Here is a 72,089-nt window from a genome sequence, read left to right as displayed (position 1 = left end):
CCTTATTATATTGATGTACCAATGTAGTGCCCATATTGTTACTATTGTGCCCCATAGAAGCCCACTATTGTTATTATTGTGCCCTTACATTATTATTGTTATGTCGGCTCTGATTATATTATGACCCCTTAGACTCCTATATATAGAAAGGAGGCCTTTTCATTTGTATCATCCAAGAATTGTTCTTTTGTGTAATGTAAAGGAGGTTTCCCCCTCGAAGAGGCTGAATTCTAAGGCGTTCAACTATCTTTTCTATCTTTTTGTGAGCTGGTTTCATAACATTTGGTATCAAAGCTTTGGATTCTAGGGTTTCGCTGCTCTAAACAGGTCATCGTGGCATTTTCGCTATAAATTTTTTTCTGTGACATTTCAGAAGCTAAAAAAAACCCATTTGAGAGGAAATCGCACTAAACCTCGGGTCCGAATTTTAGATCTTTTCGCACTATATTTGCAGAGATATGATCTGAGAAAGTTGGTATTTTTGTAGACTCCTGAATTACATTCCAAACAGGTGACCTGGGGAAAATCGTCATAACTTTCTCTCTGAGCATCGGATTGAAATTTCATAAGAAGGTACAGAAAGAGGACGGATTGTAGTTTCTTTGATAGATTTTTCAGAGCCATAGGTTGAAACAGTGACACGTGGCACGTCGTACAAGTTTTCTCTACTGAACTAGTCTATAATCAGGTCTCTGTGGGAGATTTGGCATAACTCTTCCTTGGAGAATCCAATTTGGATCAAACTGGTGGCATTGGAAAGAGGACGCAGAGGGCTACTGTAGGTCACAATTTCAGAACTTAAAGATCCAAAAGTACAGAGTTATAGTCATTTCAAGATCGAGCTCCTAAAATCAAGAAAAAGCAAGATGAGGAAGTTTGATGGCAAGGATCTGGTAAATTGGATACTTCAGATGGAGAAATATTTTGATCTACATGGTGTACCACTGTTACAAAAGGTATGTATTGCATCTTCATATTTAGAACTAGATCAATTTTTATGGTATAAAGGGCTTTTTTCTCATAAACAACTTGCTATGTGGTCAATTTTCACGGAGGAAATGATAGCACATTATGAGGATACAAAGAGCAACACCTTCTTTAGAGCGACGCCACAACAATTGGAAAGAGAAAAAGGGCTTTGTGACATAGTGGAAAGTAAAATTATGGCAACAAGGAAGTCTACCCCTCACAACTATAAAGATGGAAGTGTTGTTTCTCCTAGCCTTCCACAACCTACAAGGGTTACACCACAGCAACTGGAACAAAAAAGAGAAAAAGGGCTTTGTTACAATTGTGATAGAAAATGCACCAAAGGTCATAAGTGTGCTGAGAAGAAATTATTTTACATAGAGTATGAAGAGGAGGAAGAAAAGGATCAAGAAACATCAAAAGAAGAGGATATGCACTAGGACCCAACCATCGAGAAAGAAGAAATGAATCCAACCATATCTTGTAATTCATTGGTTGGAATTACCACTCCTCAAACTAACAAGATAGAAGAGCCTATCAAGAAGAAAAATGTTCAAGAAGTGAAAGATCACATTGAGCATCAAGAAATGAATCCGACCATATATTGTAAAGGATTGGAAGAAATTACCACTCCTCAAACTCTAAAGATAGAAGGACATATCAAGAAGAAAAAGGTTCAAGCAGTGAAAGATCACATTGAGCATCAACAACAAGTTCTCCAACTTTTAAAGGATAATGCCACTTTGGTGCAAAATCAAATAAAAAAAAATAGGTAGATCAACATCGTAGTGAAAAATGTTTTGAAGTTGGTGATTGGGTATTTTTACTGCTACATCTCAAGCAAGCTATTTATGAGAAGGAAATGTTGGCAATACTATATGCACTTAAGAAATGGCGACCTTACCGAATGGGAAGACACTTCAAGGTAAAAATGGATCATGATAGTCTTAAATACTTTTTAGAACAACTATTATCTTTAGAAGAACAAAAAAAATGGGTCACAAATATGTTGGGTTATGACTTTGACATCATCTATAGAAAAGGGAAGCAAAATTTTGTTGCAGATGCACTCTCAAGAAAGGATGAGGATGTGGAAGCATTGTTTTGTGATATTTCTGTTATCCAACCAGAATGGATAAATGAAACAAGGGATGAATGGAAGAAGGATGAAGAAGTATGGCCAATTATTTAAAAGTTGCAAAAGATCCCAATTCCAACAATATTACCAGAAATTGAAGAGGAAGGAAAAATCATATTGGAACCTGGAGCAGTCACAAAAACAAGAACTCGACAGCTACGAAATCGATCAACTTCAGAGTATCTCATCAAGTGGAAGAACTTACCCGTTGAAGATTCCACATGGGAGGACAAGAATTTTATACGGAAGCATCAAGAACTACTCAAGAATTGAGGACAACACTTTTTGAAGGAGATGGGCATGTTAGGCCCCTATACTACTAGTGTAACCCCTTATTGTTATTAGTACAACCCCCTTATTATATTGATGTACCAATGTAGTGCCCATATTGTTACTATTGTGCCCCATAGAAGCCCACTATTGTTATTATTGTGCCCTTACATTATTATTGTTATGTGGGTTCTGATTATATTATGACCCCTTAGACTCCTATATATAGAAAGGAGGCCTTTCATTTGTATCATCCAAGAATTGTTCTTTTGTATAATGTAAAGGAGGTTGCCCCCTCGAAGAGGCTGAATTCTAAGGAATTCAACTATCTTTTTTATCTTTTTATGAGCCGGTTTTATTATCAATAGGTAACATCTTCAGGTGTCTTAGAAACTTGCAATTGAAATTCTTCAGCCGATGTCCCTAACACACAAACAAGCCTCCAGTCAGATTCCCAGACAAACGATGCCAATCAAAAATATATAAATCGATGAAAAGCTAATTTCCAATTTAGCTTTTCCACTTGTATCGAGCCAAAACCTTATAATCATTCAACGCCACATCATAAGATATGATAACAACAGGGAATGTTGGGCCCATTTTTATGGGCATATACTTGATCCTCAACTCAGCTCGTTCCTTCTTTGATCCATGATAAAGGAGCACACTCATGCTTGGAACAAAACTACACGAGAATGCAATTAGTTAATAACAAATGGTCTCAACTTAAACGCAACCTCATACAGACACAATAAGCAGATAACTAACAACCTATTAAATTCATTCACCCAGTTTGAGAGAGTAGAAAGAGGAGCAACTATCGAGAAAGGTCCATGTATTCCCATTCCCTTCAGATGTGCAAGGAATTCAATGGTCTGAATAGTCTTTCCAAGACCCATTTGATCAGCAAGAATTCCATTAAGACCATTCTGCCATAGTGAAATCATCCACTTCACCCCTTTGATTTGATAAGATCTGAGCCTCCCTCCAATTAATAAGGGTACGAGTTCCATCTGTTCTTTCCAAAGCTATTTTTCATTTTCTATTGTTTTGAATTTGCTTTGGTTTTGAACCTAGTATTTCCTGCCGATTATACTCTGAAAACCACACAAAGACCGCCATGTTGCTTCTTTTTAGCTCTTTGTTTCACCTCTGATTTGGAAACATGGTATAGTTTAAACTTTCCTAAGATTCTGGGCAGATCACAGTTGTGGAGAAAATGCAATAATAATGTTGAAAAATCCACAATGAGATTATTTCCTCTATATCTGGACATACTTATTTGAATCAGTTGAATGACCAATAGTCAACTTCTGTGTAGATTTTAACTAGTTGCTAGTTGTAAAATTAACACCTGTTTCATACTAATGAAGACTAAATTTGATGTATAATTTGCATTGGATTTGCTTCTCTTACACTCTCATTCGTTTTTGCCCTGTTAATGGATTCTTTCTCTTGCTATATTTCTGGCACAATGATGATAAATAAGCATTTTATACCTATAAGCTTTATCTGGCACATGACCAATTTAGTAAGGGCTTAAGTGTTTAGAAGAGGCTATAAATATTTATTTCTAGTGATTTGTTGCTTCAGCATTTTAATTTTGTCACCTCTTTTTGTAAACTCAGCCAGAAAAATCAAAGTAATATTTTTTATTATTATTAAGATTAATTATTTATTAGGTGTTAAGATAGGAAGTAATGTTCCTTTAATATTAATGTTAATCATGTAAAAAAATAAAAATAAATAAATAAATAAAATAAAAATAAAAATTGAGCTATTAAATATAAGGATTTCATGAAGCCATTAGGTAGAACCGAACCTTACATCAGATAAAAATTGGAACCGCAATGTCATGCACATGTTTTTGTTTGTTTGTTTGTTTGTTCATATTAGCCTATATCAACTCAATTAAGATAAAATGAAAATGAAACATAGAAAACATTTATGTACAAGGCATGTATATCAAATATTAGATAAATATTATGGACAACTTAGATCATAACATCCACAACTTCAGGCAACAAGGTTATACATGGCAACAAGTCACATTGCGGTATAAATGGTTCATTGTTCTTATCAAAAGATTTGGCTTGAAAATAGTGAGTCATAGGTGAGCTACAGTGATCACTTACATAGTGGCATAACTTGAATTGATCTATTTCTTAGGGTTCTCTATGGACTATCTAAAGTGTGGTAGGAAATCCTAGGAATAGTGCTAATAAGTCTTAGATATCGTGTAAATTTTGAGCAAATCAAAATGGTGAGGACGCGAAGGAACCAAGGGCTCAGAGAGTCTTCACAAGGACCTCCTTCAAATAACCCATTACCTTCACCAGAATTGACTCTCATCCTGCGTTCCCTGGAAGCAATTAATGAAACCTTAAGAGGGTGCCAAACAAATGAAATGGAAGGGGAACACCCTTCATCAGGGTTAGGGAACCCCGAGGGATCTAGAGACTATGATAGAAGACCTCCAGTTGAGGAAATTACTAGGGAGATCCAGAAGATTAAGCTTTCAGAATTTGCAGGAGGTCGTGCCAGCGAGCGTGCAGAAGCCTGGTTAGAGGGGATGGGAAGGTGTTTTGCACTAAGGGATTACAATTCCAATTCCAAAGCCAAAATAGCAATATTCCAACTCAGAGATAGTGCTCTGAATTGGTGGGGTAACTTGGAGCGTCAACTATAACTCACTCCATACATAGTTACTTGGGAATTATTTGAGGAGAGGTTCAGGAAGAAGTACCTGTCAGCGTATTATGAAGAACATCAAGTAAGAGCCTTCCATGCCCTGATACAGGGAGGTCATACTATAGAAGAATATGAAATTCAATTTATGGAATTGGTCAAGTATGTCTCCTATATGGATATTGACCAGCGTGAAGCAGATCGTTTTATGTATGGATTTAGACCTAAGATTAGGGAAATGGTGTGAATGTGGAAACCATCCTCAGTTGCAGAAGCTGTAGAAAAGGCTCGTTATGTCGAAGAACACCTAGACTTAAAGGGTGAAGGCAGAGCCATCTTTCCACGCCAAGCAGGGTTTATGGGGAGGCCCCTCGTACCTTCCCAAGGGGAGGAAGTCGGAGGCCACCACCATATGGAAATAGGGTTATACGTAGAACACCGACAGTAGGTATTTCAATGGTTTCTAGTGCAACTTCACCCATAGCTTCAAGGGCGTGTACAAATCCAAGTCATATGCGAGGAGCAACAAGTGGGGGTAGGGGTTCCAGGGGAAGAAACTCTTTCCAAAGAACTCCACAACATTCGGTTCAAGGTCCACCACGCATCACTTGTTGGGGATGCGGAGGACCTCATTACTAGCGGGACTGCCCTGAGTTTCGAACCGGTAACAACAGAAGAGAGGGAAAAGAACCAATGGGGAGAGCAGGTAGCCACCACCGAATCTATGCAGCAGTTGACAATCAACAAGTTGAACACTAGTCTGTTGTCGTAGAAACCTCAGGTATGATAAACAAAGTAAAAGTTAAAATTTTGTTTGACTTTGGTGCGACAGATAGTTTCATTTCACCAGTTGCATTAGAAAAATGTGGGTGGGCAGCCTATGAGCACGATGACTTTAAACAAGTTGAGATGGCTTTTGGAATAAAACAAGCAATAGGGCCTAGTGTTGACCAATGTTACGTAAACCTAGGGGTGTGCATGACTAAGTTGAAGGCATACGTCACAACATTGGGAACATATGATGTAATTATTGGAATGGACTGGATAAAAGCTCATCAAGCTTTTGTAGACTGTTTCAAGAAGAAGGTGATCTGTTTAGATGATGAAGGTAGGCCAATTGAAATTTTTGGAATCAAGAGGGGAGTGTCCCTACGATTCATATCCATGATGAAGGTAAAACGTTGTCTCAGACGAGGTTGCAAACTAAATTTGGTCAAGACTGTAAGTGACCAGAAAGGACCTTCCCTGGATCAACATCCAGTCTTGGCAGAATTCAAGGATGTTTTTCTAGAGGAATTGCCTGGATTACCTCCTGTAAGAGAGATTGATTTCACCATTGATCTGAAACCAGGTGTAGAACCAATATCTAAGACACCCTATAGGATGACAACTCCAGAGCTTTGTGAATTGCAGATGCAGTTAAAGGATATCTTAGACTTGGGATTGATTAGACCTAGTATTTCACCTTGGGGTGCACCAGCAATTTTTGTCAAGAAGAAGGATGGTTCCTTGCGGCTATGCATAGATTATAGAGACTTAAACAGAGCCACGATAAAGAATAGGTACCCAATACCTCGAATAGATGACTTATTTGATCAAATGAAGGGAGCAACAGTCTTCTCAAAAATCGATCTACGATCTGGGTACCACCAATTGAGGATAAAGGAGGAGGACATCTCAAAAACTACATTTTGAACTCAGTTTGGGCACAGTGAGTTCATAGTTGTTCCATTCGATTTAACCAATGCACCATCAGTATTCAAGAGCCTCATGAATGGTGTGTTCAGGAAGTATTTGGACCAATTCGTGCAAGTCTTCCTTGATAAAATTCTTATATATTCCAAGAATGAAAAGGAGCATTAAAAGCACCTAAGGGTAGTATTGACTTGTTTAAGGGAAAATCAATTGTATGGGAAATTGTCAAAATGTTCCTTCTTTCAGAAGAAAGTCCATTACCTTGGGCACATCATTTTAGGAGAAGGGATTTCAGTTGACCCGGAAAAGGTGAAAGCCATAATGGATTGGCCAGTACCAAAAAATGCCCATGAGGTACGTAGTTTTATGGGGCTAGCTGGGTATTATCGCAGGTTTGTGGAAGGGTTTTCAAGGATTGCAAAACCCATCACCACATTACAGCGAAAGGGGGTTAGGTATGAATGGACAAATGAATGTGACACTACATTCACAGAGCTGAAGAGGTTACTATCTAGTGCACTAATCCTTCAAGTACCGGACATGAGAAAATACTTCACTATCTGTACCGATGCTTCGACGAAAGGATTGGGTGCATTATTGATGCAAGAAGGCGGAGTAATAGCTTACGCTTCTAGAAAATTGAATAAGCATGAAGAGTTATATGCTACCCATGACTTAGAATTGGCAGTAGTGATGTTAGCCTTGAAGTTATGGAGACACTACCTCATTGGGAGAAGATTTGAGTTAAGAATGGATCATCAAAGCCTGAAGCATCTCTTCACTCAAAGGGATTTGAACGGCAGACAAAGGCGATGGAGCGAATTCATGAGTGAGTATGATTCTAAAATCTCATACATCAAGGGAAAGGACAATGTAGTGGCGGATGCACTAAGCAAGAGGCCATAGACCTTCTCCCTAGTAGCCTTAAAGGTAAATTTAAAGGAGCAGATATTGGAGAAACTCTTTGAAGATAGTTGGTATCTAAAAGTCATCTCAACTATCCAGAATGGGAAATAGATAGAACCAAAGTTTGAAGGATATGTCCTTGAACCATATGGGCTATTGAGATTCCAAGGGAGAATGTATGTACCTTAGGAAGGGGGTATAAGAGAAACCATCCTCGGAGAATCTGATAGAGCACTCTATTGTGCACATCCTGGGGTAAAGAAGATGTACGCAGACACAAGGAAACTCTTCTTTTGGGCAGGCATGAAGCATGACATAGTCCAGTTTGTCGCCAATTGTCTTGAATGTCAAAGAGTGAAGGCTGATCATCGCCATCCAGTAGGACTCCTACAACCTCATGACAACCCTACATCTAAATGGGAAGTAATTTCCATGGATTTTGTGGTGGGTTTGCCACTCACTTCCCAGAGGCACAATGCTATATTGGTTATAGTTGATAAATTGACCAAAAGTGCCCATTTCATCCCAGTAAGGGACACTTACGATGTTACGGATGTGGCGCGAGTGTTTGTCAATGAAGTTATCCGACTGCACGGATTGCCCACAAAGATCATTTCTAATAGAGACTCCCGATTTACATCTAGGTTTTGGACAAGTTTGCAGTCAGCACTAGGAACTCAGTTGAACCTAAGCACTGCATTCATCTAGAAAGAGATGGGCAGATTGAAAGAGTAAATTAGGTTCTGGAGGACATGCTTAGAATGTATGTCATGGATAATCAGACTCAGTGGGAAAGGTACTTACCATTGGTAGAGTTTGCCTATAATAACAGTTACCACAGTTCGATCGGGATGCCTCCTTGTCAAGCTCTATATGGAAGGCCTTGCAGGACGCTGTTGAGTTGGGAAAAGTTGGAGGACCGAGTGATATTCGGCCTGGAATTAGTTCAAGAAATGGAGGAACGGGTAAAGTAGGTTCTGCAAAGGTTAAAGGAAGCACAAGATATACAGAAGAGCTATGCTGATTCACATAGGATTGATCGTAGTTATGAGATAGGGGACCAAGTTTTTATTTGTATCCGACCCAACAAAAGCACCATCTGGTTTGGGAAGGGGACGAAATTGTCACCTCGGTTCGTAGGACCTTTTAGGATCAAAGAGAAGATTGGACTAGTTGCCTATCGTCTTGTACTGCCACCCCATTTGCATAAAAATCATGATGTTTTTCATGTATCTGTTTTACGACATTATGTTTCTGATGAATCTCACAAACTGTATTGGCAGGACTTGCAGGTCTCGGACATGGGAACCGTAATGGTAGAACCATTACGCATATTGGACCGTAAGGTTCGACAACTCAGACGTCACACGATGGACCAAGTTGAGGTCCTGTGGGACAAGTATAGCCTAGGATTTGCTACCTATAAGGATGCAGAGACTATGCATCGTGACTACCCCTCACTTTTTGAGCATTTGTGATGCCTATTTTGACTTAGATAGCTACCTATGTTAAGGTTCTATTTTGTAGTTCCATGTTATTTATTTATGAACATTATGTAATATTGATGCATTTGGTTTGACATATAAAAATACTCATATGAATCAGTTGATAAATTTGATATTGATGATAGAAATGGTTGATGTATGGACTACATGTATGACTCACTTAGTGATGGATTATCTAGTGCGTAACTTATCATAATTATTTTGGTTCATATATAGCTCAAGTGGATATGATTTATTTAAATGAATGACTTAGTGAGAATTCCTAGATTGACACATGGATACTAGACTTAATAATGTGATGATTATATGTCTTGTTGTTATATAAATGCATGAATGAGAGCTAACCTGCAGGGGAAAAAGAACTATATGATAGCCAAGAGGGAAGAACGAGACATCTCATGAGGAAGGTATAATGTACATTATTTTACTACATTTGGTATCTACTTGATATGCACTCTTATGACACGAGTAAAATGCAAATGATAGGTGGCAAGACGACTTGACTGGATTATTCGATGACAAGTCCAACTAGCTCTGTAGTGTGGTCCATATTAGGGTATTGACCCTAGTTCTGCAGAAGCAGTGGAGGCATTTCCCACCGTGTATCCTCCAAAACCTGGAATCGTGGGAGGGCAGTGGTGGACATGCTCCCCTCGACGTGTGATGACAATTGCCAGTTGCCTGCTAGGGAAGTTAGGTCGATGTATTCAACGTTTCCACCATGTTGTTTTTATCAGTGGTTAGTATGGCCGTTGCCATTGATAAAGCAACAGAGGACGGATAGGGTGGGAATGGAAGTAGGTCAGGATGGATAGGAGGATATAAATCAGTTGGAGACTCTTGATGGGAAGTAATGCCATTATCTGACTTATCAAATTTTATTGCTATAACTCTCTCTAGTTTGCTATGCTTTCAAACTCCTTGCATCTTTTCATTCTAACTTCGGTATGGAGTTTTCTGAAGGAGGGGGTGTATGTAATGCCCCACTTAAAGCTTATCCTGCAAATTTTGTTAATATTTACATTATCTGAAAATATTGAGAAATATTGGTCTAATATAAAATTCATGATTTCTATTATTCAAATTCCCAACTTACCTTCTCAAATTGAATCTTAGGTAGGATATGGTCTCCTTCCATTATTTCAAATAATATATGTATTTATCTCACATTCCCCAATGTACCCTCACATTTACTAGGGAGAAGACATGGTCCTCTCCATCTAATTACATCTCACATTCCCCAATGTGCTCTCACATTTACTTGGGAGAAGACATGGTCCTCTCCAACTCATTATCAATATATATATTCAATTCACATTCCCCAATGTACCCTCACATTTACTAGGGAGAAGACATGGTCCTCTCCATTTAATTACATCTCACATTCCCCAATGTACCCTCACATTTACTTGGGAGAAGACATAGTCCTCTCCATTTAATTATCAATATATATATATATATATATATATATATATTCATCTCACATTCCCAAATGTACTTTCAGATTTACTTGGGAGGAGACATGGTCCTCTCCCATTAATTTCCCAATTTTATATTCATGTCACATTTCCAAATGTACTCCCAGCTTTACTTGGGAGAAGAGAAATCAACTGTAAGGATGAATGAGAATTTAATGACATTAATGAGAGGTGGTTGAGATGGAGAAGAGAGGGAGGGTATAAAAAGGGAAGGGGGAAGGGAGAAAAGGGGATGTGGGGTCTTGCTTATGATTGTGGGGTTGGTTGTGATTTGAGGACTTGTTGTGTTTTTGGAGACCTTAGGAACCTGTGGAGGTTTCTTGGGTTGTTGAGAGGAGGGAAATATTGTTATCTTGGTCTGGATCATTCATCTTGGACACACACACTACATCTGGTTGGACTTGGGCTTGGAGGGCTAGGGAACCTGTGGAGGTTTCCTGGGCTAGGGATTATTTCCTAGTTGGCTGGGAGGTAAATCCAGTTGGGTCCATCAAGAGGAGCGTTCAACAGGAGCAGTAGGACAAAGGCATCTCCATCAGCCACCGGTACAGGTATTCCTCCATAGATTACTCTTGTAAATTTTATTAGAATGAAATATTCACCTTAAGTTATGCTGATTAGGATGTAAATGGAAAAATTTTATTTGTTTAAAAGTCTTGTAAGTAAGTAAACTATCGCCTCTTATTGCATTTAATTTCAGAAGAAATTAGATCTGTTAGCAGACCCTAGGATAGGTCTCTTACAAAAGTGGATCTGATGAGGTAAGTGGCTTTTGTTTTAACAATATATATGTTGTGATAGAGAGCTGATGATCTCAGGGAATCATTGAAACTAGAAATCAGAGTTCACAGCTGAAGCAAAAGGAAGTAGATTAGGTTATTTTTAAAGACAAATAAGGAAGAGTCATGTTCTGAGTAGAAGGACACTAGAAGACTGCAACAACAGTGGTGAAAATTCAATCGATATTTGGGACATTGAGGAAGTAGTAGCCACATAACACAACATAATGTTAGGTAAAGGAGATGCACTTATTGTAGCAATACAGTCATGGCAGAAAGGAAGAAGCAACCAACGAATTCAAGAAATAATTGTGATAGGACCCAACAAAATTGTGAGGTGAGAATAACATAAGTTCTCTAGAGGAAAAGTGAGCAAGAGAAATTGAAATAGCCTCACAAATTTTGAAGCTGAAGAGCAGGTGTGTTCTATAAGAAGAGGTTCTATTGTAGAGAATCAAGAGGAGAAAGGTGACTTCCAACAAGCAGTAGTTGAGTAGGATTTGTTGGAGAGAGGCAATTCCACAATGAGTTTGGAGAGAAATATCAAGAGGAAGTTCCAGAGGAGGAGCTAGTAATACCAAAAGGCTAAGCTCAGAGGAGGCTTGGTGAGGTATTGGTAGCAAGGACTTGCTACAAGACATAAGAGAGGTTTGGTTGCAGTGCACAGGTGAACAAGGAGAGTTCAAAAGAAGAAGAAGTAAAGGGTAAACTGACTACTGATGGTCATATGATGAGTTTGGGAAAGCGTCATAGAGAAAGGAATGCCTTGGAATAGGGAGAATGAGCGAGGAAGAAAGAGAGAAGGAGACAACTAAAATTAAATTACAACTAGAAGTTTTGAGAGGATTGTGACAACAAGATAAGGAAGACCATGGTTACAAATGGATTCTTCGGAAAAAGGTAAAGTGTAATTTGTTGCAAGTGAAGATGAGACAAAGATTAAATGCTCAGTTAATGGAGAAACTCAAGGAGTTTGAACAAAGGTTAAATGCTCATTTGGAAAGAGAAATGAGCAACAACAAAGTATAATTGTTGAGGAGATTATTTGTGCACTAGAACAAGGACCAGTTCTTGGAGAAAGTGATGAATAATATGCTGATGAGAGGCTAGTTGAGAAGAATGAAGATCAACTTGAAGAAATGGGGCAAGAAGCATCAAATGAGGCTAAGGAGCCTTATGATTTTAAAATTAATGAATTGTGTGTGAATGCAAGAGTTGTTGCAAATAAGGGACAAAGCATTGGTTGTGTTCTGTACAAAGAGGAGGAATAATCACCGAGGACTGTTGTGCAGGATGAACAAAAGACATAACAACTTGAAATTTATGTGTGCATTGTCATGGAGATTAAGGAGTCAATGTTGCATGAGGAAAGAATGCTAACAACCACAAAAGGGACCTTGAGGTATTATGTTTTTGAAACTAATAAGTGTTTTGTGTTTTTACAGGAACCTATTGACATGGTGAATTTTCGCTATACCAACAAGGGGAACTAACCCGATCGCAAGCCCCAATTAGACCTACTTTTGTTTGGAATGGCTAATTCCAACGGGTTTTAAGGGACCTTGTAAACTATTAAATGTGTTGATAGATTGATTTCGGGAGAAAGACTTCAATTAAATCAACAAAATATAACAACTAACCTCTATGTATTACATCCTATCTACACTGCTTCTAACTACTATAGTCTAGTTCTAGCTATCCTAATCTATCCTGCAGGAGCATGACAAAAGAGAGGTTAAACATCATATATGAATCCCAAGTCTAAATGAATCAATTACTGGTTCACATAAGAACAAGGCTACATCAATTCTAAATTGCAATCCAATCACTCATACAGGAATACTCATTCCTTTTATGAAATTAAAGCTTGCAGCTGATGTTTAACATAGTTTCAAATCAGGGACTGCTCATGAATTAACTATAATGAAGCATCACATTCAAACAACCAAAGCTAATCATAAACTGTAAGTCATCAATTGGCACAAACACAAACCACATTCATATTTATGCTCTCAACAACATCTTGATTCTTAACATATAAAGAAGAGGAAAATCAATCTGAGAAAGGGCTCCTTCTCTAACCCAAACAATCTTCCTTACTCACAATAAACAAAAGTTGTTATGCCAAATGAAAAATCCCTGCTCTCATCTATGGAGGTAATATTTATGCCTTCAGGAACTGACCCCCCTGTCTCCCGTGATTTTTCCACTCCCCTCTCTTTTCACTACATGGATCAAAAAATGTACAGAGGAGAACGGTCGATGAGATTGTTGACACGTCGAAGCCACCTTTGCTGGAGCATCCTTCTTCCTGGGGAAATGAACGGGTGTCGATGAAACAGAGAATGGCTGCATATCATTTCGTTGCACCTGTGTGGAGTGGCTATTATTCCCTGTCATTTCTTGGAGGAAACTGAAGATGTCGTGCCCATCATCCCACATCTGGCATGCTTTGAGGTGTTTCTGGAGGGAGTGACATCTTGATGGATCAGCGTTGTGCTTCCCTTTTGACACAGAACATGCCTTCATTATGCATTATGGCGGTTCATACCCCTTTCTGCAGGTTTCGCTTTTGTAGTATCGACACTGGGGGTGCAGAGGTGTCATCTAGACATACAACACCTTTATCTGCTACCGGATCCACTCGAACTCACCTGCAGAAATAATTCATATTAGCCTTATGATTACGAACAAATGATAAAAACACCCAAGAACATCTCTCGCCATCATTGAAAAATGATAAGGCGTAATGAAATTAAAAGAGCGAGTGTGAAAGAAACAGCCCTTGGCTCAGCCGAAGTTGTGCTGCGACGAGTCGCAATCGCACATCCCAATGGGACATCATATGCAACACCGCCCCTATCGGATTTCTTTTGAAAACCCAGACCATGACATCTTACCGAAAACACAGGAATACATGGAAAATACCGCATTTGATCACAAGGCTGGATTTGAAAATTAATACGCCCAGACGCATAGTTATCGGCGAGTCCGCTTCATCGCTTCAGGCCTTAGGCATAAGCGCTAGACTCCGCCGATAGTGACTTAGTGATGGGGAAGGCGGACCCGATAAGATCGGCGGGTCTGCCAAATCGCATATCGTAATATGCGCAGGCCCAGGACTCTGCTGATTGCGATATGTGACTCGACGGAACTTGATATATATATATATATATATATATATATATATATATATATATATATATATATATATATATATATATATGTTGTATTTAATAACGTGGCGGGTCCGCCATATCGCATTGCGTTTTATAAATGATCCCGGGCTCCGCCGATATGCGATATGCGATGGGGCTTCGGACCCGAAATGAATGTGTTATGTTTAATGGGATTGGCAGGTCTGCCATATCGCTGCGCACTTTATGTTCAAGCCTTGGGACCCCACCGATTGCGATATGCGAAATGCTCCGGACCCAAAAATATATGTATTCTGGTTAATAAAGCCATCGGGTCTAGTGTATTATGGTAAGAATTATGTGTTTAATTTGCATGCGATAAGTGAAAAGGGGAAATTGGGCATGGTTTCAAGGTATTTTCATTATAACGAGTTATAATGGGAATAAAGATGTGATGGGAGGTTTTGAGGGGTTGGAAAAGTCCCAATGAGGATATGAATGAAGGGCTAAGAAAGGATTATAGACGAATCAGGCGGCACAGATTTATAAAGGGGTCCTTAACCATTTAAAAATTGAAGATTTGACTTGGCCAAGAGTTAAAATCCTTGGAATAAAATCGATCATTCGGAAGGGTGCAAGATCAACTTCTGGGGGACCCATTCAAAATTTCTTATCAGGGCAGATTTTAATAGGGTGGTGGTTGTGGTCACAATATAACCAAAGAGTTGGTTGGAAAGCAAAGAAATACAGGAACCATTAGAGGAATCCATGCAAAGTTGCAAAGGCATGGACATGAAGTGTGTTGCAGCAAAATTAAAGTTTTTAGAGGATCGATTTGACAATCTAAAGACCAATTGTAAAGCAAATGAAATGATGGTGGATTGCAACAATTTCATAGAGGACGAGGACAACGTTTCAATGAGGAAAAGGAAACAAAAAGGTGGCGGTAATGAGGATGACTTCCAGTAGAAAAGGTAGAGAATTATAGGAGACAAGTGGTATCTTAGTAAATTCAAGAAGGAAAATAATAATTTTCAACAAAGGATGGATGATTTTTTCCATCAAGAAGGCAATCTAAACATGGCAAGTGAAGAGATTAGAAGACTGATGGTGGAAGTGTCCCAAAAGAGGAATCTTTCAAAAATGAAGGAAGATGACATATGCTTGCCGATGAGTACAAATCCGAGAAACTTGTATCCTAATGTGATCATGAAAGACAACAACAACATGTTTCAACAAAGGAGCAATGAATTCATCTAGCCAAAAGACAGGATGGATGTAGAGATAGAAGAAATGAGGAAGATGATGTTGAAGAAGCCTCAACAAAAAATATATACATAGCAAATAAGAGTAAGAGACAACATATTTAAGATGATAGAGCGAGTCTACATCAACAAGGAAGGAGGAGAATTGCAACATAAAATTTGGAAACCTAGAAGAATGAAGAAAATAGCAGAGCAACAACAACATGACAGAGAGAAGGACCTTCTACAAAATAAAGTTTGGGATCCAGTAAAGAATAAGTTCACCAACACATGGTCAGGAGACCATGAATCTTTTTGAACCTTGGGATTATGATGTAGGCACATCTTACTTCCAAGTCAAAATTCATTTTAACTAGGATAGGGGTCTATTAATTTACCAAGGGAGTTGGTTCCCTAAGATTGGTTTCATTACTTATTTTAATGTATAAACCTATGTTCTTGTGAGAATTCTATGAATGTGAGGAATGTTGTAATGAAGTCTTCTCCTTAAGTGAGATTTCTAAAATATAGTGAGAGTTAGAGAGAATATTGGATGAGTTAGAGAAACAAGGATTAGTTAGATTTATGGAGCTCTAAATTAGAGATACTTTGAGATATTTTTGGATCTGATACTGAATTGGTTTAAATCCTCATTGTATACAATTTTTCTATGTAAATTATAAGCGATAAGGTGGAGACAGTGTGTGAGAGTGATATAGAGGATCTGAAAGGAATTGAGGGCCAAGTATGCCAAAAGGCTGAGAGAGGGATAAACGATGTATTATGAACCAAGGGGCATTTTCCCAACAGATCTAAACAGATGCAATAGAGATAGAAGCAAATCTGGTGGCTATAGGAAAAACACTAGAAACACAGCCTATCTAAGACAAGGGAAAGGCAAAGATAGAATCCTCTCAAAGTCAAGCATTTGAGGATATGTGTAATGTAATTAAAACTTTGTCAGATAAGTTAAATAAGTTAGAGTTAGAAAATAAAAATTCTCAGAAACAAACACAGTATAATAAGAGATTTAATCCTCAATACAGAAGACAACCTTTTCAAATTTTGCAGAGAGGAAGAAAAGATCAAGATCAGATTGAAGAACCATTATATATAGAGGTAGATCTTGTTGCAAAAAAAGAGCATCTTGAAGATCAAATTTCTACATTATATGCAATAGATGAAAATGAACTTGGTATCGAAGGAGAAGAGTATGAATATGATGAAACATATGCCATTCATGATGAAAATAAAATTGATGAATATTGGAAGCAATTCTCTGATTTTATGTAGGCTGAACTACATAAGAAATATGACTTGAGATCGAGGAAGAGATCAAGAAATCAAGAAAATGAAAGTGAGCAACAAGTTTCAACTTCCTCACCAAAGGCGACTCCACAAGAATCTCAGTCTACAAAACAAGTGAATAAAGGAAAGCAGCAATAGAATGCAAATGGCAAGACACAGATACTTCAAGGTGAGTCTTCTCAAGATCAAATTGGAAAAAATCCTTTGGAGAAACTTGTTTCAATTCCTCAAGTAATCCCAGTCATGAAAAAAGGTGAAGAGGAGAACGAAAGGACTGCTAAACAGGGTCACTTGTTTAGTCTTACTAAGGAGTTGGAAAAGGTAAGAATGTAGGTTCCTCTTACAGAATTGACAAAAATACCTATTTATCAAAATGATATTGCTGAGTTTGTTAATTTGAAAGAAAATGAGATTATAAATGACATTGTAAATCTGTAGGAAGACAAACCAGTAGTGGTTTTTGGTCCACATGTAGAGGAATTAGACCCTTCAATACCTCTTTTTTATATTTCCTTATTGGTCCATGACTTCCTCTTACATAATTGTATGTTTGATTTGGGAGCTTCACACAATCTTATGCCTTTGTCAGTAATGAAGCAACTAAATCTACAAGTTACGAAACCCTTTAGGGACTTGTATTATTTTGATTCGAATAAAGTCAAGTGTCTTGGGGTCATTAAGGATCTAGTAGTGTCACTAGCTCAAATTCCAGCTAGAAGCTTGGTCATGGATGTAGTAGTAACAAATATCCTTGCTAGATTTGGAATGCTTCTATCTAGGTCATGGGGGGCTAAATTGGGTGGTGTTTTGAAGCTAAATTTTACATATGCTGTTATACCGACTTTTGGTGGGGAAGAGAGGAGATTTTATAGAGAAACTATATTTGTAAAAACAATTACAGAAAATGGAGCAGGTAATTCACCTGTATATATCCATGAGAAGGATGACTTTTCTTGTTTCATGCTGCATGATAATGCAGAGTTGGCTGAAGATAATCAGAATCAACTTGCTTCAACCAATGTAATTATAGAGCTATAAACTGGAGGAGTGTGGAAATGTTTATTTGATGGAGCTTATTCCAAGGAAGGAATAGGTGTTGGTTTTCTTCTAGTTGCGCCTGGAGGTAATATGTTCCCTTGTTCCTTTAAATTAGAGTTCGAGGCAACAAACAATGTGGCGGATTATGAGTCCTTGATTATTGCTCTACAAACAACTACACAGAAGGGAGTTAAGTCAATTTCTGCTTTTGGAGATTCAGAGCTAATTATTAAGCAAATAAAAGATCATTTCCAAAAAAAGAACCCTAGGCTTAGGGCATACAGAAATGAGGTATGGGATTTGATTGAGAATTTTTTTGAAGCTTTTAACATTCAATTTATTCCAAGAAATGAGAATAGATTAGCAAATTCATTGGCTATGGCTGCTAGTACTTTCAAGCCTCCTATTAATCCAAGACTAAGATATGAGGTAGGGATGAGACACAAACCATCTGTTCCTGATAATGTTAAAAATTGGCAAGCTTTTGAAGATAATTAGCAGATTAAAGAATTTTTGACTATAGTTGAGGAGTTTCAGGGCACGTAAATTGATCAGGATAAAGAAGAAACAATAGAAGTTGCAGAAATCAGTGGTCTAAAAGATTCAATAGCTAATCAGAAGATTTTTCAATTAAAGGATAATATTTTACCAAAGGGACTTGTTCCCCTTGAAAGGATTTCTAACCCCAATGATGTGGCTATTGACTTAGGGAAGGTTTCACAAGATGAACACATTCAGGATCACAACATTGGAACTCAGGAGAAACTCAGAATGAATTGTTTTTTCAAGATTCACTGGCAGAATGGTTCTAGATTAAGCAATCAAATACTAACCTGGTACCATTGGAAGATTGACTTCACCTGATGGAGATCAACCATGTACATATGTAGGAACTTGTACATAAATAAGCTCAAGTGTTGAGCATTTGGTTTCCAGTTGCAGTTCTTCAGTTTAATCTTAGTTGATGAATAAGGGTGACTTTCCAACTGGTTTGCAGAGGTTTCAGACTTCAGGAATGTTAAATTTCAGTTTGTCAAATTTCAGGGTTTTCACAGTTTTGGACTCCATGCCCAATTAAGGCTACTGATCTATGATTCTCAATATTTTGCTATCAAAGCACAAGCATCCTATCACTGCAGATATTGGCATGGGTTCATTGTACAAAATTTTACACAGTTAAGTTTGGCGAAGCAATGTATGACTCCATGCCCAAGGAGAAGGCATTGATCTGCGGTTCTTAGTGCTTCTATGGAAAAAGCACTATCCCCAGGTGGAGCCAGATGTTGTAGCTTATATTATGTTTAAGCTTATTTATCACTTTTATCACAATGCGTGGTCGAAAAATCACTGCAGGGCTTCAACCTTAATGACGCTCCCTTATTTTCTTTACATCCACAGAGTTTAAGGGAAATGAAGTACTTTGTTTATTATATATCGAAATCGCAAAAGAAAGAAGTGTAAAAGAATCGGCCGCTGTGTAGCCAAGGTCGCTATATAGGGAAAATTTTAAGAACCCCCCCAAAATTATATATATAATAAATGGGCGAATCCCCATGATACATAGGAAAAATGGAAGGTGATTTTACCAATAATATAATATGTATACATAATTTTTTTGGCGAATCTCTCACCAAAATATATTATCTTGTAAAATCACGGCGAATCTTTCATTGGATTATAAAATCTTGTAATATCTTGGCGAATATTTCACTGAATAATAAAGGCTTTGTAAAGGGCTAACAAAGTTCATAATGAGTATTTCTTGTAATGGCTTGAAGCCTTGCTAATCAGTCCTTCAAGAACCAAAACAAGTATATTCCTTATATGGAATATAAAGATATTTCTCATGGAAAGTCAATTAGGTTTAGCGCAGGTGGTAGGGAGAAATCCTACATGTGACAATGTGTTGGACTCATAATGAGTACTTCTTGTAATGACAATGAGCCTTGTTTTCTAAGCAATCCCTCGAGGACTGAAATATGTATATTACTCATATGGAATATAAATATATTTCTCATGTATTGGAATATAAATATATGAGTGAGGAGTGGGAAATGACCCACAATAAGTCCTTAGAAAATTGACATGAAGAAGATAAGTGCAAAAAATAAAAAAGGTGAAAATGGAAAAATTGAGAAGAAATACAAGGGAAAAATGGTGAAACAACAAATTAATAATCCATGGGAGGAACAATGATTAGAGATAGTGAGGGAAGATGTTCCCTCAGCCTAGGGGTAACAAAGGTAGACATTAGAACTCTCACTTATGCAAGTGTAGCTAAAAAACCATTAAGCTCTATGCCAGTCATGAGAGGGAGGAAATATGGGAAAGAAATGTGAGAACAAGAATTTAAATGGAACAAAGCATTGGGATCACAATCCTTGCTCATTGAGTTTGGGTACTTCCTTTGAGTCCTATTGAAAAATTAGGAATGATCTATCTATGTATCTTGTTATATAATTAGTTTGTAAAATAGTTGCCAAGTAGCTATGTTAGAGCATGGATTTTGTGAAATGTTTTTTACTCATCCTACCTATCTTTAGATGGAGATGAACAAATATGAGTATTGGAGATAGAATTCTCCCATTTTTTTGTTGTAACAAATTGTACAGGTATAGCCATGTCCATCATTAAGTATGCCCCAACTGTATCGATAATATTCCCAAACCAAAAACTTTTTAGTACTAAAAAGCATAAAAAATTCAACATTACATACTAAAAGAACATATTAATAAAATCTGCTAGAATAAACGTTACTGGAAAGAGAAATTTTTGAAAGGACTGCCATTATAAGATCTGTAGAAATACCCAGCTTCAATACCTGCCTCATGTGAGGGTAATCTCAGTCTCAGGGATATGCACTAGCACCAACAATGATAAGTTTGGGCCTAAAAAGGGCAGAAATATTCTCAAGCATCTCATAGTCAATGAATCCTATAACCCAAGAAAACAAACACAACCATTAACAGTTTGAACACTTCCCCAAAATACTGGTTCAATATTTTTCAATCATGGAACTGTTTCCCTCCTAATTATTATTAGACTAGCAATGCGAGCTCACCCGTGGACTCATCTAGACGGTATGGCATTGATTCAAAGTAAATTGATGTAGAAAATACTCGCTTTTTTGCTGTCATGAATCCATGAGACAGATGCCCTCCATGTGGTGAGTCCAAACCCTGAATGTCGCAAAGCAAATTTTCACATGTTACATGCCCAAAAAAGAATGATAATCTTATCAAAGGAGGTTCTTGCAAAATTTGTTTTACTTGGGTTGTCCAAAATGAAAAATTCAACTCCATGGTGTTTTCATGAACCCTAGTTTCAAGCTGTACCCCTTGACCTTCAAGCACTGTTACTTCAGGCAAAGCTGGAGACTTTGACAAGATTTCAAGGAATTGGTTAACGTCCATGTATAAGTCCATCAGAAGTCCTGTAAAAATACTGCACAAACAGGACTGTAACTTCAGTTGTTATACAATTGATGCATCAAACACTTAGCATGCATCCTCTTCCTTTTCTGGTTTGCACCTTTGAGTAGCACTGGTCACTCATTGTTGTTGTTTACTTTGTTTGATGCTTAACCCTTCAAAGTATGTTGATCGGACTTCTTGACAACTGTCGCATTGTCCACTGTCCTGTCTTCTCTGCTGCTCTATCCACTGTGCTCAATGTTTGAATACTACAGTCACCAATACGCACAATGCTACAGTCACCAATACGCCAAAAATCCAAATGAGAAAACCCTTCAAATTTCGAATTTAAATCTCTACAAAAACACGAAAGGTTATAGCGCATAAAGGTTTGCAATAGAAATCAACCTTAAAACTCCTGCGGCCAAGCAAAACAATGATAATAAGCCCGCGTCTCCCTTGGAATTTTATGTATCAAGATGAAACCCCAAAACGCAAAGCCCTAGCCGAAAATAAGTGAGAACCCCTCGCATCAGTCAAAGAAGAGGTTTCTGCCCTGCAAAAATGCTCAACATTTCAAAGCGACGTCCTTAAAATGTAGAGGCCTACATATATTCACAAGAGCTAAGAAGGAAGATGATATTTTACTATTTGCGAGCAGGTAAATAGCATGATCATGATTTAAGTAATGTTTTGTTAAATTTCGAGCGTTGCGGCTTGCAATTCAACTCAAAAATTATAATGTAATTAACTTATTTATTCTTTATCTTACAATATTTTTTGAATTGCCAGTTTTTACATCTTAGTATCATCCTCTCGACAATCTGAGCGCAAAGAAGCCTATCATGTGGCAAGGAATCTTTTTTTCTACTAGGGTTTTGGATTTTAGACCATCAATGGAAAACTTAGCTCGGTGTGAATAAAAATAAGTTTTGAATATTTAGTTTTTAAATATGTACTAATTAAAAAAGATTTTATATAACATTTGAAATTAAGGAAAGATTTAGTTTTCGGTTTTGAATATTTATTTTTTAAATGTATATTAATTACAAAAGTCTAGGGAGAGATGTATTTTTGAGAGAGATTAGTAGATAAGTGTTGTTATGATTTTGCTTAGTGAATTTCAGTTTTAAAATTGTCTATATTGACAAAAATTATTACAAAATATTTAAATTTTAAAATGAATAAAAAGAAAATGAGTAAAAAACATTGTGATTATAGGAAAATATATATATATATATATTTAAATATTTAAGATGTATACTATGGTATTTTTTTACCGATACCGAATTGAAAATTTCTCGTATGAATTTTTATCGTATCATATCAAATTCGAATCAGAATTTAAATTCAAATTTGATAACTATGGTGTGAAGTAATAAGTGGGTGTGCTATGCCTGCTCAACTCATTGTTGGAAAAGACACTGCAATATTTCTAACCCATCGTTGTCTCCATCACAGTGTTTCATCCCCATTGGGACAACAAGCTATGGTTCCAATTGAGAAGGCCCATCTCCAATTAAGCACACTGGAAACCTCACCCTTAAAACTTCATCCCACACCCTTTGCGTTGCTTCTCTGCGCAGATGTCTCACACCAGGCGTCAATAACAATGTGTCTAACTCCAAAGGCAACGACTACAACCTTTGAGTAGATCGAATTCTCCAATAATAAAGAGATGATAGCTCCTCCACTTTTCTGATAGTGATTCTGCATCATTTTAGATTGCACAAATAACAAATAATACAACAAATCATTTGATCTTCACACTTTTCTCTCACTAGCAATGCACGGTCTCAATTTTGAGATGCCATATCTGCAGCAAACAAAACAGCAATCACTCACAGTGATCTTTACACACAAAACCTTGCTCCAACAACGCTACCCTCTTTGCAACAACATGCGAAAAATTCACTCAACAATGACTCCAAAAGCACAAGACAATCCCTCACACAGTTTACAAGAAATCAATCTCAACCTAGCTTTGATACCAAAATGATGGCGCAATCTATTGCAAATAAAAACCCACATAAAACTAAAATCCACACATATAACGAATGCATACAAATATTCAAAAATAATTCATTAAAGAAATATTAAAAAATAATTCATTAAAGAAATAAGATATTTACAAGAGAATTATTGGCCTAATAATTAGCCTTTCTTTCCTAACTCTCCTTCTTTTACATGTGTCATGGGCTCACTTAGATTTATACAAGTGGATTTGAACCCAAAGTAGGCTCTACATCCCAAACAAACTCCCACAATATCTCTCATGATCCATAAAAACTCTCGCCTAATCCCTTATCTCTAGATGAGAACTAACTAACTCTGAAATCTTTCAACTCTTCCAAAATACTCTCGAACCTTCTTCTATTTACAATAATTCTCATTCTCTCCTAAAACTATAGGAAAATACATTAAATAATTAAATCCTAACTTAGGAATCCAACTCCCTTAGTAAACATGTTACCCTAAGTTAGATGCTCCTGCATCTAACTTGTTTCCTTATATCTGAGGAAGACAAGCTCTTAGGAAAGTAGAAGCAATTTTAGGTACTCCAGGCCCACTCCATGTTCCATATTATCATGTCAAATGACGGTTAATCTTTGAACATGAAAGCTTCCGCCCTACCACTTCCTTGCTTGAATGAGTGGCCGCCATATATTCAGATTTTATAGTTGACAAGGCTGTAACCGCTTGTCTCTTACTCATCCAACTTATAGTTTCACCAAACAATTTGAAAACATACCCGTTGGTTGACCTCCATTAATCAAGGTCTCTAGCCTAGTCAACATCGACAAAGCAACATACGTCTACCTATCTGTCGGTTTCAAGATTCCCTTGGTAGCAGATCGCATACCCACTCCATGTTCCATATTATCATGTCAAATAACTTATAACTTAAATTATTACGTATAATCAAATTAAAAGAAAATAATTATTATGATAAATGATTTATATGTTTTAAACATTCTACTAAAAATAAAAATTATTACAAATAAATATTTTAAAATTGCATCTTCGATATATTAGTTATTGTGATGGGTGATTTGCATCCTTTAACCATTCCTGCTCAAAAGACATAAATGTAAAACTGTCTTGAAATGGCATCTTTCTGCGTTAGTGTGGCATAAAGGAACAAAATTTTAGGTAAATTGAGATACATTTGGTGCCAACATTTTCTTTGGAAATACAAGTAAATACATATAATAGTGGATAATTAAATGATATGAGGTAGTATAAAGAAAAGAACAATAAATTTGATAGCATAAAACACCTTTTTCCCAAATGCCATTTACATGCCATTTAGTTATTGCGAGCCCAAATCATTAAGCGCAAAAATTACAAATTTTTCAAATCTGAATTATTAAAAATTCAACAAAAGACAACATATAAAAGACATCCTAAAAGACATCACTCCAGAGGAGTATGTCAAAAGCTAACAAAATTGTATCTCTCATGTTCCCTTGAGATCTTTCAAGAACAATAATTAATTAGAACAAATTTAGTTCCCATTTTGGGATCAATAGGCATGAGGAGACGACCACCATAAATCACATAGAGGCCAGCACCAAACACTACTTTATATCAATTTTCTATTTCTCCAAAACTGATCATTGCAGCTCTATAATCTTAACTCCTAGCTATGGATTCCAACCAATTTTCTACAGAGCATCATCGTTTTCCCTTTGCTTGTTCCTATATAGGCCTCTGCATTTTGTTTTTCATGGGGTAAATTGGAATACCCTATCCCTGTTTCTCTCAGATTTTTCAATTGACCTCATACATATCATGTTGGATTGTCTCATCAACTATTTATGCCCAAGTATGATCAATTTCAATGGGAAATGCACTCATTTGAATTTAGATTCCAAAATATTTGGGCATGATTCATTTATGATTTTACTTAATTTACCCAAGGAAAACAAGGTGCTTCAGAGCTTCAGTGGAAGAGATCCTTATTATCTCACTTAGTGCTTTGCATAATACATTTGTACATACGCGTACTATTTATGCTCATCCTTCACTACTGACCTGAAATAACAAACAATAAAAAAAAATTGAATATCCCAGAAGGAACAAACATTAGGAGTGAATTTTTCTATGGTAAGATACTCGATAGATTTAAACTTACTATGTTAATTTCAATTCATATTCTTCTTTTTCCAGCTTATGCCCAAGTCTTTGATAAACCTGAAAGAAGAAAATGCATTGAGAGATGAACACCGTAAGACTTAAAAAGTTCGAAAATTGAAAATCCATATTGAGGAGGTAAAGGAGTACCATGGTCGAAAATATCTACTTCCAACCTTTGACTATTTTTACCCGAGTACTGGTTATACGTGAATGGAAGAATTGTACCACGGAATAAGAAACATCAGAAAAGCCCATACAAAGAAAATTTAAGTTCTCTAATTGCTTGTAGATATAATAATTGCCACAAACAAGACTTGGTAGAAAATTTGAATTTAGAATTTCAATGATGAATCTCGCATAAAACAATCTGTCATTTCTAAAAAGAATTTCCTATAGTTTAGCTGCATTGAATCTCGATGTTACAATATCCAACCTATGCAAAAAAAAGTGACTAATAGACATGTGCTAAATGCATATTCCAAAGAGTTAAGCATTGCCAAATCTCTCCCTTGATATAAAATAGCAGAGAGATCATTTTAAGTAAAGGATCCAGTTAGAATCACTAGTTTTCAAGTTACAGGTTGTGAAGTCATGTCTGCAAGCCTAAATTGAGAAAAAGAAATGTCAAGACAACAAAAGAATAGCAAAGAAAATAGAGGAAAAAAGGTTTAAGACAATCTGTTTCATTATGATCCCAGAACCAATTTGCCTAAAGAAATTTCATTTTAAGCTGAAGCGAAAACAAATGCCAAGCGGTTTGTGGACAAATAGTGAAGTTACAAGTGCTTTCATTGTTGAAACCATAATGGAGAAAACTTCAAATGATACCATTATGGAGAATAGAGATAGGAGAATTGGATTAGCATAGATAGACCAGAAACAGAGCTTTTATAGTAAGCTCCCCTGATTGACAACTCACAAGACATATATCTTTGCACCTTGCAGTGAACAATAATGGAAACCTAAAATCTATGAACAGGGACAAAGGCCCAACCATCTGAAACTGCATGGCATGTACAAATTTAAAAAATGTTGATTTAGATTGATAATGCAAAATGTCAATTCAGTTTAGCCTGATGGTTGGGCAGAATAGTTGTTATCCTTCCCACCCAGGTCAAGTTTCGTATGTTGACATGTTTACACTCTAATATAGTAACTTCTTGCGCTCATAAGAGAGTCTACTTGGACCTCTATATATATATATATATATAAGTATGTTTCTTTCTTTAATATATATATATGTATTTATACTTACATATATATATATATATATATATATATATTAAAGAAACATACACACATAAATACATACATATATATATATATATATATATATTAAAGAAAGAAACATACTTACATACATACATACATACATACATACATATATATATATATATATATATATAAAGCACACACAAACATACCATTGAGTTATATCATCAAGCGAAACCCTGCTGGCTCAAGGCATAATCACCAAAAGGTTGTGGGATCATGTCCCGCTTACTGGCTGCTGCTGCAGTTGGTAGTTAGTACTAGCCTCCATCTGGGGATTTGGGGAAGATGGAGGAATCCTGTGAAGTTATTCTTATATATATATATATATATATATATATATATATATATATTAAAATTACATAAATTAATAACGACCATTTTTTTTTTTTAACATTTAGAAAATATAACTACTTCAAACACAAAACAATACACTACATATCATACATATAGAACCATAAACTCAGGAGTTAAAACTGTAGTTTTCTCATTCAATGTCATCAAAATATATTACATAGATAAGATGATTGAGCCATAATTCCTGTGCAAGAAAGTTGTTGTTCAAGAAATGACAAACTAACAAAAATAATTGCATAATTTAGTGCAGAAAATCCTTGAAGTTTCAAGCTTCTCCTTCCCTTAAGATTTTCCGAAATGATGATGTATGAAAGAAACCCATAAGACCTCTATATTGTGTGTTTTTTACCCTAATCCATTCCTTTTCTCACCTTACGCATCAAGCATGCAGATTTTGAGTGTGGGACACATCTTAGGTACTCAAGAAGGGCACGTCCAGTGGATCCACACATCTGACATGGGGATTCACTAGAATCACTACACACGAAGGTGGGGGGTGTGAACAAATCTTGTTTTTGGGGCCTCAAGTGAGCCACGAAAAAGTTGGAAGGAGGGTCTCTCTATAATTCAACCAAGGTCCACAGATAGAGATGATCCAAGCATCTGCAACAACAACCAACCCAAGAATTTAGCTCCCAAACTTCTCAATGTGGACTTGGTTGTATAAGTTCATCTAGGAAGCAAGATTGGTCAAACTCTAGAATTTAACAGTTTTGCAAAACTCAACTCAAATAGATAGGGAAGTACTTTCAATTTTCACATCATTGTCCTCCTTAAATTCAAGAAACTCGCCTAGCTATGGTAGGGATGGAAAGCAAAATGGAGAGAATGGAATAAGAAGCTAGGGAAGCAACATGTGACATACATGGAAACCAGGAATAGCTGGAGCACAATTTAGATCTTCTCTGACAAGGATATTCAAAGGAGGTTGGACAAGATAAGCAACAATCCATTGGCTTGGAGCTGAAAGCGTACCTTTTCCTGCCAAATCTTAGGGAAGAAAGAAACATAATTAACATTACTGTGAAAAATACACTTACACCTTAGCTTCCAAAGGGAGAAAAACAATAATTCTAAGAAACTTCCAAGATACCATAGGGGTGGATAGAACCAACTGTTTAGAATCTAGAGTGACGTAATTTAGCAGCCCACCAATGAACTTTTTTGGGTATCTAATCTTGTCAGCATGTTATTAGCATCGAAAAATATGCCCCGAATTATTTCTTAGTTTTTGTACATATTTGACGTATTTTATTTCTACATTTTGTACATATTTTCTGTATAAGATAAGACATATTTCTTCAACCAAAAAAGACTAAGCATAAATCAGGAAATGTCCAAGAATGGAGTGTTTTAGATTCATTGTGTGCTTTTAGAGTTGGAGAGAAGAGCTACAAGTGATTTACAGACTGGTAAAAAACATGGTAGAACATAGGGATATGGTCTACATTGAAGGGAAGCAAGTTCTCGTGGAAGAGTAGCAAGGGATTGTGGACGAAAAGCCAATGTAACCATTAGGTCTACAATTGAGGGCATCCACATCAATCCAGTCCATGTCACTAGTAATAATCTAGTTTTCTCAAACCTCTATGTTATTGGAAGTATAATGAAATTTACTTCCAAGACAACTAACTTCTTATTATTTTGTCTATATGTAAAGCCTACACATGTCAAGCCAATCTAGGTCACCAGTAAACCTCCAATTTATCCAACCTTCTTTGTTACCAGTAGCATATTGAACTTCACTTCCAAGAATACTAGAACTTTCTTCTATATGAGAAATCCTTATATCCTACCATAACGAGGCTGAGATACATGTCTAGAATCATTTGCAGAAGATGTTCTTTAATGTACTAGTCGGCACTGTCAAATTTTCTATACAATTTAAAATTTCCTCCCTGTGGTGTCAATTGACATATGCGCATTTCTTCAATCACTCTTAAGAACAATTGTTGTGGGTATGAGGTCTTCAATGAAAATAATCCAATCCAAGAAATCTGTAACAATGCAATACTTGACACTCTAGCATCCTATGTCGCCGCCTATGTTTCTAGAATTTTTTTTAATATAATTGGGAGACAACAATGGACCAATTGCAGCAGTTGAGGCTTGAAATGCTACCTTCAACTAAAGTTTGTAGTATTTTTTAGTGAAATATGTTGCAACATTTATTGCAACTGTAAATAGAAGCATAAATAAAATGTACCTTTTCAAAATGTTTCAGGAACAACGTTAGCGCAGAGCTCTCTCAATGTTTTCCCTTGTGTCCATGGCTGCACATCACATTCATCATTCAAAACCTTTTCAATGCTGATGCGACATATAGTAGGATATACATATAGGGCTCAGAGGAGGATGTAGAAGATCTGGAGTCAAAGCGTGTAGCAATTGTTAAAAGTGTCAATTCAAAAGAGCGCACCACTATAGTGAGGTGGCTGAAACTTATGTTGCAGCTGGAAGACCCTAGAGAGTTTGACAAAGAAGAAGTGGTAAGTGTCTATGAGCTAATTGAGCACCCAGATTACAATTATTGTATTAGGGACATTGTTATTCAGCTACCATCTGTTGCAGAGCTACTAGAAGTGTCTGGTGTTGTTGAATCATCAGTTGATGATAAGGTGTGCCAAAACATCTCATCACTTGAGATTTGTATGAAAACAGAAAATGATTCAAACATTGAGAAAGATTGTGAAATGGAGCCAAAACCTGAGTATTGTATTAGAATAGAGCTATCTTTAGAACAAAGATCTTTGAGAAAAATACAAAAAGCTAAGGTTGGTCTGGCCTTTGAGGATCAGTCTGGTGATGATAAAGAAATTGAACTGAAGCCAAAATGTGTAAATGAGACCAAAATTACAGAGCAAATTTTCCAGCAAGGGTCTTCAAGAAGGTGTAAGGCTAAAGTAGGTATGGATACCGAAGAATCAGATTTATCCTCGATTGGGAATATTATAGGTCTAAAAAACGAGAATATTGAAGTGATGTGGGCAGATGGAATGATTTCAAAAGTGCGTGCTCTCTTGTTTTTGCTTGGATCTATTCTTTGTTACATTGATATTTACTAACAATAGATGGCAAAGAATTTCAAATGATCAGTCATATTTGACAATCGTAAACAACTTAATTTCCAAATAAAGTTTTGTTCAATAGTCTTGAAGAACTAGAACCACCACAATCTAGCTACACCAATGGTGCAAATCCTTAGCAAAAGTGGCAATTTTTTTTTTTTTTAAACATGGTGTACTTGATCATGTTACTTATACAAGTTTCCATCTATTTTACCAGTCTCCAAGGAGAAACTCACTAGTGAGATGATGCAGGCTACGTTAGAACTGGCCAATAATCTTTTTATCCCCACAACTAATATATGGGTCAGGGTATAAAACCTATATCTTTGGAATACTCGTGCTCTTGAGCACTACGAGTAGTGATGCGTCTACATGGCTCCAGGCACAACATTTTCTGGGAGGGAACATGGTGGCATAAAAACAAAGAAACAAACAACAAAGTTGTCAGCATTAAGAAAAATTGTTACCAGACATCCTTTGATCATATTGCAAAGAAAAAGATAATGTTTGTCCTCACCGAGAGAAGATCAATTCTTGTTGGCTCAAGACCTGGAACATGCACCTAACCACAAAGCAACTAAGAGGGTCAGCGCTGTTAAAACTTCAAAAAAATTGATCATAACCAAAACAACTTTAGCAAGAAGACATGTCAATCACCAATGAAACAATTTAAGAACCTAAATTTAGGCATAATTTCTTACACAAACAAGAGAATGCTACATTTATGGTGGCAAAACAATGATCAACTACTCAGCCAACCTCTTTTGAAGAAGCACAGGATCACATGAAGCAACGAGCAGGGATCATCTCCATCATTAATCCAAAGAGCTCAAAAATGTAGTGCTACCCATGAGCAAGCAACACCAACAATGAGCTATCCATGTAGATCAAGATAATCACAGAGTTACTTCATCATCAATGCAAACATATGGTGCATGAAATCCATTGAATAAAAGATATCAATATCATAGAATATACCCTTATTCTCAACCAGGCACCCCTAGCATTAATTCAACAAGGATACAATGTCACTAAAAGCCTTTGTAAAACCATCAAGAACAAGCAGGTTTAACTTTTGAAATATAACTGAAAAAAACTATGCCTCACAATAAAAAAAAGTGCTTCAAAAATAGAGTCACTAGTATATATCATATTGCAATTTTAACAAGACTTATTGCTCAGAAACAAACATCATTTATATACAACATTTCACCTTTTTCTATGGGTTGGAATTTTGAGAAAAATTTCGTGGTTAGAATCCAAAATAAGTGTTCTCTTTCACAGTTCACCATTGGAACCTTGCATGATTCAAAGCAAGGGTTCCATCACCATTGAGATGTTATCATCAAAAACAACATAAAAACCACTTGAATATCATATCCTCTACACATCAACATAACAAGTAAATACTCGCGCTATAAAGCATAGAAAACCATATTGCACAATATTATAAAATACCCTGTCAGTAACAACAGATGGAAAAGAATTTCAAATGACTAGTCATATTTGACAATCGTGAACAACTTAACTTCCAAATAAAATTTTGTTCAATAGTCTTGAAGAACTAGAACCACCACAATCCAGCTACACCAATGGTGCAAATCCTTAGCAAATGTGGCGAAATAATTTTTTTAAAACATGGTATGCTTGATCATGTTACTTATACATGTTTCCATCTATTTTACCAGTATCCAAAGAGAAACTCACTAGTGAGATGATGCAGGCTACGCTACAACAGGCCAATAATATTTTTATCCCCATAGCTAATATACAGGTCAGGGTACAAAACCTAGATCTTTGAAATACTCATGCTCCTGAGCACTACAAGCAGTGATGCATCCAAAAACACCAAAAAACTCATTTCCAAAATTCCTACACCTTTGTCTAACTGCAAACACATCTGATGTCAATTGGGTCTAGCTCCACTGGTTAGGTGGAATGATTGTTATCCTCCCTACAATGGTTCTATTCCCACCAATGACATGTTGATATGGCCTTTGGCCCTAAGGAATTTGCTTAAGCCCGGGTGCCATCCTCAGAATGAGGCAAAGTTCCCTGGGTTTTCTCAGGATATATTTTGCAAAAAGTATTTTAGTCAATTGGGTCTAGCCCAAGCAATTAAGGGGGAATGTTATCCCTCCACACCTAGGACTGATTCTCACAAGTGACATGTTGACCTCTTAATGAATGTATTGTTGATTGCCCCATGCCCCAAATAATTTGGGTTTACCCTGGATACCATCCTCAGAACGAGAGGAAGTGCTAGGATATATATTCCAATTTTTTTTTTGTAAATTGGGGCTAGACTGGGTGGTTGTGAGGAGTGTTAACCTTCCAATATTAGGATATACATGCAAAGAAATATATGTGGGAGATTCTTGTTTGAATTAGAATGGCAACTCGGGCTTAGAACAACATGAGGTAAGTGTGTAAAACTAGCAAGAAACCTATTCTAGATACAGTGTTCCACCCTAGCCTAGGAATGACATTTTTAAGGGTTCACATGTGTGCATAAAAAGAACCTCACCCCACCTCAAGCCTCGCGCTTCTGAGCAGATCTTCCATGAGGTCAAGTAGTAGGGGGAATTAGCACTAGGGGAAATTATAATTCCCCCTTACAGAAGTCGGCTAAAGTTGTAGAGGTATAAAGTCACAGGTAAGAACTATCCATAACAACATATAACAAGGTTCCATCGGGATTTTGAGTCGTCATTTTTGAGTGAGATGCGTGTCCAATAATTTCTTTGTAATTCGTCAATCTAGCTTTTATAGGAGTTGAATAATTGAATTTGGCTTTGTCGGATATCCCTAACCCTAATGAACCTAAGGGATATCACCATCACGTGTGGATAAGAAAGCTTCAAATACAAGACCCAGTAGGGTATACTGAACGCATGAACTCATGCACCCAACACACTTAGGAAACTGCACCACTCACAAAATAGACATTCATGCATGCCCTCCCCTGGATGGGTAACTGTGCCTTCCTAATTGAAGACAATACATTCATACATGTGCCTCATCCAGTGATCCTAGTAAACTACTGCACCTCCATTAGAGGATCTCTTATGGGCCCTCTACTAAACGTCAACTTTCCTATGTACAAGCTGGAATGCATTTGTTGAAGGATGATGTTGTTGCCGAAGGAGAACAACTATTGAGAAATAGGTAAAATCTAAGACTACCTACACTCTTGTATCAGATAAAAGTAAAACTGTTGTCAAATTAAGCAATATTTTTAATCAATTTTCTCTTTATATATTCAGTGAGCCAAAAATGAAAAATATTATGTCATATGTGGGTACATGGAGCAGATAGAAATCAATCTACTGCCATAGACTGAAATGGAGTACAACCCTTTTACAAGGCCTTTGGTACCAAGTGCAACATCTAGTTTATTCACAATAATATTCATTGGCTTGTAGCAATATTCTTCTGGAAAAAAACTAAAAGAGCTTTATTACGCTTTGAATTTCAAATGCTTGTTAAAGGATCAAGTGGTAGCTGCAAAGAACAACTCAAACTGGGTGATTTAAAAAAAAAAAAAATTATTATTTCCAAGACAAAATAACATTACTGATGTATCTCTGAATTCCATGAAAACAAAACAACTTGATGTATTGAAATGATATTAGGAGATTAGTAAAGAGGACCAAATTAAGTGATGTTATGGCCATACCATTGTATCCATTTATGATTTGAGCGAAGAGACTCATCAACACCAAGAACATCGAGTGCCCTCCAAGAAAATGTAGTCCTTGTGGTTTGTAGAGAGTCTTCTCACTCTAACATTGGGCTCTTCAAACCAACTCTACACAAGGTCATTACAAATGTAAAAAATTAGCAAGACACAAATTTGGTAGTAAATATGACCAAAAGAAGAACTAGTGCAAACAATTTTCACAATCCTGCTTTTGAAACCAACATTATAATCTCCTTAGCATTATGATCAGCTGTCAGTGTTCTTCCCAAGTCAACGAACTCAGCTCCGCCTTGAAAAGTGTAATTGCATAAAAGGAATGTCGGTTTCATGCCAATAGGTCTCCTACAATGAATGCGCAGGAACCTAATACATAGACCATTTTTCTCTTCGCTTAGCTACCTAGGGCTTATTTTCCTTTCCAAATATCAATAATTCTTTTCTAAGAAAACATAAAATAAGAATAATATTTTACTATATTCTAAAAGGGTGAAGACACTGAAATCATGCCACAAAGTGAAAGGAAATCAAATATCTTTCCTCAAACCACCAAATATATAAATAAAACAACAATAATTATAAAAATAAAACTAGATCTGTCAATCTATGCATGAAATAAGTCAAGCAACTAAAAAAATCTGACCAAAACAAACCAAAAATTTCAAACTTGACAAAATCCTCTAAACAAGCAGCAAACAAACCGCTAAAATTTTCTAAGATATCAGAGCTAGACATCAACACAATTTCATGTACTTGAATAAGCCCATTGTTGCTTAGCGTTAGACTTCTTAAATTAGTTATTTATCATTTAATACTAGGACACTGTCTATGTGAAAAGAAATAGGTCCCAGCGTCATCAAATCCGACTTCATTTCCAATCAAAGATCAAATCCAAAGGACAATAACTCGTTACTCTTGGATGGTGCTAACGTTAAATACAAAAAATAACAAAAAATAAAGATATGATAAAAAAATAGACCTGCAAGATTGTATTGGTCGAGTGTGACAGGGACACCAATAACTGAGACTAGAGATATTTATAGAATGCAGTAGTTACTATTGTGTGTCTATTATGCGATTAGTGGTATGGTAGAGAGACCTACCAAGAAGGGACGTTGGTATCGAGAAAGTATAGTAGGGAGATCCATAGAGCATTTATGTAAAAGGAAGATGAGAAGTGTTGTCTTCAAGTTGGTTTATGTTATGGTAGAATTTTTTTGGTGATAAGTGGTAACAAAACACTTACATCAATAGGTAAAATGTAAATTCGGGGCATGAGTTGGATTGAGTTATGTTATCTCATCCCTTAATGGTCCTAAGGACATGTGGGGACCCGAACAACTTAGTACCTGAAAGACTTGAAAACATGGCTGACAAATGACTGACAAGAAATGGCTAACAAATGACTCGAAAGTCTTGTTAAATTTGTTATTTATCATTTAATAATAGTCAGACACTATCTATGTGAAAATAAATAGGTCCCAACCTCACCAAATCCAGCTTTATTTCCTATGACAGATAAGAAACAAACAATGTAATGATTAAATATGAAACATCAATCTTAAAATAACACACATCAAAGTAATGTCACTGCAATGTTACAATGAAAATTACAAATATAGAACCTATTTGTACCTGAAGTTGACATATAGTAATCTTGCATGATCAATGGAACATGTATACTAAAATAAGAGTCCTAGGGTATTTCAATTTCCCAGTTCTCATCTTGGTCCTCATTTTCTAAATTATGAACAAGATCTTCTCTAAATGAACTGTCATTATGAGCCTCCAAAACATTATGTTCTATATCAAGTTCATTAGAGATATTTGTTATATTGTTTTCTCCCCTTCTATCACAATCTGATCGCCAAAGAGTTAGCGCTCTTTCATATGGAAAATTGTCAATGTCATAATTTGTTACATATAACCTTAAACATGTATCCACATGTTTATCAAGCTTGTTCCTCAACTTTAACTTCAAGAATGATAATGCACTAAACATTCTCTCATCCTCCACTGATCCCAAAATCATGGTTTGACACAAATCTGCTAATTTGAAATATTCTGATATGTTTTCTTGCAGGTATTGGCTAGCACTTAAAGTAGTCCATAATCTTGTTATAGCACCATTTTCATTAGGATTCTCCAAAAAAGGATATTGCTTCCACATTGTTTCAGCAAAGCGTCCACCTTGTTGATACAATTTTGATGAATCTAAAATACCTTCAATTTGTTCTCCATGTATCGAGACTTTCTTGCAAAAATGGTCTACTAAACATTTTAATCTTTTTTGAAAATCAACTTTTAAAGTTCTTGGACATTGACAATTGTTCCAATATTGAGGGTATACCACACACATGGCCTCCAACAATTCATCTCGAGGAAATCGTTTTCTTATCTCTAATGATAGTGATCTTGCAATTTCTATCAAATTTTGTCTCACTGAAATCACAATATTATCAAATTGGTCTTTTGACATGGGGCAATCTTTGGTGATTCATCTCGTCTTACTAATATAATGAAAGGGAACCATGTACCCACGCACTGCGATACACAATATCCCTTTTTTGTCAAACGTCAAAAATTTTTCAGTATTTTCTATATTGATGATCTCAGTCCAACTTTTAAACTCTGGGCCGGTAAAAGAGTCTGGCATCATATACAAATTATTTAATGCAAGACATGCTGACTTTCTCGCATTTGTGTATTCTGCAATATACATTGTGTGATTCTGAGATATTTTCACGAGGACATTCATTTCATGTAGCATAGGAAGAATTCCAACCATTGTCAATAATGTCTCTATATTAGTTAGTCGAGAAAGAAGATCTTGAGCTTTGTCTACATTATAGCGATTTTCATACATCAACCCTACCAAATATTTGAACTCACTAAATAGTCTTTGAGCTGGTCCATTTAATGAGATCTATCTTGTATCAACATCTTTTAGTAGTTTTTTTCCATCCATAATACCATCTGCAAATTGTTGAAACTCTAAATATCGTTTGGGACTACGAGAAAAGTACGCATGAGTCTCATGTACAAGATCTTCAACTTTTGAAACTGATGGAAACTTGCTTACTATTTAATATGCAAGATTCATCCTATGACCCATACAATGAATATTAAGCATATATGGTGAAGTTGATTGTTGTAGCCTAACACAAAGGCCATTCCTTTGTCCTTGCATTACCGCTGCTCCATCTGCTCCAACACATACCAACTTTTTTGTAATCATTAATTGATCCATACCACTTTCCTTCAATCCATTAAGAACAAGTTCATAAATATTTTTAGTTGTAGAAGTCTCTCTCATCTTATTAATCCCAAGTAGATAGGAATGCCTAATATGGTCATTAACCATATAAATGCTCATGAAAATCCATGAAGTATTATCTATAGCCATAACCTCATCTAAAGAAAATGCCAAAAACCTATCATTTGCAATCTTCTCTTTCAAATCATCCTTTTCTACTTGAGCTAGATATCCTCCCCATCCCCAACCACTGGTTACAAACGAATGAGAAGATGGAAAGTTTGGCACTTGAAGAAAAGATAGAAATTTCATGTGATCTGGATAATCTGTCATAAGACGGCCTTTAGCTAAGATGTGAAATACAGTGCTCAATTGTATCGTCTTGGATAACAAAATTCTTTCCATTTTCTTTTCAAATAGAGATATGATGGTTCCTCTGTTTGCCTCAAGTTTCCTCTTACTTATTAAATATTTTTTATATTCTTCTGCATATTCAACATGTCGACATTCCTCAGAATACTTCCATATAACAATATATTTCTCTTTACCATTTACAATTTTATTTTCATACACCTTTCCTGCATGCTTTTGTACCGTATCTAGCTTCATCTGAAATTTCACTACCTTTTGAGTTTTCCAACTACACGCAATACATCTAACTTGTCGGAAAACCTCGTTCTCATTTGTAGGAGGTATTTCTTCAATAAATGGAAAACTTGAGACCCAATTTTCTTGGAATCGTCTCCCTATGGTCCACTGGCCTCTTTTCCTTTTCTGCGAATGGATTGTGTCACTTTCCAAGGAAAAATCTTTAACATTTTCATCACCAATTTTTGTTGAAACTGCATTTATCTCACCCTGACCACTTGAGGAACCTATTATTTCATCCATCGTATGGATATCAAATGCATTTCCACAAGAGTTAATATCTCTCTCAGTAATAGATTGTTCAAAGGACCTTGAATCATGAAGAGAATGTGTATTTTTGGATGGAGCCTTTTGAAAGTATGATAATACATTTGTTTTCCTTGATGGTTTCTTCCCATGATTATCTTTTGACATCTCATTGAATATTCCACAAGTAAAATTTCAAATTGATCTGCGAACCTGCATCAACAGTTTCCAAGCATTGAGATTTGCTTCATATAAATTCACTTGTTCATAGAAAATAGAATTGTACTTTGCAAAAGAATTGTTGAGTCAACATTGAAAGAACATATATCAGAAATTGAATTTTGAGGCAAAATGGAATTTCACAAAAATTATTTAACAATGATAATGGGAAACTATTAAATTTTAAGACATAAAATATAATAATTCATTTGTATAACATTGAAACAACATCACTTATGCGATCGGAATGAAAAATGTCTCAGGACAGAGAACAAAATAGGTTTTTTCTCCCTGGCTTCTGCTCAAATGGTGCCACCGCGAGGTTGGGGTTCCTTGCCGCGACATGCAGGGATGGTGGCCAAGGTGAAAATGCCTTTTGGAGTGGACTGAGTAACGGATGGGGCAGTATTGTGCCATTTCAGGCGGATTTTGCTCTATCTTTACCTCGACGGAAGACCAGGGAGCTCCTAGGTGACTGGGGTTTTGGTCCTGCTGCGAAAACACTTGTTTTTTCTCCCCGGACAGATTCCTGGATCATTAATGGTGCAGAGTTAGGGTTCTTGTTCTTGGTCCACAGTGTTTTTCTGCAGAATGGGCATCTTGGGGTTGTTGCCTCTGCTTCCCACAGGGGAATGCGGGCCTAGGTTGCTCTTGTTCCGGCATCAGTTTTTGTTAAAGGCATACATAGGGAAATCTATCTCGGCTCAACGGTGGTCAAGTCACATGCTCCCTGCCTCCGGTTCAATCAAAACTCTGGGAAAGGCATACCCGAAACAATCTTGCCTTGCGGTTTCAAGGATGGTACTGGAACTAAGAGGCTAGTAAGTACCCCTTGCTTTCAAATTTTCATAAAGCCCCCTGTTGGGGCATCACTTATATTATGGGTAAATTAGGCAGACAATGTGATGATTCTGAAACAATGCATCACACAAAAAACTGGATACCCTATGAAAAAACTGTTGGAAATAATACTGAGAGGGGGGGTGAATCAGTATTATCAAATCAATAAAACTTTTTCATTTCCATACTTAGATACATATACGCTACTTTAGTTAATAGAACCTGCGTGTATACGCAACTGTGTCTAATGCAACTAGTGTATATCCAGAATACTTATGATTCAGTTAATCCATTAAATGTTGATATTTAGTTAACCATATGAACAGTAAGCAGGTGCAGTAAAACATAACAGATCATCACAAGAAGCACACATGAACACCATGATATAAGGTGGAAACCCAATGTGGGTGAAAACCACCTGCTGCAAGTCGTCTCTATCTTCTTTTAATAAGAAACTTCATTTTACAATATTTTTGTACTGGTGCAGTCTTATACCAGTACACAGGCTTCTACCTGCAGAAGGCTACAACCTTCTCTCGTTCTCCAGACTCTCCTAGAAGGGAGCTACAACACCCTTAGCTCTTGTACTAGCCGATCCATTTACTAGTATGTAGGTGCCGGCCTACTGAAATTCCCCAACCTTTACTCGTCCTCCAGCTGCTACTGGAAGGGAGCTACCACCCCCTTTGCTCCTGTACTAGCTGATGTACTAGTACGTAGGTGATGACCTAAAGAAGGCTACAACCTTCTCTTTCTTCCTCCAGGTACCACGTTTCATAAATTTTCAGACTGGATACTCCTGAAGCACAACACCATAATCTGAAGGCCACATTTCATCCAATTTTCATACTGGACCCATCAATATCATTGAAGCACAAAATCAATCAATACTAGCATCATCAATCTCTGAATCACTGAAACATTGAAACCCTGTCAACAACACAGTCACCAGAACACAGAGCAGACAACAGAACTCTACAATAACAATCAAACCCAACTGCAACTTCAAATATCATACTTCATAATGTATACGCTACTATGATGAACCAAACTCATGTACATACACGCTTTTACCAAAGCTAACCCGCGTACACATCTGCAAATATTAACTCAGATCTTTGCAGCTATTCCAGACATCAGTCATACCCAAATCATAACATTTACAGAACATTACATGCATCAGTATACAGATCTAGACTAAACAAGATCAAACCGTATAGAGATGATTCATTCCAAGCCATTAGATCCCGATCTATCCTTAGATCTTGTTCTCCATCAACCGTTGAGATTCATCCTTCGCTTAGATCAAGCAATGCATCATAAACCCATAACTTGCATACTGGATCTCATACTTGATCAGATATTCAAGACTTTTTCCATACCCTTGCCTAATGATCTTCTTCTCCTTTTATAGTCTTAGGCCTTACTCAATACCATGGTCCAAAACCATTGAGAACCAATACTAGGGACCCAATACCTGGGTTCAACACTTTAGACGAGATACCATGGTCCAAAACCATAGGTCCCAAACCATAGGTCCAAATACCAAGGACTTAATACCATGGACCAAAACCCAATGTACGCACCTTCCCTTGCATGAAAGTGCGTGTATACGCACACGCGCCTTTTGATCGATGATCCCGCGTGTATACACGAATTTGCTAAGAGGAACTTGCGTATACCTTATTTTCTTCATTCTTTGTAGTCTGATCATCAACTCTTTGCTACTGACCTGCTGCACTATGATCTGTCATCTATGTGAGTTGCCATCAAGGACAATACTTGTATCATAATGCCAACAATCTCCCCCTTTGGACTTGATGGCAAAGCTAGCTTGTCATACTGAGAACTGTCATCTGATTCCCATGTATTCTGTCACATCTGATATCTCTTCTGTAGATTCATATGTAAGTGAGCTGTTCTTCTACGAGTGGGTTGCCATCAAGTACAACACATGCATCATAATGCCAACAATCTCCCCCTTTGGACTTGATGGTAATAACACCAGATCACTCTCCCCCTTTGACATCAAGGGCAATGGGCAGACCAAGATATTTTTTTTTTTTTTTTGATATACCTTCTGCTGTCCATACTCCCCTTGAGTACATGCTGAAGTTTCTGATTGAGCCCCCCCTTTGTATATGCCAAGATGTACCAATCCGACCATGCTCCCTCTAAGTACATGCTGAAGTCTCTGCTCTGCTGAAGTGTGCCATTCATGCTCCCCCTGACTGTAAGCAAGGTCTGCAAAAAGATGTTCTACAAGAAGAATATGACTCTATACATCATAAATGACCTTCCTATCACCAAGGACTCATGCATACATCCATCTCCCATCAAAGTGGGGATATACCAAAAGTTTACACATGATAATACAAGAGTATAACATCATTCATCCCAGGCATAGTGGGGAAATCAACACAGGCCGTTACATGACCTTGATAATAAAAGAAATACATGACATAGAGACCAAATATCAAGAGTATGATAGTCATCAACGACTATCATTAGCAGTATCTAGACCAACAATCATGTTCTCCTTCTGCACTTGTTCCATCTGTGCTAGATGGTCTCTGCTAGGCCCATATTAGACTCTACTGATTTCCTTTTAATCAACATATACGCGACTACATCCACAGAAATAGGCATATATACGCGGATCCTCCTCATGAAACTCGCGTACAACCACTTCCAGATCAACAATCTGTAAAGGTATGTCTGCATATAGATATCAACTCATCCTTTTGAACATCATCATAAAATCATTCACATTATATCATATGTGTAAAACACCATAGTCATCTCATCATCAAGATCTGCATGACCATCCATGTAACATTACACGGGAATATCCCCTATCTGATAATAATCAATCAACATATGTGAGTATCAACCTATCATCATATGGGTAAGAACTCATCATCATCATATCTCCAACAATGCAACTCCATGTATCCAGCATATTGTATATAGCACTATGTATCTAGAGCTCAAGACAAGACTTCTTGATATCATCAACAGCAACAATCCTCATCCACATGAGCGCCAAGAATTATAGGAAACCTGCATCATAACTGTATTATATGATCTTTATGCATATGATGACAGCAGCATATGAGTAACTCATCATCAAGTAAAGAAGATGTGTATTCAAGCTTTGTACTTCTCCTTATCCTTATGAAGATCACCATGTAAACACCATATATGCATCATCAGAGAATCAACCACAAATATGATCTGAACATCAACTATGTAACCCCAAGAATCATATGAGATTTTGTCATGGATAACTCATAACCATATCATAGCAAGATATATCATTTAGCCATATAAGCATCATCACCAAGGACTACTAACCATAATGCCAACAATGCATTATTCAAAACATAAACTCCCCCTGAACCTGTGCCATCTGTTTATTGTCAGATCTGATCATGCATATATCAGCAAGAAGTATCACGACATCATCATCATCAAGTTAGGATAAAAAACACTTCTAAACATCTTATGAGTATCAAGACATTTCCACACATCATTAGCAGATTGTAACCATTATCAAACAGAGAAAATAATGGACTGAATCATATCAGACCCTTTTTCTGAGCTTGTCCCTTCTGCTTTTCCTCATACTGACATATACGCGACTGCACAGTGTCTAACTCGCATATATACATGACTTCCCTTTATGAAACTTGCGTATGAGAGTTAGGACACTGAAGTTTTACACTTTTAGCTCCCCTTGAGTTTGTTATGTCTGTATATGGTGCTGTGCCACATCTTTCTGACTGTACTTCCTTCTTCTTCCATATCTTCAAGTGTGATGATGTTTTCTCCTTTTGGTGTGGTGCCTGTACCTTGTTCCTGCATTCCTTAGCTATATGTCCAAGCTTGTTACATGCATAACATCTCATATGTTTCATATTCCTTCTGTAGCAATCAACAATTTTGTGACAAAACATATTGCAAGAAAAATAATATCCCTTAAAGTACCTGGAACGTGATGTTTTTTTTGCGTGATGGTATTGAACCATTCTACTTCTGCATCTGGCTACAACATGTCCAAGATTATGACATACATAACATTCGACATTATTCATTGGAGGAGTAAAAGATTTTCTTTGAATAATTTCTTTCCTTGGCTGTTGATGGGGTTGACCTCTCATCTCCTTGTTGAGAATTTCAGATTTTGCATTAGATTCCCTTGTCTTACTTTGTGAACTAGATTCTTCTTCAACAGATTCATGAAAACCAAGACCAGCTTTGATAGCAGGAGACCTTTGACTACTAAGAATATCATCCAAGATCTTAGTACTATCTTGAAATCGTAAGAGCTTATCTTTTTCTTCTAATTTATCTTTTAGAATATTTACCTTAACCTGATGTTGCTCTTCCTTTTCAAGATACTTCTTCTTCATGTTTCCTTCAACATTTCTTCCTTCTTCCAACTGATTTTTTAGATCAAGAACTTCATTTTCTTGTTTTTCATGAGCTTGGGGTAGTTCTTTATTCTGCTTCTTTGATTCTTCAAGATCTTCCTTTAGCGAGAGGATCGTAGCTTCAAGCCTTTCATAGTAACTAGATCTATCTATGAGTTTCTTGATTATTGTGCTCCTTTCATTTACTTCATTTCTTAATGATGTCACTTCATCTTGCAACTTTTGACATTTTTCATTGAATAGCTTCCTTACCTTGTTTCCTTCCTCTAGTTGAGCTTTTAGTTTGGTAGATTCTTCTTTGAAGGCACCTTCCCTTTTGTTCAACAAATCTTGTTGATCTCTAATTTTGTCTGTAAGCCTTTTAAATTCTGCCTCTATTTGATATATTTCTTGCTCACCCATAAGAGCAAATTCAGTTGTTTCATTATCATTTTCATCATCTTCAAATGGATAGATAACTGTATCACCAGAGGATAACAAATTCATACCTGATAGTTCTTGTTCATCTTCATTCTGAAGTGATTCTGAATCTGAAGTGCTTCTTCCACATATTCCCCAATCAATTCTCCCACTGTCATAGTCTTTTTGAGATGTCTTCTTCTTCTTAGGTGCTTTCTTCTTGAGCTTCTTTCCCATTGTTCTACGGATCTCCTTCAAGCGATCAAGCTTCAACCAAAGGACCTGCTCTGATACCAATTGTTGGAAATAATACTGAGGGGGGGGGGGGTGAATCAATATTATCAAATCAATAAAACTTTTTCATTTCCATACTTAGATACATATACACTACTTTAGTTAATAGAACCTGCTTGTATACATAACTGTGTCTAATGAAACTAGCGTATATCCAACATACTTATGATTCAGTTAATCCATTAAATGTTGATCATTAGTTAACCATATGAACAATAAGCAGGTGCAGTAAAATAGAACAGATCATCACAAAAAGCACACATGAACACCATGATATAAGGTGGAAACCCAATGTGGCTGAAAACCACCTGCTGCAAGTCGCCTCTATCTTCTTTTAATAAGAAAATTCATTTTACAATATTTTTGTACTGGTGCAGTCTTATACCAGTACACAGGCTTCTACCTGCAGAAGGCTACAACCTTCTCTCATTCTCCAGACTCTTCTGGAAGGGAGCTACAACCCCCTTAGCTCTTGTACTAGCCGATCCATTTACTAGTACGTAGGTGCCTGCCTACTGAAATGCTCCAACCTTTACTCGTTCTCCAGCTGCTACTGGAAGGGAGCTACAACCCCCTTTGCTCTTGTACTAGCTAATGTACTAGTACGTAGGTGCTGACCTACAAAATGCTACAACCTTCTCTTTCTTCCTCCAGGTACCACGTTTCATAAATTTTCAAACTAGATACTCCTGAAACACAACACCATAATCTGAAGGCCACGTTTCATCCAATTTTCATACTGGACCCATCAATATCACTGAAGCACAAAATCAATCAATACTAGCATCATCAATCTCTGAATCACTGAAACACTGAAAACCTGTCAACAACACAGTCACCAGAACACAGAGCAGACAACAGAACTCTACAATAACAATCAGACCCAACTGCAACTTCAAATATCATACTTCATAATGTATATGCTACTACGATGAACCAAACCCACGTACATACGTGCTTTTACCAAAGCTAACCCGCGTACACATCTGCAAATATTAACTCAGAGCTTTGAAGCCGTTCTAGACATCAGTCATACCCAAATCATAACACTTTCAGAACATTACATGCATCAGTATACAGATCTAGACTAAACAAGATCAAACCGTATCTAGATGATTCATTCCAAGCCATTAGATCCCGATCTATCCTTAGATCTTGTTCTCCATCAACCGTTGAGATTCCTCCTTCGCTTAGATCAAGCAATGCATCATAAACCCATAACCTGCATACTGGATCTCATACTTCATCATATATTCAAGACTTTTTCCATACCCTTGCCTAATGATCTTCTTCTCCTTTTATAGTCTTAGGCCTTACTCAATACCATGGTCCAAAACCATTGAGAACCAATACTAGGGACCCAATACATGGGTTCAACACTTTAGACGAGATACCATGGTCCAAAACCATAGGTCCAAATACCAAGGACTTAATACCATGGACCAAAACCCAATGTACACGCCTTCCCTTGCATGAAAGTGCGTGTATACGCACACGCGCCTTTTGATCGATGATCCCGCGTGTATACGTGACTTTGCTAAGAGGGACCTGCATATACCTTATTTTCTTCATTCTTTGTAGTCTGATCATCAAATCTTTGCTACTAACCTGCTGCACTATGATCTGTCATCTGTGTGAGTTGCCCTCAAGGACAATACTTATATCATAATGCCAACAATCTCCCCCTTTGGACTTGATGGCAAATCTAGCTTGTCATACTGAGAACTGTCATCTGATTCCCATGTATTCTGTCACATCTGATATCTCTTCTGTAGATTCATATGTAAGTGAGCTGTTCTTCTACGAGTGGGTTGCCATCAAGTACAACACATGCATCATAATTCCAACACAAACAAAATTAGTTATACAGAGGTAGTATATTACAGGATAATCATCTCCTGCAAGATTATCATATCCTATTAGATTCCACAATAATCCTCAATATGAGGTTCAAGGGAGGAGCGACGACACCCAATAGACCCAAAAATGCAAGTGGGGGAGGGGGAAGCAGCTCTGCAAAAGACACGGGAACAAAGCAGAAACCTGCAAATGGGAGACAATCATTCAAGAATATACTTCAAGGGAAAAAATCAGTCACAAAACCAACCAAACAGGCAGGGACTGCCCCAAACCCATACATAGTGGAGCAACTGAACCACACCCCAAAACTAAACTTAGACATGCCAGAAACAGATGAGTATTGCACCTCTTTTGAATCCCAAGCCATTATATGCCATTTCAACTGCTTCTGGCCAAAACCAGTAGAACTTTTCCATTGGATTCTTACTAACTGGTCGATAGAGTGCGAAATACATATCTGTTCTAAAGGATTTTTTATTGTCTCGTTGATAAAAAAAATGACTACTGTGGAACTAATTTCGACCTTTATAGGGATTTAAATGATGAGTGTTCCTTCTAAGCATGTGTTCTAATAGGTCCACCTCCATGATGCCCACATACCAACCCAAGACATAAGAGGGCACATCAAGGTAGGGAGTTACCGCCCACGAAGGGGAAGTCAGTAGGCACAAAACCAAGCACCATCAGCATGTAGCTAAGAAGACTTACCATGCCCATCCACCATCGAGGATCTAGGATACACTTTTACACTTCATCCCACATGGCCTTACAAGGCTATAAATTGCACACAATTGGGCTTATGAACGGCATGGTATAAAGTTTAGGAGTACCCTTGTTTGAAGGGGTACATCGCTCACAAGCTCTAGTAAACTATCACTTTTCAATCTTAGTCAATTGGAGTATTGAGTTGAAGATTTTTGTTGTTCAAGTTTCATCATAATATGTCAAATAGCATTGCCAAAAATTTAGGGTATTCTACAAGCATAGATCCATCTTAACCCCATATCTATTAAGCATGGAGAAGAATCAAAAGTACCCACATGTAAACTCTCATTCCTTAAAAGATCCAAGATTAAGATGGATCTATGCTAGCTTTTTCCTTTTCTTACATCAACCTTATTGTTTTTTTACATTAGACTCGAACATCTAATTCTTATTCCATTTTAATTCATTAGAATTACACACATTATTTGACAAATCTCTTGCCCTTGGGCTCTTGGTGCAACCACTTTCAATCTTAGTCAAGGGTTTGACAAGATTTTTGCGATGCAAGTTGCATCATAATACATTAAGTAGCATTACCAAAACCTCAAAATTTTCTTCTAATAGCATAGGTCCATCTTAACCCAATATCTATTAAGCACTAAGAGGAATAAAAAAACATGTTCAAACCTCTCCCTACTTAAACAATCCGAGGTTAAGATGGATCTAAGCTAATTTATTTATTTTTTAAATTATTTTATTACATCAACCTTTTCTTTTCATTTCACATTAAACTTGAAAATATTTTTTTTTTCCATCACCTCTTCTAACAAAGGTTGTAGAGTGAAACTCTCTTAAATCTTGGTCAAACATAGTATTGAGTTCAAGGGCCTTTTTGCGGCTCAATTTTCATAATTATGTGTCTTGGAATCACCAAAACTTCAAGATGTTTTTCTATTATGAATGAATGATCTGTCATCATGTAAGCCATCTATACTATAGTAGACATATTCCAACATTGCTTTTGTTTGGATCGCAATTTCAATTACAATCACCAAAGATATGTCCTTGCGATATCTAGAGTTATGTAAGAAGCGGCTTCATTCTTCATAGATTGTGTTTCCATCATCCACAATTCTAGGTGAAGTCACCAAAATTTCAAGATGTGTTTTCTATTATGAATGAATGATTTGTCATCATGTAAGCCATCTATACTATAGTAGACATATTCCAACATTGATTTTGTTTGGATCGCAGTTTCAATCACAATCACCAAAGATATGTCCTTGTGCTATCTAGAGTTATGTAAGAAGCCGCTTCATTCTTCATAGATATTAGTGTTTCCATCATCCACAATTCCAGGTGAAGCATATGTGCATGTAATAATTAGGGATAGCAAAATGTTAAAAATGATAGTATAAAAAAAGAGAAAAAGACAAGAAACTCACATCATTAAATGATGGCATCCCAACTTCCTAAGATTGGACACAGGTTGAAAGGTTATAAGAAACAATAAGCATGTTCGAGATGTCAATATTGGGTTTCAGGAAATGGCAAGGATTTTTTTTTTATTTTTATTTTAAAGCTTCTGATATAAAAACCAATGTGTTCCAGCCTTTGTTAACTGCTTGAACTTGGATGCTTCTGATATGTTGCTTGTCAATTTTAATGCATTTCTGGCCGTTACATTGTTGGCATTAGTTGTTCAGGACTTTCTACGAAATATAATATATTCCTGTTGATTTAGAGAATATGTTACATATGTTGTATAGATTTTGATGTATTAAATATTTAAAGGATTCACTTTCTTGCAATTCTATTCAATATTTGTAACAGCTTAGAAGATTGCTGCTTTGATTTACTTTGCATGTCTGTTATGGACATAAAGCTCAAAACTGTAATGGTGTAGACTATAAGCACTTGGCGACGTCACCCATGCTGCTAATCTTCGCTACAATCTGTAATCACACAATAAAATATAGTCCATTGGAACTCATAACGTAAGTTACTTAATTCCCTTAATTCCACCTATTTAACATTGCACAAACCTGTTCATATTAATAGCAATGAGCTACACAAGATGATTTATATTAGACTAAACGTAACAATCAATAAAATCACATGCAATTACTTAAGCAGACCATCCCACAGCAAAAGAGTTGACAACAGGAATGGGTTCTAGTAATCCTAATTTCCACTCCGTTCCTTGTTCTAACATATGTGCCTTAGGAAAGCACATGGAGTTCAATGCTTTAAAAAAAATCCTAAATTCACCACTTCAATCGCAATACCATATTACAATTTTGTTGTAATATTTTCTTCATTATCCATAGTACTGCAAACCATTTTGCTTACAAGACGATGCACACATCTAATCTATTTAAAACAGTGCAATTAGCAACCCCCTGACTGGAGCTTGGCCACTCTAAGTGAAGTAGAAGTTAGAACATTAACTTTAACCTGCCTTATCATGAATCTATATGAACGCATATGCGTGCCTTGGAAAACCAATACATATACAGGGAAGAATGGCAACAAACTTGAAGAAAAACAAGGAATATGAAGCCAACTTATCTTGATTCAAAAGTCGGCTACAGATGGGCAGGACTTGCATAAAGGGGCCTAATTTCTGGCACTCAGCCAACAATTCTGTCAAGTACTAGCTGCTATTGCTGTAGTTGCAGTGGCATGAGACGTTCGGATCCAAGAAACCATGGATACCAAAACAAGAGAAGAATCAATGGATTGAAAATGCAAGAATATTACAGTCAAAATAGAAACTGCTGTTGATCGCATCGAAAAGAGCACTGCCAATATAGAAACTGCTGCTGCTCGCACCGAAAATAGCACTGCCAATATAGAAACTGCTGCTGCTCACACCGAAACTACAAAATTAGGATTTGTGAACTATGATCGAAAACCCTATTTCAAAACAATTTTATAGAGGATGAATTCGTGAAAACAGGGAGCCAGGGAGCCATATACACCATGAATCCATGAAAACAGTGAGCCATATACACGATGAATCCAGAATTCGTGAAAACGAGGGGCTGAATCCGTGAAAACAGGGAGCCGTCCTCCATTTGAAAACAAATTAACCTACGTCCTCCATTTCAAAACAAATCTAACCTCCTAGGACCAAATCGACCCTCACAAACCACTCCCAAACCAGAAAAACCAAACTGTAAATAAGAAATATGGCGATTTTAATCTCCCAAACCAAGGGCAAATATAAAAATTCAGTGATTTTAAGGGAATACGATTTCCCAAAACCAGCGAATCGGGCCAAATGAAGGTTCGGTTAGTTTATCCACCCATTTTTTATTTTGGGCTAAAATAAAAAAAAATTAATTATTTTTTAAATAAAATTGGGGCTAACTATATGAAAAGGGTTTTTAATAAAAAATTCACCCTCTTAAATGTAAAAACCCTCAAATTTTTCCTTTGGGCTATAATTCGCCCCTAAAATTTACCATGTCGGTATACGAACAAATCAAATCTCTATATAAATGGTCATGTGGAGCCAGAACCGATATATATATCTGTGTGTGTGTGTGTGTGTGTGTTAGCGATGCAGTTAATCGCAATCGCAAAAAATGTAATGGGAATTTATGTTATCACCACAGAATCACCGATTGCGATTTGCGATGATGGGCCGGACCCAAAGAACTATATGTTGCATTTTATAAGTCCCAGTGGGCCCGCAAAGCATCTTTGCATATGTGTTGGTTCCTTTACCGATTGCGATGAATGATGGAAAATCCGGACCCGAAAATATATGCGTTACGTTTTATAATGCCGACGGGTCCGCGATATCGCATAACGCTTTATGTATATGTATATGGTTATGCCGATTACAATTTGTGATAGGCCGGACTTGATATGGTATATATTATGTTTAATTCTTCCAGCACGTTCATCATGTTGCATGTCGTTAAGTTTTGTATTGATATATCAATTGAAGGCGCCGATTACGATTTGCGATACGAAGTCAATGGAGGATTGAATGGGCGGATCCAATGGATTTATGAAGCATAATTAATTCTTTTTGAGTTCCATAATAATCAAAGGTTGTGGGAAAAATCAGTGTTAGAGGAAAATTCAAAGGAAGTTAATTAGTGCGGTTCAATTGTGTTTTGGCCAATTAAAGCGCGCTTGATACATGCGTAAGCTCAGATTTATGCACAAGTCAAAGTCAAACACTGTTTATTATGGTTAAAGCGGATTAATCATTATTAAAGCATCTACAGAAGAATTCAAGAGCCGATTAACAGAGTCAAAAAGCCAGCAGTCATTGTCATGTTCAGTTATTTTCTATTATTTTATGTTCTTTGAGATGTCTTTACCCTCTGTGTAATATTTTGTAATAATTCTTACTTCAGATAGTTAGAGAAACAATTTTAATAGTTTGACAGTTTCAGAGATCAGAAACTGTTTCAAAATGTATAAAAAGAAGAAAATTTACAGAGAAGGGTGGTTCGAATTTTGGAGAACCTGGAGACTAAGCCACTGTATTCCTGATATAGTTGTTGATTAATGAAAGAATCAGAAGTTTCCATGAATTGTTGGGTATAATTTTGTAACTTCTCTGTCATGTGTCATCTTATGTTTTCTTCTTTCAAGTATAGTAATGAAGTTGCAGGTCTTTATTTGCTTATGTAGATAAAGTTAAAATCCCTTAAAAGAGCGCTCCTATACTTAAAGTTTTCATCGTCCTTTCTAAGTTATAGATAATAGTTTTTGTGTAAGGCAACATATTATCTTTAACTTCTCCAAGGGTCACAGATAATAGTTTCTGTGTCAAGCAACATATTGTCTATGATTCAGTTCTCATTTTCATAATTCTTCTAAGTGACGAATAGTAGGTTCTGTGTTAAGCAACATATTATCTTAAACTTCTCCTTCAAGCTTTCTTCATTCATCATTTATATCTAGCAGCAAATGGCATTCTGATATTTTCTGGTCACATATGTATTAAGGGTCAAAGACTAATTTTTCCAGGTCCTTCATTTAAGAATACAAAAAACAATAAAGTGACAAATAAGTGACAACAAACAATAATCATTAATTTCTTAAGCATAATTTCTCCACAGCTAGGAAATTGGTTTCTTAAGGTACAACACTATGCACAAGTTCGGTTATTTAATGACTGCAGGTGTTAAAACTGAGGAAGGACTCACATGTTCACAAATGTTGTTTGCATGACCAGAGTAATGATACGTTCACAATACAACTGAGAAGGGTTGTGGGAGAACAACATTGTGCTACGCGCACAATGCAGAGGAAATGAAGTCGAGGCATAGAGGAAAGGAAGCTTCAAGGTCATTTTAAGGGTGGCACAAAAGCGAAGGCCTACAAAGAGCCGAGGGAGAAGCTGAGAGCATGAAGACTTAAAAAATGCCAACACTTATCACTTCATTGATTGGAAGAGAGTCTGTCAATCGACGGTGCTGAAAAACGACAACTGATAGATTCGTGAGACATAATTGAAAATGCCAGGCTTATGTGGCAAGGTGGGCCCTACTCAGAAGGAATAACCTAGAAGAATTCTGTCGTATCCCCAAGTCAAAGTGAGCAGGTAGAGAGGTAGCAGGACTACGTCATCCCATAGGTTCATAAAAAGTGCGATTGCGTCATCCCAGAGATAATACCCCGATGGGTTTGTTGAAGGCCCAAGTCTATGCAACTTGGAAGGAAGTGCCAGGACATGTCATCTCGGAGAGGACAACCCGAAAGACCTGCCTGGAACCCTAACTCTAAGTGATGGGAAGAGGAAGCGTCGGGCCAACTCAATGTCGATGGATGTGGCGAGTGGGGACAATTTAAAAGTTTTATGCTGGAAGGACCAATTGCCAGGTCGATTAATCATCAAGGACATGGTAGTAGACCCCACCTGAAGGTTCTACCCCAACGAAAATTGTAAGCATGCTTTCTCGACATGCCGAGATAATAGAAATGGGATGGAGGTGTGGTGACCCTGTAGGATATTGTATGGCACAACAAAATATTATTCTCGGTAGGAACTAAGTGGGTGGAGCCCACTCGACCATTTCCTAACCCAGTGATACGAAGAGGAGTGCCTAGGCTATGCGCATTTCTTTCCACTGTTCAAATTATAGTTCCGCGATGACATTTGGTACATACACATGCAGTGTATGGCACTAAGACATAGGGATCTGTTTTGGGGATTATTGTGAAGAGATATACACGTGTAATGTATAGTGTTGGGCTTAGTACTCAACTCTAAGTTGTGGTGAAGGTGTATACACGTGTAGTGTATAGCACTAAGGCATAGCGCTCGACCCTAGTGAATAGAGAACTTGGATTTGGTGGCTATATGCAAGGAAAATCTCAGGAGTTATATATTAAACCTCGCCAACTCACGTAGAATTTGGATGACCTTTCAAGCTCCTCCCACTGTAATTTGGTTTTACAAGGGATTTAGGTCCTGATAGAGAGATTTTGCAGGGCTGAAGGAAACACCTTTTTGGACAGAAGACTGTACCATATGGGTTCTAAGTGAACCTGCACTAAAAACGATGCTGATTTTGCACAAAATTACCATACCAATGAGAAAGCACATAACGAATTATGGTTATGTTCAGATTTGCATTGTTGTAACTTATTTTTCCCCTAGTTTTTATTTTATGTTGAAAAAAGAAAAATAAAAAAAATATAGAAAAAGAAAAGAAAGAAAGAAATGAAAAAATAATAAAAATAAATAAAAAATAGAGAAAGGAAAAAAAAGTGAGAAAATGGATATAAATATATATATGAAAAAATAAATACAATAAAATCTCAAAGTCGTGAGCAAATTAAAATGCTGTATTGTTTTATATGCTTATTATAATTTTAATCCTTTGTACATTTTGCCGAAGGTTTATTTTTTTTATTATAAATAAAAGTATGATCTAACATTTTGTTGCTTTGCAATAAAGCGCGATTACAAATCCATGGAGGAGATCATCCCTGCTCGGATCAACGGCAGAGGATGAGTTCGGGAACCCCCGCCCCCCCTCGCACCTTCAGAGTTTAATGTGGGGGAGGGGGGGTGGGCTCCGAAAATCTGTTTTCAATAAACCGCCCACTAATACGTGGCGCCTCCATAATAACTTCGGGACCCCTCTCCTAAATCATAAACCACCTACCCCCCCCGTAATCCTCTTTATCCTTCCCGCTCTGTTCCGGTGCCCATTCAAACTGCACCACTCATTTGCTTCCTATTCGCTTCCACTATGTATTAGTTTAAACATTGAAATCCTCTCACCAAATGTTCATATAACTGTTTTGTCATTAATCCTTCACATTAAGGTGTAAAATTCATTAATAAGACGTGCCCAAAAATGGTTATGCATTCAAATCCTATATTTTAAAAAACCAAGCACTACTTTGCATACTCCCTTTCGCCATTTCAGCTCCCAAAAACACTAGTGAAATTCTAAATTCCACGATCGTGCAACCATCATTCATACAATAGTGATCGTTATTTGCCTGGTAATTCGCCACCTTAGCTAGTTATTTCTTGTTCACGATGTCTTCATCTAAAGGAAAGTTGAAATTAGTTCAAGAAATCCCTACATTTCCCTCTGTAGTTAACTTAGATGAGATTCCTTTGGTCAACAAGCAATATAAAATCTCAGAAACCCAGTGCGAATTCAATCTTTATGAACTCCACAACTAGGCAAACTAGAAATTCTTAGATGACAGTGATGAATTGAGAATTTGGAAGTCATTTTTACCCCAATTTGTCATTCCCTAAACTCATACCTTCCCATAATTTGTCACCTGGTGTCATCTCAAGTATCTTCCTAGTTAGAGAGTAGTAATTGCCCAAAAAAATGAAGTTCTATTTGCCATTACTCCTAAATCTATCTGCCAAGCACTCCAAATTAATACCTCAGCTCCTATGCACTCTTTTTCTACTGATTCCCTCATGGAGATCTATCAAAAACTCACATTTCCTCAATGAGCCCATATCTTTGAGTCATTCCTACCTGAGAATTTTGAGTTGCCCAGGACTAATTCTCCTTATTCTAGTTCAATTTTCCCAGAAATTTCAAGGCAAGTCATATCCATGGTTGCATGTCTGTTAGGTTATCCTACCGATCAATGGGAAGATGAAGTAATATTAGGATTTTTATTAGTGGTTTATGTGGGTAATAATCCCTCATTTATTTTCAACCACAATCAATTCTTAACATACAATATTCATGATCAGTTTCTAAAGTTTTCTGCTGAAGGTGCTTTTAAACACCAATTAGTTATTGTGTATTTACTTCTATTTCATCAAGCAGATAGATTTAAGTTCCCATTGCAGAATTTAGATGCACAAGGAAAGCCTCAATGAGTCATTCGTTGGAATTCCTTTGTAAGGAAGAACACATAAGAGTATTCCTTTAGTGATTATGTAAACTAGTTTTTGCATATGTCTTTATGTCTTCTCAATAGTGATGTTATACCAAGGAATTCATTTGAAATCAAAAGAATTCTTCACCTTATTGAGCAAGCCAAAATTGGAGACTGGTAGCTGTACCAGAATTATACAGGGATCAAAATATATGGATGTGAACTTCTTCCCTATAGGTTACCGATATTTGTGCCAATCAGGATCTTTGCCTTGGAATACATCAGGCAAATGATGAACATGGATGATCTGCATTTTGTATCTAGGAAACAAAAATCTCAATTCAAGTTGAAGGCACAGATTGGCCCTTTCATTGTCAATACCAGGGAAATAGCGAAGGAGGCAGACAATTTGTTAAAGCATATGAAATTCAAGTTGAGATTTCCCTGGTCCTATGATCCTTTAGGGATTATTTCAAAATTGAGAGTTGAGCAGAAAACAACTCCATATGTACATACAACCAGGCCAGATATAAAACAATATGAAAATCAAGAGGAGTGACACAAGAATACATTACAGGAAGTTGATGAACAAATTGTTAGTTTGACATCTTCACAAAATCTAGTTCCTCAAGAAAAGGCAACCAAAAGGCCAAGAGAAAGTCCATCTCCTACAAATTCAGAAACTCAAGCTACAAGTTTCATAATTTTTAAAAGGAGAAATAAGACAAATACTAATCAGGATTCCTCAGAGGACAAAAGTTCATAGGAACAAGCCACAATGGTGCCATCAGGTTTTCCCACCACTTCTTTTCCACATAGTGAAGAAATTACAGACTCTCCTATGTCTTTTGTTTCTCATGATACAACGCAAATTTTTTTTGTGCTAGATATAGAGAATTTAAAAGGAAGAATGAAGCATTAAAGGCCACCACTTATTTAGAATTTTGGAAGCAATCTTCCACTACACAATACAAACTTCTGTCTGCACTTGATAATGAAAAGGGACAATTTCAATTATCTTTCTTAGAACCTAAAGTTCCAGTCCCTAAAAGTGCAGAAGACTACAAAACATCTAGTTTTTCTTTTGAGACCAAGAAAATTTAGGCCATTGGTCAAATTGACCTGCATAAGCAGGCTGGTGAAATGATATATTCCACATTGACAAGTTCAACTATGGAAACCTCTAAACTGTAAGCTTCCTTGAAAAATATTACACATAATCGAAGATGGAGAGAATGTCACCCTTGGCTAAAGATACCAGAATCAAAGCTCTTGAAGAGCTAGTGATCAAACTAGGATATGATCCTAGTAATATCAAAGTAGCAGAGGAAATGATAAAGAATAAGAATGCTTAAATTCAAGACGCTAAGGAATCAACTTAAACTTCCTACTACTGAACATCCACAAGCCAAGGAAATAAGTCATCTTGAAAAGGAAAAAGAAAATATGTTTAAATTGATAGTTGAACAAAATCTTCAAATTCAGAAGATGGAAACTTACGTGGAAACACTACTGAAGGAAAAATAGCATCAACTAAGTATTTCAGCTGCCATTCCTATAGCGACAACTTCTACAATAGGTACTTCAACAACATGGGCATATACAACAACAACCTTTGCAGTAGAGACACAATCTACTGAGTAAACAAAACAACTGTCAAAGGCCATGGGATACTTGTCTTTAAAGGATACAAAAATTGAAAAACTCAAAATGCACATCCAAAAGATTCAAGAACAGAAGATTAACTCTGATAATGCATATTTGGCTGGTGTTCAAAAGAATTATAAATTAACTCAGTAATTAGAAGTTTAGGAAAATGAATCTTTAATTGCACAAACTATTGCTCAGGGCAAACAAAATATTTGGATATACATTAATGTATCAGTGACTGAGTTATGGCCTTCAATTGGAATTATTTTTGAACATGATGATTTATTGCAGAGGTCACAAGAAGCAGTAGTAGAAATAAAGAGGGACCTGGACCACAAACCTAGAGATGCTACAAGGATAATCAAAGTCCTAAAATCTAAGGTAAAAGATAAGCTTGACGAATTCGACATTGAAGCCATAACTGAAGCTGTCTTGGAAGTGATAAAAGTTCTAACAGAGAGGAATTTAATGCTACAACTCGAGAACAAGTGCCATAATTTGGAGGTTCAAATAAAGAAATTTCATAGGAAATTGAATGCTTTACATTAGAAAGGACTTGCAACTTTGCAGGATAGAAGTGGCAAATTGATCACACTTGAAGAGTATCAACAAAAATTACATGATATAGCAGTGAACAAGACCAAATTCGCCAAAATTAGAGGAATTATTATTGGGAGATTCTTCATTGAAGGTGTAAGTTATGATTTTTTAACTCAACATGAAATAAGGCATTTGTTTCTAACTAGGCCCACTTTTGAAAAATATACTAAAGTAGATGAGTCATATAGAAAATTGTTAAAGTTTTCTATCCCTGATGAAAAGAGATGGGAGAAACTTTGTGAGCTCATCGAATAGGAACAAAATGCATAATTTCAAGAGCAGACAACAAAATTTTAGCAGCAAACAACAAAATTTCAACGACAGGCAACAAAATTTCAGGGGCAGTGAACAAAAAAGCAGATTTCTAGCTATAGTCATCAACAACAGCCCTCGAAATCAGTTCATATACACCATTTTTAGTTCTATCTTTTTAATATCCCAAATATTTTGGATGATATTATATTTTGTAATAAATTTTAATTCCAGTTTAGATATGTTTGAAAGTCGAACTCTATAAATATTTTGTAATTCAGAGAAAAAGGGGTTGAACCCTTGCGATGAACCAGTGGACATGCTTGTGACCTTTTAAGTTATTTATGAAGTTAATAGAAGGATTCTAGATATATTATGAGCAACTTGTGTGTCTATGTGAGTTCTTCTGGTTATTCAATTATGTTGTCATTTTTATTTCTCTGCACATGTTCAAGGTAACATAGAAATCTAGGTAAGAATAGATTGAGTGTCAATATCTTTGAAATCCCCTGCAAAGTTATTAATTTTTAAAGATATCAATTAATTGAAACTGTCTGTCTTAGTTAATTCCTCTAAAATTTTAAATTGTCGCCTTTTTTCATCTCTTGCACATGTACTGTTTGGCTATAGAAAAATTCTATATGCATATGCTATATATAACAAATTATATGTTCTATTTGAATATTTAAGGAATTATATATCATCTTACATTTTGTTTTCCAAAACAATTTAAAGCTTAAATTCTGTTAAGAATAAAGAATCAACGCTTCTGTTTTCTTAGAAATACTTAGGATTTGCATCTATTTAAAAGTTTAAGAGTTGACATCCATTCAAAATTAAAAAACATTAATTTAGATGCTTTGGCATAGTCCCTTAGCCTAGGACTATGTACAAAGGAAAACATCAGATTGGCGCAGTTGTCGGGGAACGAAAATTGAAACTTGTTTCCTCGAGAAAATGATTATACTTGCCTCTTAACAGTGAGTAATAGGTCAGTAGGCTAAAATCCTTCACCTAACAACTCAACATATTATATCTGTCTTTACGCAGGCATACCAGATCCTAGTCAGATCCAAAGCTTTTCTCTCCTTTATCAGATCCAGAGAGATTAGTTAGAATTGCATCAATTAGACGTAGGTTATAAGCCTCTCTTGCTACTTCTACCTCTGTTCTATCTAAAAAACCTTCACAATCTGACCCTTCATAGTCAACTCCAACACCTGCTGAATTATCAGATCTTCCTCCAAAATTTTTAGAACTCCTTTCTAAAGGAGTATATCTTCAAACTGCACTTTTAGTCCATCAACTTGAGGCTTTTGAACTTCCTTATTCCCATTTGGAACCTTCTGACAGTGAAGAAGATCCTAAACTTTCTCTTTTTGAGTTTAAACCAGTTGATTTCAAATATTCTTTTGTACATACTTATCCATCCTCTACTAAATATGAAGAGGAACTTAGTATCTATACTAATCCTCTAGCTTTTGAGGATCTTGAAAATGTTCTCCCTGAAGTTCAAAAGTTAGTTATTAATCCTCAATTCTTTCAGAAACCCAAAATTTCATCACTTCCTTCTTCTAGTAAATTTGTTTCTCCTAAAAAACCAACTCCATCAAAACATCAAATTCCTGGTATTCAACCAATTGTGACAACACATTATGCAACCTTAGTTCTTCCACTTGTAGCCCAACTTCATGCTTTTCTTGATGGGTACTTGTTGAAGCCCCGAAAATCAGGTCGACAACAAGGGGGATACCCGCCCGGTCCGGACCTTGGTTGGCAGCTCCTTATCCGTTTGGTATAGTGGGTCCGACTGGGGATAATGGGACTAGTTTCCCAATCTAAGGTGTGTGTGTGTGTGCAGAGTTGGATGATGTTGTTCTAAGAGTTCTAATATGAGCTACTTTAATCTAATTCTATGCTATTGTAATCTAATGAAAACAACACATCTAATCTATGCTAACCCGGTATGTATTTCTTCTATTATGCGATCTAAAGAGATTTCAAATAATAACTGGTAATAAAGATCATTCAGCTATCATAAGAATGGAAATCAATTAAGATGAACCACTTTGCATAAAAAGTTAGGCAAAACAGTTGTGAACAACATATCGCATAATAAGTTATTCATATATCAAACATAAATAAATGGCTCCACCATACAAAAGTGCCAAATGGTAACTCAAACATTCATGCAATAACATATAAACAACTAAAAACTGTATATCACTTTAAAGAATATAAGCAGAAATGGTCAAGAGATAAAAGTACCATTTATGACTGGTCCTACTCATAAGCTTCAAGTAACAATGATTTATCTCTCCTTGTTCTAATATCTACCAAGAGTACAGAAGTGCAACATTAGTAGCATATATCAAATGCAAACATCAATAAACCTTGATCCATTCATTCACCAAAACCTCCTCTGAGGGTGCAAAAGTGCATGTTCTAAGGACAAGTTTTTGACAAATTTCTGGACCCTTCTCTAAATGCATGAGAAGGGTTTAAATACTGCTAACTAAATAACTTAATTACATAAATTTAGGATACGGTTTAAATGACCGCCCTTTATCTAAGCAAACTTATTTCTAAAAATTGAATCTAATTCCTAACTATTTCTGCATTTGCTCCTTAATGTTGCGAGCATTCAACATTTGCCTGGGAAGAGTCAGCTGGTTGTTTTTTGCTTTTGCTTGAGCTACGCAAATAGAAATGGCAAGCGCTGGCACCACTTTTTTAGTAAACTAGAAGATATTTTTGGGAATCATCCTCTGGCTGGGTGAATTTATTGCGTATATACTTGGTAACAACCCAAATTTCTCTCAAATTGCTTCTGCTTTTGCTATCTCGGTTTCCGGACTCGTGGATGACTAAGCAAGTTAGGGACTTTGCTTTCTGAACAATTTTCTTAGCGATGCGCGATTAGCGCTAGGCGCAAATCGCACATCGAAAACTGCCTCCATTCTTTGATTCCGGCCTTTCTGGTACGTTTTCCGCCTTTAGCGCTTTTTCCTTTACCGGGCATAAGCTTCAGAATTTTGTAAACATGCTGCTTTTGTGAGCTTTTGACCTTGAGTGTCGAATCGCCTATTGATATCAGCATCTGTTCAGTAATACTCTGAAATCTGTGTTTCTGTTGCATGCGGTATCCATTTATGAGGACATCTCTTCTTTGTTCTCCGAGCATTGACGCTTTCCCTTTTTCCTTAGATGTTTCTTGCACATTGCTTCATGTTGTTTCCTGTTTTTCGTTCCTGCAGTTCACGCAAAGGAAAAGAGTAACGATAATAAATTTTGACATGAAAGCTCTAAGCTCTACGAATGTATAAAATCATGACACCCATAGTGAACTGACTCTTCGAAAAACACAAAACTGTCCTTCATGAATACTTTGGCGTACATTCATTAATTTCCTTTAAGGTGCGCCCCCAATTTTTGGTTTAGGGACAACTTTTCTTGAATGCTGAGCCGAGGAAAATTTGCGATGGGTGATTTCTGCGACTCGCATCGCAACATCACGGATCACATTATCAAGATGTGTCATCGCAGAGTTTCCTGATCAGTTTATCACAGAATCGTGTTATCGCGTTGTCGCAAGATCGCAGCATCGCGTTTATCGCAAGATCACAGATCGCAGATTGTTGCAATTTGTTAAGTTATTGTGTGCTGTTTATGCGATGTTGCAATATGCGATGTCGCATATCGGCCATCGGAGATTTCTTAAGATCTTCATTTATGGGCGCTTCTTAATGTATGCGATGCGATGAATTTCGCGTCGCTTCTTCGCAGTTTTTTATTGTGCTCATAAAGAAATGTTTTACTCTTCTCCGTGCGATGTATTTTTAAGGAGTATAATACAAAATTTTTTATAATTTTTTTTTTTGAATTTTTTACTAAGGGTCCCCACTTGTTTAGTGTTATTGCTAATACTAAAGAAGGAGGGGGGTTGTTGGTGGCCACAACAATGACGATTCACTTGGAAGAACTAGTTATCTCTGCTTTTCTATTGAATTTTTTAAACTTCCAAAACGGAAAAATTTTCATAAATCTGAACTTTGTTATGGACAGATAGAGTACATTATGCCTTATTCTATCAATGATATTTTGTTTCAACCTCTTTCTATTCTAATTGTTTGCTTCCTCAGGCTTGTCCTTGTATTTTATATCAGCCATTACTTGGTCTTGTAAAGATAAAATAAAGTCTTCTCTGTGTGCTAGCTTTAAAATATGCTCGTTTGTCGTAGGTAGAGCCTCTGCTGCCAGCAGGCGTCCATAGCCTCGACAGGGTTACCTGTTACCCAACAATGATCCTTTATCCCGCTTAAGGTTATCTACAACCTTCAAAGAAAAATCTACATTGACACTTTTTCATTTTTTATTCTTAAAGAACAATGTCTTGGTTTGGTAGCCAAATTATGACACAGTCATTCACTTGATTTACACTTTTGCTGAACAAGCTGGCTCGTGATGAGACCCCTTGTCTTTTGATTTCAACAATCTTGAGTCATTGCCCTGTTTTGATGGACAGTGTTCGGCAAAGTCACCAAAGTTATAATATCTGTGATCATGATAAGCCGGCTCGTGATGAGACCTCTTATTCTTTGAGATATAGTGTTTCTTGGATTGTCCCTCCGAATGCTGCGATTTTCTTTAACAGGGAGGAAATCATTGTTTTCCTTAAGAAAGCTCTGGACGACAATAATAGAGTTTGAAAATAGCAGTTTTACAGAGAATCTTTATTTTGTTATTGATACCTTTCATTGTGCTGATATAAAACAATTTCTTCGCTAAAGGTTGCTTTCATCAAATTTTTTGAAGTTGAAACTAGTATCATATCTAGGCTAAATTTTTTAACTGTATCTGTCAATAATAAAGATCAGATTTTCAAAATTTTTCTATTTATACAAGCGAAAAGCTCAAAATATGAAAGAGAATTGGTGTCTTTTCATGAATACCGGTAGTAACCATTTACAACTGGTTTTATTATGAAAAAGAAAAGAAAAATAAAACTATTCTACAAAATAGAAGAATAATCTTCTATGGAAAATATATTTTAAGGATTTGTCCATTAACAGGCAAAGAATCCCTTCTACCTGCTAAATCCTGTAAGACAAACATTGATGGACCTATGACTTCAACAATCTGAAAAGGACCAAGCCACATCTTTTGAAATTTTGTATGTTTGCCCTTTTCTTCATGAGCCTTATCCCATTTTAAAACTAAATCTCCCATCTGAAAATTTTTTCTGGTCATTATGTTTGAATCAAAAGAGGATTTTATTAGCGCTTGATGATGAGCATGGGTTTTCTTAGCTTGTTCTCGTTGCTCTTCTAATTTAATTATTTCCATTTGTCTTAGTTGCATGGAGGAAGTAGTACTTCATCAATGTATTGTATTAAAGACAAAGAGGGAATGGCTAAGTGAGTTGGAAGAACCACTTCTTTCCCATAAACTAAATTAAAGGGGGAAGTGCCGATAGAAGCTTTTTTCGTTATTCTATCTACCCATAAAGCATTTACCAAAGCTTTATGCCAATTCTTTTGGTTCTGGTCAACTGTTCTTTTAATAATCCTGATTAGGTTTTTATTTGTTGACTCAGCTAACCCATTACCTTGCAGATAGTAATTGGCCGAATATTTTAGTTTGAACCCTCTTTTAAGTGCAAACTCAGTCATTGCATTTCCAGAAAAGTATGATGCATTATCAAACATTAAAGCCGTTGGCAATCCAAACCTAGTGATTATAAATTGATCTATGAATTCGATAATATTTTCAGAATTAGCTATCTTGAGAGGAACTGCTTCTACCCATTTAGTAAAATAATATGTTGCTGTGAGGATGTATCTATGCTGCTTAGAAGAGTGAGGAACAATCTCACCTATTATGTCCAAGCCCCACTGACTGAATGGTTGCTCGATGTTTACCGGTTGTAGTGGCAGGGACGACTTCTTTTGTCTTCCAGCAATATTTTGGCACACTTGACATTTCCTCACGTAACTGTGTGAATCTTTGAACAACGTAGGCCAGTGATATCCTGCACGTAAAATTTTATGTGCAGTAGCATCTCCATCATAGTGTCCGCCTGCTGGTCCATCGTAGAGTTCCTGCAAAACGTTTTCAGCTTCAGTTTTTTCAAGACATCTAAGAAAAACAGAATCATAATTCTTTCTAAAAAGAATATCATTTATGAGCTGATATTGTTTAGCTTTCAATCTCAGAGCTCTTTTCTTAGTGTTATCCAGGTGTGATGGAGCATACCCGTTCTTAAATAATAAATGATATCAACATACAAAGATTCTGCATCGTTTAGGCTTACCTCATACATTTGTATCTCTTCAGATGAAATTTCAGAGATTTGCGATGCTCCAACCAACATTTTGCAGAAGCCTTGACCTCTTACAATGTTTGCTGGTTTGATCTCAAGGTCGTATTCCTGTAAATCAGTGATCCAATTTGCTCTTTTCTCGCCCATATCCTTCTGTACTAGAAGATTTCTTACCGCTGGAAACGGTACTATGATCTTAGTATGGGTTTTAAGTAAGAAAGGTCTGAAATATTTGACCGCTTTGAAAACAGCATAGGCCTGTTTTTCCACGTCTGAATAATTGAGTTCAACACCTTGTAAATTTGAGCTAAAAAACGCAATTGGAGCTTCTGCTTTTTCTTGATTTGCTTGAGTTAGAATCGCAGCATATGATTTCTCTGAGGCAAATGTGTATAAAACAAAAGATTCTGAAAAATTCAGGGTTGCTAAAGATGGAGCATTAATAATAGCTTGTTTGATCAGGTTGAATGCTTCATGTTCATCTTGACCCCATTTAAAATTTGAATTCTTTTTAATCATGGTTTGCAAAGGAGACACAATTCGTGAAAAATCTAGGACAAATCTCTTTACAAAATTGATCTGACCAAGGAAAGATTGCATGGCTTTTTTATTACGAGGTAGAGATATTTCAGAGATTTCTTTGATTCTGTCAGGATCAATGTGAATACCGGATTTTGACACTATGAATCCTAGAAGTTTTCCTTCACTTGATGCGAAAAAAGGTTTCTTTGGGTTAAGTGAAATCCCATACCTCAAACATCGTTGAAAGATTTGTTTTAAATCTTTGAGATGGTCGCTTTGCTTCTTGGAGTACACTGTTATATCATCCAAATAAATTACTATAGATTTATTGACTAAACCCTTAAATGCGATGTCCATGGCTCTTTGAAATGTAGCGCCGACATTAATCAAACCAAATGGCATCTTCCGATATGCATATGTGCCCCATTTAGTTCTGAATGTGGTTTTCAACTAATCATCGGGATGCACCAGCACTTGATTATATCCTGAAAATCCGTCCAAGAAAGACATTAGTTCTGAGCCTGCTACTGCCTGTAATATCTGTTCCATAGGTGGAAGAGGAAAATTGTCTTTTTGACAGGCTTTGTTAAGATTCCGAAAATCAATACAGATTCTAATATCTCCATTTTTCTTTCTAATGGGTACCATATTGGAGACCCATTTGGAATGTCTGACGAGGAAAATTATTCTGGCTTTTAATAACTTATTTAGCTCAGTTTTTATCTGATTTTCTAAATTGGGGTGGATCTTTCTCAGTTTCTGTTGGACAGGTTTTTCGTTGTCAATCATAGGAATAGTATGCTGAATGATAGAAGTGTCGTATGTCTTCAGCTCATCGTAATTCCATGCAAAAACATTTTTATATTGTCTCAAAAGACGAATATACACTAGTTTTTCTTCAGGGACTAGGCCGATGCCTAGATTAACATTTTGTGGTTTATCATCGGTTCCTAGGTTTACTAATTCGTAGTTCAGAGTTGGACTGTAGAGCTTTGAATTGGTAGACCTTTTAAACCGATTTCTCAAATCGTATAAGTCTTCTAACTTAATCACCGATTTAGGTATAGCATTATCAGTGCTATTTTGTTGTATTTGTCAATCGTGATGGTCTTCGTCAATTATCTGATTGGAGTAGGATCCTTCAGAAGTGAGGAAATTTACAATATCAGGATCTTCATTGAATACTCTCCAATTTGTAATGTTGTCAGGGATGGACGGTCTAAAGATTAATTCTATTGAGAATCTATCTGGACTAAAATCTTCGGAGGGAATAAGCCTAGAGGCTACGTTGGCCAAACGGTCTGCGCTTGCGTTTTGGAGTCTCGGGATTGAAGAAATATTAAATGCTATGAAATGCTGAGTCAGATCTTGTACTAAAGATTGATAGTGTTTTAAATGACCTGATAGGCAATGTATAGTGTTACGTACCTGTTTGACGATAATCTCAGAGTCTCCGAAGACTTGAAGATACTTGACGTTTAACCTGATTGCTTTGTATAGGCCTTGCACCAAGGCCTCATATTCTGTTGTATTGTTTGTGCAATTGAATTCGAGTCTGCATGCAAGCATGGTCTTGTTTCCTTCTGGACTAATAAGAACGCATCCTGCTCCTGCTCCTTCGTTAGATTTAGAGCCATCGAAATATAATTTCCAAAACAAAGATGTATTTACAGGTTTATCTACAAAATTAACACACTTTGAACTATCAGTTTGGGAAAAATTTCCGACTTGGGATAAAACTAAATTTTCTAAGTAAGGTGATGTGTGAGCATTGAAATTACCGAGAAAAGAATCTACCGAGTAATTGCCTATGACACTGCTGTTATACGACACTGCTTCATTTTCTCCCTCTAATTCCGTTACTATGTACTTCTGGTGTAACTCTCGTTCAACCTTTATTTGATTCGGTTTACCGTTGTAGGGTAACCACATGTGCGACCAGTCAGTTGCAAAGTATCTATGGAGTTTTTCAGACCAATCCCTGCTAAGAATTAAGCCATAGAATTCTGGGATATCAGCCACTAGAATGTCAATAACCTGACATACCTTTGAGTTAGATGACAATCTTATGGTTACTTGATTAATTTCACCAATCACTTCGACTTGAGATCGATCAAGTTGAACTATGCGCACTGTGGATTTTTGTGGTTGAACATTTAACTTAGCACATATTGATTTGGGTAAAATATTCGATGAAGCACCGGAATCTACCAAACAATTGTGCACATTTTTATTGAAAATTTCATAAGTGAGAAGAAACGGGGGAGTGTGAGATCTTGATCTTCCTCCAATCAAGGCGATATCATTTGGATCAATCTTATTGATCGCGTTAGTTGGAGGTCTTCCCATGTTGTGGGAAGCTTGAGAGAGTACAGTGGTAGGCAAAGGTACAATAGGCACGACATGTAATTCTTTCATCATTATCTTTTGTTGATGCTTCAATTTGCTCAATTCATAAAGGGTAATATTAGCCCTAGTCTTTTTCATGTCATCAATAACATTGTACTCCATTTCATCTGACACTATCAGTGTTTTTGATGGAGTTGTTTGATCTGCTTGGATTGGGCCAGATTGAGTCGCTTTAGTGGTTGTTTTCTTTGTTGCGACTTTATCTTTTGTTGTAGGGCTTGCGCTCTTCTGCTTAGGGGTAGTTTGGGGAGGATCAAGGTGATTTTTGCTTTGTGTGCTAACTGGAAATACTTCTTGATCTTCTTCTTGTGGGAGGATGAAACCCCACATTCCTTGTAATTCCACAACTTCTTTGTCATTGGTCTGCCCTTCAGTGGCACTTTCTTCTTCTTCTTCTTCCTCAGTTTCAGCATTGGAGATGGCATTGGGTGCTTTTGCATCCGTTGAAGGACCTCTTTTAAAAGCTCTGTAGGGATTTTTTAAAGAAGTTTCCGCTACTTGTTTTCTTATGTCAACCATCTCATTAGACATGGTCTTTAATACTTTCTGCAATCCTTCCAAATCGAAAGGGTCTTTTGTTTGTTTCTTCTTGGAGTCTTCCTTAAAGGTGACTTTTTTAGACTTGCATTCCTCTATCGCGGATCTCTTTTCCAGGGCTATTACGCGTTTCTCTACTGCTATCGCCTCTGTCATGTTTTCAAATAAGGTTGTTTTATTTGCTCTATCCACGAAGATTGCTATGTTTGATGGTAAAGCAGTAATATACCATTCACATCGTACTTCTTCGCTGGGTTGGGAAGCAGTGGGAATTTTGTTGAGAATTTTATTGAACCGTAAATCGAAATCTTTGATAGGTTCTTTAGCTTGGGCCTTAAGATTGGATAGGTCAATGATTAATGTTGCTGTTGATCTGTCATCACCAAACTTGATAAGGAATTGATTCTGGAAGATATCCCAACTTGTGATAGACCCGGAGGGTAATGAAAAATACCATGACCCGGCTGTCCCTTGCAGTGTATAGGGAAAAAGCCGAACAACAGCATCTTCGTTAGTAACTCCGTTGAGATTGATAGAAAGCATGAAATTGTTTATGTGTTCTTCTGCTAGCATGCCTACTTCTGGATTGAATTTGGGCAGCCATTTCTCAGGATGGGCCGGTATTTGACTCAAGGGCGCAGGCATTAAAACTGCCCCAGGGTTGTTCCATGGAGACTGGGCCATCGTTGAGCTGCTAGTAGAGAAAAGTGCAGAAGATGATCTCTGTGGCTAGGAAGATGAGGATACTGTGATTGTAGATGATTGAAGAGGGGTTGTGGGAGTTCCGGTGGACAGATGGATGATGGTTTGGAATGGAGGTGTGGGTGGTTGACTTCACGGTGAGGTAGTTGAAATGGGCGATGTGGACGAAAGAGTCTCACTGTCAGACTCTTGTGGTGATTTCCTCGCTCTTTTCCTGGTGGGAAGAGGCAACTCAGTTGGCTGGATGCCAAATTTTTCACTCTTTAACCTAGTTAGGGGATGAGCAGGATTGTACTGCGAAGTCACACTGCTTTGAGATTTATCAGACCTGAAGTTTCTGAATCAGAGATTCAACTCCAGGAGGTTTAATGGTAGATTGGTCTAAAATATCAGGGTGTGTAGCAGTGATTGATACTCGAGCGACTTATGACTCTGGATTTAAATATACTGGAGAAGTCGGGGGAGATGATGAGGGATATTTACTCTCAGAATGGTATTTAGATTTTGATTTAGGTGCCATTCATAGTTCAGGCCCTCCTTCTAGCGCCAAATATGTTGAAGCCCTGAAAATCGGGTCGACAACAAGGGGGATACCCGCCCGGTCCGGACCTTGGTTGGCAGCTCCTTATCCGTTTGGTATAGCGGATCCGACTGGGGATAATGGGACCAGTTTCCCAATCTAAGGGTGTGTGTGTGTGCAGAGTTGGATGATGCTGATCTAAGAGTTCTAATCTGAGCTACTTTAATCTAATTCTATGCTATTGTAATCTAATGAAAACATCACATCTAATCTATGCTAACCCAGGATGTATTTCTTCTATTATGCGATATAAAGAGATTTCAAATAATAACTGGTCATAAAGATCATTCAGCTATCATAAGAATGGAAATTAATTAAGATGAACCACTTTGCATAAAAATTTATGGTATAGACATTTTTGTGCCTTACAGCAATGAGCATGAAATGTCCATAATCTAAGGGATCCAAAGTCCCTAAACATGTTGTTCCTACCCCTAGAGGAACAAGGCTAACAAACCATAGCAATTCACAGAAGTTCTCCACCAGAAACTGCTCAAAAACAAGTCAATTCAGGATCATTTCAATGGCTCCACTAGCTGTTTGCGCTGAATGTCAAAGCCAACACTGGCTACCTGCACTGAATGTCAAAGGCAACACTGGCTACCTGCGCTGAGCGAGAGTGGACATGTGGCAAGTTCATTTCTCAAGGTGTCAGAACCCAGGAAGCTTCCAAAATGACACTTGCCTCAGGGAATTCGACTGGTGATGAGTAAGAGGTTCCAAATCTCCAAGTGGAAGCAAGAACCTCCAAGTGGAATCAAGAACTGACAGAGGGAGAGGACACTAGTCAGATCTCAAGCTGACTCATCCTCTCTCCAAACATCTATATATGGATCTCTCCTCCATGAGATCTGGAGGCTGGAATTTTGTTATTGCAAAGAATTGCTGTTGGTTTGAGACTGGAACTATTGGGTGCTTAATGCTTTGAAGGGGGTGAAGATAGGAATTCCATTTGCTGGGAAGGAGATGCTGGATTGGAGCCCTCTGGGTTGTATCTCTTCCTGAACCTTGTTATTCATCAATAAAGCTATCTTGGTTTCTCCTATATACTGATGTATTTTTGATGTATGATTGCATTAGTATGTTTAGTTTATTTCTAATCCTGAACTAGTTATGAATATGAATCCATGTCTTGTGTAGTGTTCTCTTCTTGTGATCTTGCAGAAACCTCTTGAAGCTGGGCGAGCGAGAAGGCAAGTAGCTGGGAACTCTCCAAGAGTAGAGAAGCCGGATTGAGGGACAAATGGAAGACACCGGTTAGTCCATCCATCTCTCTTCATTCTTAATTCATAAAGGAAGAATACTAGAATAGCTGTCTCTGTTTGTTGCTAAGGCACTGTCACACCTTAGGTGGATAGGATCGTCCTGCATAGGCATTTTTCCCCACAACAAATTGGCGACTCCGCTGGGGACATTTGTTTAGTCATTTTATTTGTGTTTCTATCATTGTTTGTTTCATAGACTTGACAGCAACAATCGAACTGCATATGCTATTCCCGGATGCAAAGTAGACAGTTGCTGCTTTGATCCAATCACTGGACTTGTCTATGATCTGAACAATGGACTCACAAATGATTTGATGATCCTTTGTGATAGATCTTAGTACTCCCTCAAAGCATCCCTTTGATTGTGGTGGGCCCCAGTATTGTAGCAATAATGCTACAACTCCTGGAACTCCCTTCTTTAATTTTATCAACCCGGTAGTTCGTAACAAACTTGGAAGCAACGGTGCTGTATGCACAAGTACTAGCTCTTGCCGCAGCTGTCACTTGGTCAGCTGGCACAAGTCCGCTAGGGGCTCAAGCCAACTTCTATGAGCTCTTAGAAGAAGCTTTTTAACTGATGGACGAAAGCTAACTCAAAGGAAGCTAATCTACTTGCGGAAAGAAACCGAAAGCCAAAAAGAAATACAAACCCTAGCAAACCCTAATTCTGCCAACTAGTCCTACTGATGCAAAAATGAGAATGCAAACTATGAGAAGAGATGCCATTAATTCTAGGAAGGTAAAATGCATGTGTCTAAGTTATCACTATCTGAAGAAAACATCTTTTTGTATTTTTGATTAAGTTATTAGAATTATCATGCATGTGCTTCTAACTAGTTTTCCACTGTGCAGAGGTGGATCAAGGAGGAGAAATGCTTGGGAAAGGTTGGGAAGACTCGGAGAGGGTCTAAGGGATCCCTAGCATTCTTTCTGAGAGTTTCACAAAGTCTGGAGGCCATGCAACCGTGTTTATGAACTTCTACAGGAAGTCTGCAGGGGTTTCTACAGGAAGTTCTGTAATTCTTCTACAGGATGTTTCAAAATGGGATGTTTGAGGATGGATGGTTGATGGAATATGCATGGATGGTTATGGAGGTAGGATGGGGGTCTGAAGTGACCCAAGGACCGATGGATAGAGTTGATGAGAGGGTGTGGAGGTCTAGCTTGCATCAAAGAAGGTTTAGGCAATGGAAAAGCAAGAAGGTAGGGTTACGTGGAAAAAGAGCAGATGGGAGATGAGGAAACAGACTTGGTGATGGAGGAGCTGATCTGGATGAGGCTCAGATGAACGAGGAGGTGATGAAGGTGCCCTGCATAGTGCTTCCAACTGAACCAACAAAGACATGCAAGAAAACAAAGATCTAGTTATGCTGCCCTAATATGATCTAGCTAACAGTAGCAAGAATGGACAACAGCTTTATTTGCAAGGAAACCATGTACAACACATGAGCAAGAACAGTCCAAAAGATCTGAATGCATGACTAAATCCTACCACTCTATTCCAACCATAAAAAGCTACTTTAACCATCAAAAGAAATCTAAATAACAAAGAAAGATCTAAATCTAGATAGCAGATTTTATTTCAAGAACGCAGCAAAACACATAAAGATGAACAAGGGAGGTACTGGGCGCTTGAGATGGGCCCAACCCCAAGAGCTACAGCCTCCCAAGAGAGATTTAAAGCTGGTGCAAAGCTGGATTCATCTTTATTAAACAAGAATGAAGAGTTACATCAAAACTGTCCACAAGGAGAGCTTGAGAATGAGCTGAAAGCAAAGCTAATCTATTGCATAAAAAATCGAACTACAAACTAGCTAACTAATGGCTAAAACAAAATGACTAACTGGCTAACCAAATTGACTAACCACTAGCTACAAAAATGACTACCAACTAGCTAAC

This window comes from Pinus tabuliformis, chromosome X (assembly GCF_031772625.1).
Source record: "Pinus tabuliformis cultivar Carrire ecotype Pingquan chromosome X, CPIR1, whole genome shotgun sequence".
NCBI classification, from domain to species: domain Eukaryota; kingdom Viridiplantae; phylum Streptophyta; class Pinopsida; order Pinales; family Pinaceae; genus Pinus; species Pinus tabuliformis.
Note: the sequence above shows the minus strand (reverse complement) of the source record.